At 33.2% G+C, this 72089-nt stretch overlaps 5 protein-coding genes and 1 long non-coding RNA gene across 8 annotated transcripts in view; 3 read left to right on the top strand and 3 right to left on the bottom strand.

Moving 5' to 3' along the window:
- The first annotated feature begins 12204 nt into the window (after positions 1–12204).
- On the top strand, positions 12205–19894 carry LOC145583128 (uncharacterized). 2 transcript variants are annotated; one of them, XM_081640284.1, is made up of 8 exons: positions 12205–12362; positions 17391–17972; positions 18081–18343; positions 18886–19104; positions 19180–19281; positions 19381–19479; positions 19577–19627; positions 19755–19894. In XM_081640284.1, the coding sequence occupies exons 2-4, from the start codon at positions 17396–17398 to the stop codon at positions 19060–19062; spliced, it is 1017 nt and encodes a 338-aa protein (XP_081496410.1). In that variant the 5' UTR covers positions 12205–12362; positions 17391–17395; the 3' UTR covers positions 19063–19104; positions 19180–19281; positions 19381–19479; positions 19577–19627; positions 19755–19894. The 2 variants fall into 2 exon arrangements, with proteins under 2 accessions (XP_081496410.1, XP_081496409.1); XM_081640283.1 differs by having other exon boundaries at positions 19180–19479.
- LOC145581128 (uncharacterized) lies at positions 13398–16765 on the top strand. Its single transcript, XM_081638191.1, has 4 exons — positions 13398–15285; positions 15391–15955; positions 16043–16130; positions 16223–16765. The coding sequence occupies exons 1-4, from the start codon at positions 13398–13400 to the stop codon at positions 16763–16765; spliced, it is 3084 nt and encodes a 1027-aa protein (XP_081494317.1).
- Positions 19895–43283: 23389 nt separating the features above from the next.
- LOC145581129 (uncharacterized) lies at positions 43284–43775 on the top strand. The gene has a single exon (XM_081638192.1). The coding sequence runs from the start codon at positions 43284–43286 to the stop codon at positions 43773–43775; it is 492 nt and encodes a 163-aa protein (XP_081494318.1).
- Positions 43776–51577: 7802 nt separating this feature from the next.
- Positions 51578–56385, bottom strand: LOC145583131 (uncharacterized). Of its 2 annotated transcripts, XR_014100064.1 has the most exons (4): positions 56217–56385; positions 55405–55451; positions 54973–55164; positions 51578–51631 (listed from the first exon to the last, which is right to left on the bottom strand). It is a non-coding gene; the product is annotated as an uncharacterized LOC145583131 (long non-coding RNA). The 2 variants fall into 2 exon arrangements; XR_014100063.1 differs by lacking the exon at positions 51578–51631 and having other exon boundaries at positions 54159–55164.
- On the bottom strand, positions 56380–60031 carry LOC145583129 (uncharacterized). Its single transcript, XM_081640285.1, has 7 exons — positions 60003–60031; positions 59359–59429; positions 58784–58864; positions 58572–58642; positions 58099–58167; positions 57952–58000; positions 56380–56456 (listed from the first exon to the last, which is right to left on the bottom strand). Exons 2-7 carry the CDS (start codon positions 59397–59399, stop codon positions 56441–56443), a joined length of 327 nt encoding a protein of 108 aa, XP_081496411.1. The 5' UTR covers positions 59400–59429; positions 60003–60031; the 3' UTR covers positions 56380–56440.
- A 2004-nt stretch (positions 60032–62035) lies between these two features.
- The window catches only part of LOC145581130 (uncharacterized), a 15702-nt gene continuing 5648 nt past the window's right edge, over positions 62036–72089 (bottom strand). Inside the window, exons 4-14 of the mRNA XM_081638194.1 lie at positions 71797–71877; positions 71635–71715; positions 71226–71306; positions 71064–71144; positions 69086–69162; positions 68902–68956; positions 68697–68745; positions 68064–68201; positions 67233–67314; positions 62486–62683; positions 62036–62338 (exon numbers count right to left, since the gene is read on the bottom strand). Of these exons, the coding sequence (XP_081494320.1) occupies positions 62036–62338; positions 62486–62683; positions 67233–67314; positions 68064–68201; positions 68697–68745; positions 68902–68956; positions 69086–69162; positions 71064–71144; positions 71226–71306; positions 71635–71715; positions 71797–71877 (1226 nt within the window). The remainder of the gene's footprint in view (positions 62339–62485; positions 62684–67232; positions 67315–68063; positions 68202–68696; positions 68746–68901; positions 68957–69085; positions 69163–71063; positions 71145–71225; positions 71307–71634; positions 71716–71796; positions 71878–72089) is intronic.

A 72089-nucleotide genomic window follows, 5' to 3' on the forward strand; every position in this document is an offset into this window, starting at 1 on the left:
TTTACAACAAAGCTTTTAAAAGGTTTTCTTTTGCAAAATGGAGCTTTTAAAAGGTTTTTTTTGACAAATTTGCCTTAAAATTTATTACACCCAGAGCATTAAAATGGGAAGTAGGGCTGAGCAAAACTATCTGATAATCCGAAAATCCGATCCGAAAATTTCGGATATTGGATCAGATATCGAATATCGGATTTTTGGATTTCGGATATCCGAATATCCGAAAAAAGTCGGATATCGGATATCGAATCTGATATCCGAAAAAACACCCAAATCAGCAAACCATAAATACCTCAAGAAGCGCAAATACCCAAACCAACAAAACCCTAAATCTAAACCCTTGAATCCCATTCCCACGCTTCCCTCCTTCTCTCCTCTCAAATCACCAGCTTCTCTTTCATCCTCTTTCTCCTCTCCCTTCTCTTTCATCATCTTCTAGTTTTCTCCTCCTTTGATCTCCTCTTTCATCCTTTTCTCCTCCTTCGATCTCTGCAACCCACCGCACCACTAGCTTGCCTTCTCTCCTTCGATCCTCTAACCATCGACCATCGTCATCAACAACCGCAGTAACACTGCGACCGCAAGGGCGTTTGATTCCTTAAGCTTCCAACCCGCAAAACTGATGACGACCCTCTTCTCAACTTCATATCAATGACAACTATTATTTCTTTGTTTTGTATTTAGATTTCTGTTTAAAAAAAAAAAAAAAAATTGTTTTGTAATTTGTGAAAAATATTTGTTGTATTTTAAAATTTCTAGTATATTTAATCTACTTCTTGTTCTGGTTGTTGTATTTTTATCTAGTTGCAATGAATTTTTTTTTTTTTTTTTTGAATAGTTGCAATAGAGAATTGTTGAAGAATTAATTTAATTTTTTTGAATTATTTTTTTGAATAATATAATATAATATTATTAAAAAGGTCGGATATTGGATATCCGAGATATCCGATCTGAAATTAGGTTTCGGATCGGATATCCGATCCGTGCTCACCCCTAATAGGGAGGGGGTGTAATTAGAACTCCCATTCTATGGGGCTGGTTTGTGTTTGCATTTGGTGGAGGGTTGTGATTGTTCTCCATGGTAGAAGCACAGAGAATAGAAAAGGACGAAAGGGAAAGGAAAAGAGAATAAGCAGAAGAATTGAGATGAATAGTAGAAGTGCAATTAAACCTCTTCTTATACTATTGAAACTAACAGTTTAAAAGTCAAGCTCAAGTGCATGGGGAACAAGTGTCATAGCATTGATTGCACTGGAGATAACTTCACCAAATGTACTTAAAATCTCCTTTGATGGGCTTAAGACAGCAAAATACTGCCTTCATTCAATTGGGGGAGCAAGAAAAGCTTAGAGAAGATAAAAGGTTTTGGAAAGATTTTTGGATAAAGTGTCAGAAAAGAAATTGCATGTAACAAAAAATGAGGAAAAGCCAAGAAGCAAGGTGTTTCTTTTGTGGAGACCAAGAAAAGATAGGGTTAGGGTTTCAGATTGAAAACTCACGTGAAGTGAGAAACCCTCAACTTAGAGAGAGACGCTCTCAACTTAGAGAGAGAAAATGGACTGGGAGAGAGAAACTTTTTGAAAATTATATGTCTAAGGTCAAACTAATACATTTTGACTGTGTCAATTATTAAGGAACAAAGAAAATAGTAATTGCAACACTTTCTTATATGGTAAGGAACTAAGGACCTACTATTATTTTATTGTTTCTCTCCCCCACCAATTCCACTATTATATTACTCCGTATTTTTCTTATAAGGGTATCCCTTGAACATTGCTGAATTAATTTAAATATCATATATAGCCATGTGGACCACAACTTTATTCTCGCACAATTACTTTAGGTATCACAGCTTTTTTCTATCATCAATTTCATTCAGCTAAAACTTAAAAAAGGGAAATATGAGTATGGGGCAAATAATTAGGGACGGAAAGAGTAATATTTTAGTACTTATCTTTCTTACATGCCTATTAATAATAAAAAGTAGGACTACAAGAAACAAGTCCAAAATCGCACTAAACTTGAATAATGAGAACTAGAAACCAATCTCAGCCTTTAATCGCGCTCCATCTGACGACTCACGTTTCACTCACACTCATTAATGGCATTTTTGTAATTTCGCGATTTTACAAACTTTTTTCCAATTTTTTGAACTTTTAAGCCAATTTCATTTACTTTTTGAGTGATTTTATTTACTTTACTAACTTTTCATTTACTTTTTAGAAATGAAAATGGAAATCACTTTGTAAATAAGAAATATTACGAAAATGTCATTAATGACACAGGAAGCCTGTGGACCGTTTGATTAACATGATCTAAGGGCCTAGATTAGTTCTTAACGACACTTGGCGTTCTAAATTTTTGCCAAGTGTCACGCCATGTAGGCAATAATTAATTAATAGTATGACATGTAGGATTTATTTGAATAATTTTTTTTTGTATAATAGGATTAAAAAAAGTTACATAGATTTTGAAGGATAAAAAAGTTATTTTAGAATTTTATTTCCTACAAAATTTAGATAGATTTTTAGGATAAAAACTGTTGGTTTAGAGTTTATGTTCAATTAAAAAAAAAAAAAAAAAAAAAAACTTTGTTATTATTCATAGTACGTAAATACTTAAACATAAAGCACTACTATCAATTAAAAGTATCAATTAATTATAAAATTAAGAGCTTTCAAATCATTATTCCTAAGTTAAGTACTCTATCTGTAAACTTTTAATTTTCTCTACTTTAACACAAAAACTTTATATTCAATACTCTCATCCTAAGTATGTCTTAATTCATATATTCGTGTACATATAATATCAAATTATGACAGTGTATTAAAGTGGCTTAAGTGAGTGTGATTAAGTATACTATATAAATTTGACGAACTACAAAAATTTTAATATTGGTTTTATTCAATTTATTTGGTTCAATTTATACAGGATGCATGTGATACTTGCAATTTGAGAACAATTTTGGTCAAGTTTTGTATTTTATAGTTATTTTTTTAACAAACTTAATTTCATACCTCCATCATTATATTAAATTCATGGATCCGCCACATTACAAATTAAATAGCTACGTACATATATCTTTAATCAAAATAAAAAATCATAAATTTGTTGCTTCAAAAAAATCATTTATAATAGAAAAAATACACTTTAATAATCCCAACTATGGGCGATTACTTTTAATAATCTAAAAAAATAAATAAGAAAAACAAAAAAAATCAAAATTCTCAACCACCGTTCCCCCCCCCCCCCCCACAAAACCCTAACACATCCCCTAAACTCGTAGAGAACCAGCCGGCCACCCACCTTAGCTACCGAAATCGACCGACTGGTCTTTCTCCGCCTATTTGACCCATCCCCGACCTCCGCCGCGACCTGTCCAACCACTTTCTTTCTCGAATCTAGACCCACCCGAAAGCCCTCCTCCTTCCTTCCCCCACCTGAAACAACCCTCAACTCCTTTTCCCAAACCCTGAAATGGCGAGGGGGGTCGTTTCGAGGTGGGGAAAGGGAGTGGTGATTTAAGGGAGAAATGAGGGTGGTTGGTTTATCGGCTGGGTTGCATGGTTGTGTTCGTGGTGGTTTAAAGGATGAAGGAGGACGACGAGGAACAGGATGGGGCTCGCCGGCGATAGGACTTGTCTGGGCGCCGACCAAGGATGGAAAGTCGGACGCTGGCGCCGACGACGTGGGGTGACGAGTTGGGTTGTGGTGGTGGAACAGAGGGGTGGTTGGGTTTAATTCTTAATTAATTAACATATTTTTTTCCTAATTCCTAATTAATTCTTACTTAAGTTTTAATTATTTTATTTTCTGATTTTTAATTTTTTTTAAAAAAGTTAGACCAATCAGAACAAGACACATGTCAATTTTTTTTTTAATTTATTTTCTTATGGTTTTATTTTTTAAAATTTTATTAAAAATTTTGGACCAATAATGTGTTGACATGTGTCATGGTAACCTGTTATAATAGGTCATTGACTTTGTGTTGACCGGTTGGGACCATTGGAGGCAAACACACAGCATAGTTGGGATTATTGGATAACAAAACTTAGTTAGGATTACTAAAAGTAAATCACCCATAGTTGGGATTATTAAAGTGTCTTTTTCCTTTTTAATACTACCTCCGTTTTTTTTTAATTGACACCTTTCTATTATCACGCTTGTCAACGCATGTTTTTAACCCTTAATATCTCTAAGTATCAACATTGTAAATTATAAAAAGTGGATATTAATATAATATACATCGAGACGATTCAAAAAATATCACACATGACTATATTTTGTCGTATCTATAAATCACAAAAGCAAAAGTATAGTGTATGAATAGTGTAAAAGTCAAACGGTGTCAACTAAAAAAAATGGAGGTAGTATATTTTAACAAGGGACTTAACAAATATTTCAAACTTTAAATTACGAATGTTATAAAATTAAATCAAGATCCGCGCCAAAGTTTGAAGACTTTGGAGGAAATCATACACAAGTATTCTGAATTCATATCAATCTCCCATCTTAGCTAAAATTAAAGACAACAAAATCATAACTTATCTTAGAAATTTCATCCATTAATATGAAATAGGGACAATTCCAAACTAACTTCATCTAATAACGTACTCTGATCATGCTACTTACATAACTTTCAAGAACTGCCAAGTAGTCCAAACTTTTTCCTAAAACTACTCATATCTTTATAAGAGGTAGTACTATATTATTTATTTTACAAGTATAATTGTCTAAGAGATTTATTAATCCATGAATAGAAAAATCAAATAACTTATATATTTTTTATAAGATAAAAAGTTTAATCTTAAAATTCAATAAACAAACCGGGCATCGCATATATATATATATATATATATATATATATATATATATATATATATATATGAGACCACATCCCTTATGTGAGAACCCCAACTTATGTAAGAACAAATCTAGACCTTTAAATTGAGGTCATTTGACGGCTCTTATCAACTCTCTCATTAAGGTTAAATATGTAATTTCACAGCTTGAATGACTACCCTCAATCTTCTCATTTTTCATTTTCATTTTCTCTCTCTTCAATACATTTTCTCTCTCCTCTTGTGCGCTCTGTCTTGCGATTTTCCTGATTTTTGCAGATCCTCACTTTATCCAACTTCTAATCTTTGCTCATAGCTCAAGAAAGTTTATTGGCGGTTAGTTTTTCTGATTTGATATTTGTTATCATCATATTTCTTTAATTTACTTTCGATTTTGTAACAAGTTTTTTATGATTTTGATTGCAAATTTTAGGGTTTTTCTGATCATTTGTTTGTGTATTTGTGATTTTGATTGTTATTCTAGGGATTTTTCAATTATATGTTTGCAATTTTGCAATTTTAATTGCTCGATTTAGGTTTCTGTTTTACAATTTGTGCGACTAGGGTTTCGATTTTAATTTTAATTTTTCCTTTTCGTTATGATGTGTTTGTCTGATGAGCTCGAAACATAGAAAGTGCAAGAAGAACTTCATTAATTATAGTGTGTAAATTATCACATCAAGCTCTATGATTTTGATATACAACAAAAGAAGATAATTGATGAACTACAGTGTAGTACGTTTAAGTAGAAATGTTGTGCACTAATTGCAGTGAGCAAGACAAATTTACTTGTTCATTTCATAAATGAACAAAGAAATGTTTGCTCATTTCTCAAATGAGCAACTAATTCTTTGTTCATTTAATAAATGAGCAATGAAATGTTTTTGCCTATTTGCATATAAGAAGATAGGGTTCATTAGTACTCAAGTCGGACACTAAAATACAAACACATGTCTGACATTAGTACTCGAGTCCAAGCAACATAGTTTATGGTAGTAATAAAAGAAGCATTAGCAAGTGGAAAGAATTAGATTGACTACATCAAGAAGGCTATATAGGTGGTGTGGTAGTAATTGCACTAGTGATGCTATATGAACCTAAGTAGGCAAATCATATTTAGGCAAGTCTGGCAGTAGTAAATTACTACAGGTTGCTAATTTATCTGCTTGTTTTGTTTCAAGTAATCCTGTTGTCTGTTTGACAGTGATGAATAACAGGTTTATGATTCTAATAATGCCAAACAGATTTATAGACAGCAAATAAAGTAGACGAGTACCCTCGTATTTTGTTTACTGATGAGTGTATTTTCATGTTTGGAAATGTATCTATTTGTTTCTAAGACTTTCTCTGGTGTGTTGTCATTAGAATTTGCAAATGTTTTATGATTCTATGACTTTTTCTTGTGTGTTACCATTAGAATTTGGACATGTATCATCTGATTCTAGAACTTTCTCTGCTTTAAAAGTTGATATAAGTTGCTTTTGTCCTCTTGCATCCAAACTCCTTGTTGAGTCCATGTGTAGATACCCAAATGTGTCTCCCCAAAACCATACCCAGTGATGAATACCTTTCATGTCGAATGATAATCGAACGAGGTGCAAGTGTGAAAGGTCAAGTGTTGCGGTTGGTTTTTATTAAAAATTCTTTCTTTCTGTTTTCGAAAAACAACTCTATTTTATGAAAACAGCCAATCCAGTTTAGTTTGTCCACGACAAGGGTCCAATAATAGTGTAGTTGGATGGAGCTTGCAAAGAGCTTTCCAACGATATATTATAAGCCCAATTCCGATGAATAATGAGGAAGTTATGGCTGAAATACTAAACTGGGCCCGATTTGATCTTTACATGTGGCCCAATGATCTAGGGGAGGGCCCAATGTTAATTATTATTCCTAAATTTATTAGAATTGATTATATTCTTCTAGAATTCTTTAGAGGGTTCTCTTTAATTCTAATAGAATTTAGAATTAATAATTAGATTTTGATAAGTTTTATTTGGAATAAAATATTATTTTATGAAAAATACGATTTCGATACGGACTTTACAAATCGATTTTGATTGATAAGTGGACTCCATGTTTGAAAGCGCGTAGGAATCCAGGCTGTCGCCAAACGACAGGCTTATCGCCACGCGACAGACCCTGTCAAACGACAGGCCTGTCGCCACGCGACAAGCCAAGCGACAAGGTCGGTTTTGCAGCGACAGAGTGGAGTTTTATTCCTTATCAAATTCTAACTATTTCAGGACTGTTTTCTTATAAATAGGGTCCTAAACCTCCGTTTTTATTAATCTACAATCATCAATTTTAATCATCAACTCTCTACAATCATCTTTCTTTCTCTCTCTAAAGCTAGAAGCTTTCTCTATTCTTTTTCTAAACCTTCCCTCTTACAAAATTCCGCATTCACGAGATCTAGAAACACCTAACCAAGTTCGAAGTTGTCTTCGCCCTAGACGTGAAAGGTTATAATTTCTGAGGGTTTGGTCCCAAATCTCTATTTCAATTATTTAATTTGATTGTTTTGATTTATATTTTCCTTGAAGTTAATAACGCGTGTATTTTTTTATTAGAAAGAGGTACGAGGCATCAAAGTATGTAATCTTATTGCTCTATTCTTGTAGAAAGCATGTTTAAATTTGTTTAATTTCTAGTATCATGTTAGGATGTTATTATTGCTTTCTAGTATCATGTTTAGGGTGCCTTTTACTCTTTTCTAATATCATGTTAGTATCATGTTAGAGCTAAAGCTTTGATCTTTGATGCTTAGTGACATGCTAGGGTTTGTTATTAATCTTGTTAGTATCATGCCTAGGATCTTGCTATTAATATTATGCTTTAACATGATTATGATAATTATGATTATTATGATTGTTATCATGATTATAATTATTATGATTCATGATTATTATGTTGCTTGATGCTTATTTATTTGTTATTGCTTGATCACGCCCTCTCTTGCTGGTTTAAAGGGAATTTGTACTTGTAATCACGCTTAATAAAATAATTAATAATCTTGTTTAGGGTTATTATGATTATAATTCAAGTGATCGCCAATAATAGTTTTGCTTGTGCATTAAATTCAACCAACATAGATAAACAGGTTTAGGGTTAACCTAATGATTGCATGCTAGTCAGAAAGCGCACATGAATACGAGAAGAATAAAGTAGAGGCCTATTCAGGGCAGGTTCAATCTCTTTTAGGTTGGATTTGTACCTTCATCCCCGAACCTATTTGGTTCAAGACCTTTTGGAGTTGACGATCTCCTGGATCGTTAAGGGGTGTAATCTTCACCTTGTGAACGGTTTACAAGTTCCTAAAACTTGTTGGCGACTGTTTTGCTCTAGCTTCCTTCCCTTTGGACGCCACCATGCTTAAGTGTATGATCACAGTGGGGTTCAAGCTTGGGGTTAATGGCTTGAAATATTCCCTACAGAGAGTAATATAAAATTTTCATTTAAACTGGATAAGGCTGTTACATTCTTAATTCTTTAGTATCATGCTGTAAAATTGCAATACACAACATAACGTTATTAATGAATACCATTTACCATTAATCAATAAGATATTAACATTTGACCATGATTTATGAAAGTAAAAGATCCACTCAGAATACAAGCTACAAGCATTTAAAATGTCACAGGATCATGGCCTAGTTGAGACCAAAATCATTTTGGCCAACCGTTAAGGTCAAGTAGATCTAAGACACATGGTTAGCAATTAATATTCAGATTCAAGCTGATCTAATGGTTGCTCAGAAGGTGGTTCCTCATAAAGTGGTTCCTCATTAGCCAAAACATATTTTGCACATTTCATAAATGAGATCCTCTGACATTTTAAATGCTGGTAGCTTGTATTTTGAGTGGATCTTTTACTTTCATAAATCATGGTCAAATGTTAATATCGTATTGATTAATGGTAAATGGTATTCATTAATAACATTATGTTGTGTATTGCAATTTTACAGCATGATACTAAAGAATTAAGAATGTAACAGCCTTATCCAGTTTAAATGAAAATTTTATATTACTCTCTGTAGGGAATATTTCAAGCCATTAACCCCAAGCTTGAACCCCACTGTGATCATACACTTAAGCATGGTGGCGTCCAAAGGGAAGGAAGCTAGAGCAAAACAGTCGCCAACAAGTTTTAGGAACTTGTAAACCGTTCACAAGGTGAAGATTACACCCCTTAACGATCAAGGAGATCGTCAACTCCAAAAGGTCTTGAACCAAATAGGGTTCGGGGATGAAGGTACAAATCCAACCTAAAAGAGATTGAACCTGCCCTAAATAGGCCTCTACTTTATTCTTCTCATATTCATTTGCGCTTTCTGACTAACATGCAATCAATAGATTAACCCTAACTTGTTTATCTATGTTGGTTGAATTTAATGCACAAGCAAAACTATTATTGGTGATCACTTGAATTATAATCATATTAGCCCTAAACAAGATTATTAATTATCTTATTAAGCGTGATTACAAGTACAAATTCCCTTTAAACATGCATAAAAGGCGTGATCAAGCAATAACAATAATAATCATTAAGCAACATAATAACAATCATCATAATTATAATAATAACAATTATAATCATAATCATGTTCATGTTAGTGTTAAAGCATAATAATAGCAAGATCCTAGGCATGATACTAACAAGATTAATAACAAACCCTAGTCACTAAGCAATAAAGATCAAAGCTTTAGACCCAGCATGGTACTAACATGATATTAGAAAAAAGAATAGGAAGCATCGCAGGAATCATAATTGATATAAGCAAATCACCCTAAATATCATACTAAGGAAATCATCCTAACATGATACTAGGAACCAAAATAACAATCTTAACATGATTTCTATATCATAATATCAATTAAACAATTAAAGTACTTACTTGGATGCCTCGTATCTCTTTCTAATAACAAAATACACGCGTTAGTAACTTCAAGGAAAATATAAAATCAAGCAATTAAATTAAATAACTGAAATAGAGATTAGGGACCAAACCCTCAGAAATTATAACCTTTCACGTCTAGGGCGAAGGCAAATTCGAACTTGGTTAGGTGTGTCTAGATCTCGTGTATGAGGAATTGTGTAAGAGGGAAGGTTTAGAAAAAGAATAGAGAGAAAAAGCTTCTAGCTTTTTAGAGAGAGAAAGATGATTGTTGTAGATGATTGAATGATTGTAGATAATTGAATGATTGTAGATGAATAAAAACGGAGGTGCAGGACCCTATTTATAAGAAAACAATCCGGAAATAAGTAGAATTTTATAAGCAATAAAATTCCACTCTGTCGCTGCAAAACCGACCTTGTCGCCGGGCGACAGGGCCTGTCGCGTGGCGACAGCCTGGATTCCTACGCGGTTTCAACAAGGAGTCCACATATGAATCAAAATCGATTTGTAAAGTCCGTATGAAACTGAAATCGTGTCTTTCATAAAATAATATTTTATTCCAAATAAAACTTTATCAAAATATAATTATTAATTCTAATTCTATTAGGATTAAAGAGAACCCTCTAGAGAATTCTAGAAGACTATAATTAACTCTAATAACTTTAGGAATTAATATTGGGCCCTCCCCTAGATCATTGGGCCGCATGTAAAGACCAAACCAGGCCCAGTTTAGTATTTTGGCCATAACTTCCTCATTATTCATCGGAATTGGGCTTATAATATATTGTTGAAAAGCTCTTTGCAAGCCCCATCCAACTACACTATTATTGGACCCTTTTCATGGACCAAACTAAACTGGATTGGCTGTTTTCATAAAATAGAGTTGTTTTTCGAAAACAGAAAGAAAGAATTTAATAAAAACCAACTGCAACACTTGACCTTTCACACTTTCACCTCGTTCGATTATGATTCGATGCAAAAGGTATTCATCACTGGGTTTGGTTTTGGGGAGACACATTTGGGTGTCTACACTCTCCCTGACATATGTTCTATTCTTGTCATGATATGATTTGTTTATATTTCATAATGTTATTAGTTCGACATATGCAAATTCTGGGATAGTCCTTGCCTCTTCCCTTTCTTTTTGGGTGTTATAGCTCCAGTCACTTGATTATATGATAATGATAAAGCAATAATCAGATGTGGATTTTTGTTCAAGCAAAGGAAAAAAATAAACACATTAGCAACTAACTATTTGCTTATTTGCTAAATGAGCAAAAAATTGATTGCTCATTTCCCAAATGATCAAAGAAATGTTTGCTTATTTTACAAATGAGAAACTAATTATTTGTTCATTTGATAAATGAATGTTTGCTTATTTCACAAATGAGCAAAGTAATGCTTGCTGATTTAATGAATGATTAAAGAAATGTTTGCTCATTTGACAAATGAGCAACTAACTATTTGCTCATTTGACAAATGAGGAACTAAGTTTTTGCTCATTTGTTAAATTAGCAACTAAATATTTGCTCATTTGACAAATGAGCAACTAACTATTTTTCATGAGCAGAAAAAATGATTACTCAGTTGCAATTATTTTTTTTGCTTATTTGTCTAGTCAAATGAACAATTAATTTTTGCTTTTTTGTCAAATGAGAAAAAAAAATTCAATGCTCCTTTGTCAAATGAGCAAACTATTTAATCCTCATTTGTCAAATGAGCAAATGATTCTTGCTTATTTTGTCAAAAATTAATGCTCATTTGTGAGTGTGTTTGAATGTTTTAAATACATTAGCCTACTAGCTCAAGGGTAGAACATTGTGCAAAGGCACAAAAGATGTGGGTTTGAATCCCACGTAGGTTCATTTATGTAGTATGGAGACACAAGTTTGTATGAGAGTTTAATTGTAACAAAGTTTATACAATTATAAATCATTTCAAACCATTTTTTTGCTCATATAATTTAGTACGAATTTTATTTTTATTTTTTTAATTAATTTTGTTTATAGAGATAACCTATGTAGGAATTGAACCTACATCCCATATGCATTTGCATAGTGCTCTACCAATTGAGCTAATAGGTTTTATCATATGTTTCAAATCATTTTCAATGTTATAAATTTTTAATTAGCTCATTTGATAAATCATCAAAGAATTGTTTGCTCATTTGATAAAATGAACAAAGAATTCACTACTAGAATTTAAGTAATTAACAATGACTCAATAACGACGACATAAAAATTTCATTGTTAAAAGCATACTTATAACGAGGACTAAAATTGTTTCTCGTGAGTTTTAGACTATTGTCTGCACAATGACAAAATAATGTTAAATGTCTGTCGTTAATAATCTAGAAATACAAAAAATTAATAAAAAAAAAACCAAATCGTCGTTAATAATATATGACGCGGCGCGATTAAAATTTAGAACCGCTAAATTTCTATTTTTCACTCTTACCTCCCGCTGCATTGAACTCTAAAAAGAAACCCTTGTTTTCCCAATCAAAACCTATTCACTCTAAAATTCCCAATTCGACGATAATCGGAAGCTATATTCCTAAATCTTGTTGATCAAGGTCTATTCTTTCTCAAACTTAGAAACCAACGAAGGATATATTCAACATTCGGTATGTTATTATATCTCTTTTGAATTACAAAATTGCAGTTTAAGTTTTAGTTTCAATTTAATATATTAAAGGACTTGTTAATTTGTTAAAATCTGAAGTTTTTCCTTTGTTTGATTTTAATTTTAGGCCTGATATATCAATCTGGTTCATCAATTTTCCCCCTTTTCTATTGTAGTTTCATTTGATTTTTAGTCAAATTACTCAAGTTTGATGTTTTATTGATACCTTGAGTTAACAATCTGATTCTTTTTTCTAATTTATTTAACTATTTGCATGTATCTCTAAATTATTTCCTTTAATTTGTCTCTTATAATTTGTTATCTACGCATACAGGATGTAAATTTTTTTCAATACTTTTAATTATATAGTTTGTTGGCTGGAATATTAGCTCTGTAAATTAGCATATATATGTTGCTATAGATAATCGGTGGTTTATGTGAATTAATTTGAGAAAATTTATGATGTTATATATATATAGCAATCTCGACATACACATCTGATCTGAAATTATGACATCCATAGTTGTTCTAATGATATAAATAGCATATAAATTTTGTTTTCATCATTATATTTTCGTGGGTTATTGGTCTGATATTAGTTTTGTCAAGCTATTTTTGGTGTGTATGTAAGATGATGTTAATTACATCATGTGTGCTAGAGTATATTGGGAGACTACAATAATATATAAATTAGGAATAATTAAAGGGAAAAGTGAACCTTAACCTTTTATTAAACAAGATAATGGATGGGCACTTACTTTAGATTTGATTATTTAAAGGCTGCTCAATGCACTTCCATTAAAGTAATAATAATATTTCTTTCTTGATTTCTTGAAAAATTGGATATATATGTTGTTTCAATTACACTATGATATTTTGATTGCGTAAAAGGATAACAACAACTGAAACCCATAATCTGAAAATGTAAGACAAGGATTTGATAATGTATACTAAATTCATGCCTTTTGGATTGTTTGCGGTTTCCTTTGCAGATTTTTTTGGTTTTTATTCTATAATTTTATTTTACTTCGTGAAAATGGCTCCTAGTAAGGATTGGATGGCAATCGAGGATTATGTTAATGACCCATCATATGAGGAGGGAGTTGACAATTTCTTAGACTATGCTTTTCAAAATGTGAAAACCCATACAATTCGTTGTCCTTGTTATAAATGTATTAATGGAGAATCCGGTGATCGTGAGAAAGTTAGAGAACACCTACTAGTTTATGGAATAGTAAAAAGGTACACCTTTTGGTACCATCATGGTGAGGGCTTAAATGAGCCAAAGCTCGTGTCAACTGGGAATGATGTAGTAGAAAATGAAAACCCTGATGAAGTGCATGATATTTTAAGGGATTTATTTCCCGAGTACAACAATGTCGATGTCAATGACGTTGAGGAGCCAAATGCTGATACTAAAAGATTTTATAAATTAATGAAAGATTCCCAAGATCCAGTATATGAAGGTTGCAAGACTTCTAGAATGTCTGCCCTCTTAAAACTTCTTCATATAAAAACTCTTGGTCGTTGGAGTAATGAGTCATTTACTATGCTTCTAGAATTCTTGAAAAATGAACTTCTTCCCAAGGGATCAAATTTGCGTGATTCTTATTATGAGTCTAAGAAGGTAATGAAAGACCTTGGCCTATCATATCAGAAGATTGATGCATGTGTTAATGATTGCATTTTATATTGGAAGGAAAATGAGATGCTAGATGTGTGCAATATATGCGGTGCATCAAGATGGAAAAGCAATAAGCATAGTGGGGAAGATAAGTGTAAAGCAAATGGTAAAAGAATACCTCAAAAGACACTAAGATACTTCCCACTAAAACCAAGGCTACAACGATTATTTATGTGCTCAAAGACCGCATCGCTTATGAGGTGGCATCATGGTAAGAAGAAAACTGATGGTACAATGAGACACCCTGTTGACGGATCTGGTTGGGAATCATTTGACAAAGAGTACCCTACTTTTGCATCTGACCCTCGTAATGTTAGACTTGGGCTTGCTAGTGATGGTTTTCAACCCTTTACAAATGCGAAAAAACCATATAGTATATGGCCAGTGATCCTAATTCCTCATAATTTGCCGCTTGAGCTTTGTATGAAGCAGCATAATATGATTCTTTCAATGCTAATTCCAGGTCCAAAAGGTCCCGGTGATGCAATTGACGTGTATTTGCAGCCTCTTATTGAGGAGCTGAAGGAGCTATGGGAAATTGGTGTTCAGACTTATGATGCAGCATCACAACATCATTTCCAGCTCCGTGCATGTTTGATGTGGACTATTAATGATTTTCCAGCACATGCAATGCTTTCAGGATGGAGTACTAAAGGGTATTTGGCTTGTCCTTGTTGTTTAAAAGGTACTCGGTCAGAGAGGCTATCTTACGGGGGTAAAGCATGTTATATGGGCCATCGATGCTATTTGCCAAGGAATCATAAATGGCGAAAGGATAAAGATTCATTCGATGGAAAAGTTGATCATAGTCTACCTCCAAAACCATATTCAATTGATGATATTCTTTATCAACTTGAGGACTTGGAGAAAATTATTTTGTCTAATGATCCAAGCGTGAAGACAAAAATATCTCATGACCTTAGGGGGGACAATTGGAATAAAAAAAGTATTTTCTTTAAGCTTCCATATTGGAGGACACATCTATTACGACACAATTTAGATGTGATGCATATCGAGAAGAACATATGTGATAGTATTCTTGGGACAATTATGAATATCAAAGGGAAGACCAAAGACAATTTGAAATCACGTCTTGACTTGGAAGATATGGGGTTGAGGTCTACGTTGCACCCAATAAAAGAAGGGGACAAATTGAAAATTCCTCCTGCTCCATATACTTTTTCCCCATCTGCAAAAAAACATTTTTGCAATTTTTTGAAAGAGCTAAAAGTTCCTGATGGTTTTTCATCAAATATTTCTTATTGTGTGAATTCAAGGGAATAAAAAATTTCGGGATTAAAGAGTCATGACTGTCATGTAATACTCGAGCATTTGCTTCCTTTAGCAATATGTGGTCTTCTCACACCACTGGTACGTGAAGCACTAATTGAGTTGTCCATGTATTTTACATTATTATGTGCTAAAACACTTAAGGTTGATGAATTAGAGCAACTAGAGTCTCAAATTCCTATCACTCTCTGTAAATTAGAGAAGGTTTTTTCTCCCTCCTTCTTTGATGTGATGATGCATTTACCTATACATTTAGCCAATGAAGCAAAGATTGGAGGGCCGGTTCAGTTTAGATGGATGTATCCTATTGAGCAATATATGTATAAGCTGAAGTCTTATATACGGAATAGGGCCCATCTAGAGGCTTCTATCGCAGAAGGTTATTTAGCAGAGGAGTGTATGAATCTTTGTTCAAGGTATATGCATAATGTAGAGACAAGATTTAATCGTCTTGATCAAAATTATGAAAATGTCCAAGGTCATGTTGATGCTCTGCCTATTTTTAGTCATCCTGGTCGAGCTTTAGGAGCTGCTACTGTTAGAGATCTAGAGAAGAGTGAGCTTGATGAAGCTCACATTTATATTTTGAAGAATTGTGATGAGGTCCAACCTTTTCTTCAGTAAGAACCTAAGACCTATCTAACTTCATTCTTTTTCTATATTAACTTATCAATATTAAGAAGTGTATTTGTATGATTACTTTACAGAGAGTATGCTGAAATTCATGAATCAATGGATCATAGAATCACAGAAGAAGAATGGTGTGAAAATTTTAAAATTTGGTTCAAGAATAAAGTAAGAAAATATTCTTTTGATTAGGTTTTGAGGTATATGATTTGACATTCTGTTAAATTATAAAATTTATGTTTTATTTGTTTTCATGGTAGGTTGCCCAATTATATGAGACTGATAAGAGCACAGAAATGGAAAATTTGCTTTCACTTTCACGAGGGCCAACACATTATGTTACATCGTTCACTAGTTATATTGTTAATGGATATAGGTTTCGCGTAGAAAGTCGTGATAAAACCTTGAGAACACAAAATAGTGGGGTGGTTGTGATTGGAAACACAGGGAATGAAGAGGAGAACGTTGATTATTATGGAATAGTGACTGATATAATAGAGATCCAATATCTTGGGCAAAATCGAGTAGTACTATTTCGTTGTAATTGGTGGGACGTATATGATAATGTTAGAGGAGTCAAAACCGATGAATATGGAGTTGTTAGTGTTAATTGCAATAGGCAATTAAAAACTAATGAACCATATATATTAGCTAGTCAAGCTAGACAAGCTTTTTACGCCATCGACAATCTAACTAAAGGTTGGAAGCTTGTGTCAAAGACTCAACCGCGCAACTATGATGAAAATGATGATAACGAAGAAGGTGATGCATATCAACATGGTGAATTATTCAAACCTACATAAGCGGCATCCTCTTCAACAATGGCAAGTTATGAAATTTGTAAGAGCAGGGATGGCATTGATCCAATTTTTGTGACAGAGAAGAGCACCAAAAGTGGAGAACAAGGACCTTTAAAGAGGCGAAGAGAAGAATAAAATAATCTTATTTTTAATTCTATTTTGTTTTTCATGAATTGACTTGAATCATCTTATTTGATAAATTTTTACATTGGAGCTTGTTAATGACTTTTTACATATTATTTTTTTACTTGCCCTTGTGCTTTTGTTTCATGGGATGATTGTTATTGCTACAATAGATTATTTGAAACAGAAAATATGTATGCATGAACTTCAGAGCTCTATTAATATGCAAATGAAAATCTAAAAGGGTGTAGTAAAAATATGGGGCTGGTACACTAATCAATATTATATAGTGCCAGTAGTATTAAGAATTAGAGGCATATATTCCTGCTCTTTGTAAACAAATGATTCAAGAGTTGAATATTTTGTACAGGTATTTCTCACTTAATTTTTAATTTGTTTGGAATATGTTGTTATACCTTTATCTCATATTATTTTTTTTGAATAGCATACCTTTATCTCATATAAATATTTATAACGAGGTACAAATTTTCTTAATTTATTGCAGGTTAAATGGTTCGGCCAAGCGAGAAAGGAGTTCTTCTAAATGAGAAAAGTATTCGACCAAGTGCAAAAGTGGCTCATTCAAATGAAGTTGCACATAAACCTTCTTTGGTAGGATCGAAGAGAAATTATGTACCACCCCAATTGCTTGCTAGGGGACGTGGACAAAGGTTAGCAGACATGTATTCTGCCAAAAGACAAGTTCTGTCTAACTCTTTCAATGCAATTAGAACACACAATGATGTTTTGAAGTCTCTTCAAGGTCAAAAGAATCATTCTAGAGGTATTCCTAATAAGGATAAATCTAATGTAAATGATAGAACTTCCTTCAATCCATTATCTTCTCCCCCACATCAATTATCAAGAAATGATGTGGAAGATTATAATTCATCATCTGAGTCAATGCAAGAGGACAATGATGATAATGAAATCTATTCCTCCCCTGAAGACGAGGATATGCATATTCCACATGATAATGAGGATTTAAGTGATCATGATTTTGAGGCAAATGAAAATATGATTGATCGTCATAATGACAATGACAATGAGAGGGAGATATCTACAGATGTTCAAGAAAATGCAAATGGTAATATTTTTAGCAATTAACAATATATTTGATTTATCATGTATCTATTATTTTTTTGTTGCAAATGTATCTATTAATTTGATACTTCTAACTATTTTTTTTTAATAGATGGGGGTGCATCTTCTACCACTAAGAAAGCTATGATTGGAAAAAAGAGGGGAAGAAACAAATGTAAAGAAATAGTTAAGCTTAAGCCTAATGAGAAATTAGAGATTGAATTCTATAATAATAGAGCTGTGGGAACAAATCACAAGGTATTTGCAAGGCATCTTGGGATAATAGTTCGAGACTCAAATATCTGCCCAGTTAGAGTCCGCAAATGGAGTGATATTGGAGATAGAGAAAAAGAACACCTGTGGACTGCTGTTACGGTAAGTATTTAGTCTAGTTGCTAAGCCATTGATTCATATACTATTATTTATAAAAAGAAGTGGAGTATATAAAAAATACTACTTCAAACCCATTTCATAAAATGCAGAATTTAAGATGTATTATGAAACTTTTGCGTATTCTCTCATTACTTTGTCAATTGTCCTAATCCTAAAGTCATGAAACTGTTAGCTCAAATTGTAATGCATATGATAGCGCTGCACTTCATACTAGTCTTTTACAGGTTAGCAGACATGTATTCTGCCAAAAGACAAAGGTTAGCAGACATGTATTCTGCCAAAATTCTTATTAGTGGTCTAAAATCTCTTTACTAGTATTTCCCTTAGTTGAAGGACAATTCCGAATTTGATTAAGAACTGAAAACTTACTACTGTCTTTGTGAGCTGGTTGTGATCTTAAAGGGACAGTTCCTAATAATGTTTTAATTTTTTTGTATTGATTAAATTGATAGATCATATCTGGTAGTGCTAGAATTAATTATATCTTATGTTCCAACATTAATTGATAATTTATCTTATGTTAGGATGTCTTTACTAATGAAAGCATTGACGCTTACAAGGAGCATGTTCTTAACCATATGAGAGAGCTATGGACAAATTTGAGGTCTGATTTATTAAGGTATAATGTCACCAAGAAGAAAATTACCTTAGCAGTTGCATACAAAGGTAAGCCACCAAACGGAGTTGAAGAGAATGATTAGAAGTGGCTAATCAAGGAGGTTTATTTAGACGATGATTTTCAGGTAAATCCACAAAACTAGATTTTTTTGCTATTATTTTTATATGATATAATGATACATATTGTTAATAATCTACAGAAAAGAAGCACTAGGAACTCTGATAATAGAGCTCATTATCCTAAAGAGCTAATGCATCGAACAGGAAGCAAGCCTACTAGACAAGTCATTTGGGATGAATTGGTATGTTGATAATAATAAAATTTTGCTTTCATGTCTTAAAGTATTGTATGTGATTTACAATAATTTGACTATAAGTGAATAATTATTGTGTTATGGAAGGGAGCAAATAAGGGAAATAAACCAAGTTTAGTTGATGTGTTCCATGCGACTCGTAAGAAAGGCACCAACTTTCCAACTGCAGAGACGAAACAAAAATATGTATGTTCATTGAATGCTTGATTTAGTTCGAACTTTGATTTTTTATTTTTGTATTTATTTTAATTTGGACATGATGATTATATTATTTATGTTGTAGGATGAAATTCGAAAAACAATAGAAAATGAACCATCACTTTCTCATGCACAGGTATATATATATTATTTTTGTCATATATTCCATTACAAGAATGTAATGTACTCCCTATATATATTTCATAATTTGTTATATGTAATGTTAAGATGTGCAAAAATTAATGTATATGAAAAACATGTAGGTTGCATAGAAGGTTTTTAAGTCAAAGTCTCATGATCGGGTTGTGTGTTTTGGAGGAGGTATAACACTTAAAGAAATAACAGGACCACAACCTAGTAGAGTGGAACTTCAAACTGAGTTGACAACGGCAAAAAAACAAAATCAAGATCTAATTAATCGCGTGGACACGGTACAAGCAGAGAATGATGAGCTCAAGGGACGAATGGGTGCATTTGAAGCTGAATTAAAAGCATTCAAGGATTTTATGATGCAACAGCAACAATAAGTGGCTGCTACTTATTGTCAATAATAAGACATTTCTTGTGTTTTTTAGGCTTAAGGACAGCATTTTATAATTAGTAAACCTATTGTGTTTCAATATCTAAGAAAAAGGCTTAACTCATACGACTAAGTGTATGTGATTATTGGTTTCATCAATTTTTAAGGTCAAACCTTTTGTGATAAATAAATTTAATTTGTCATTGGCTATGTTTTTTTTTTTAATGTCATTAATTTGATTTGATTTTTTTTTTGTGCTAATTAATTTGATTTGATAATGTATGTAGTTACCTTTTCAAATTACGACAGATTAGAAATGCCTCTTGTTATTTGCATTTGTAATTAACAACGAAAAATTTGGTCGTTATAGATTCAAATTCAAATTTTATATAACCATTCAACAACAGAGATAATTGGTCGTTATTGTCTAAAAGTTTGTTGTTGAAAGATTAGATATTAACGACAGTTACTTTGTTTGTCGTTAATGTTTAACGACGAAGTAATAAGTCGTCGTTAACAAGTAACGATGAACATCGTCGTTAAAACCAATAACGACGGAGCCTGTTACAACGAACAAACGACGAAAATATTTCGTCATTAAATGTTTTAACGATGGTTCAAAGGCAATATAACGACGAAAATATTCGTCGTTAAAGACCCTTTTTCTAGTAGTGATTGTTGCTCATCTGATAAATGAGCAAAGATTTGTTTGCTCATCTAATAAATGAGCAAAGAATTATGTGCTCATTTGATAAATGAGCAAAGAATTGTTTGCTCATTTTTTATATGGACAATGAATTTTTACTCATTTGACAAAATGAACAAAGAATTGTTGCTCATTTATCAAATGAGCAAAGAATTTTTTGCTCGTTTCATAAATGAAAGAATCATTTGCTTATTTGATAAATGAAAAAAGAATTGTTTGCTCATTTGATAAATGAACAAAGAATTGTTTGCTCATTTTGACAAAATGAATAAAGAATTGTTTCTCACTTGATAAAAGAACAAAGAAGTGTTTGCTCATTTGATAAATAAGGAAAGAATTATTTGTTCATTTGATAGATGAGCAAAGAATTGTTTGCTCATGTGATAAATGAGCAAAGAATTGTTTGCTCATTTGATAAATGAGCAAAGAATTGTTTGGCTCATTTGATATATGACCTAGGAATTGGTTCTTGAAGAGCTTACACCTGAAAACTACACTCAATTAGCATGTAAATTACAAAACTACAGCTAATTATTAAGAAAAACCATAATGTACACCTGAAAATGGAATTATCCTAACTACAATGATATAGTTAATCTTACATAACCAAGGAATTGACTCAAAACTAACCATAGCTCAACACTAACTAAAAAAATACTAATAACAACATTTCTTTACCACCCACTTGATGCTAGCCTCAGCTATCCTGCAATACACCACATGCCCAACCCACTCAACAACAGCTAGTGACACAACATCACACTCATCCTCCTTGGCCACAGATATCCTACACCATTCACACAACGCCCAAGGCCATAACAAATTAGTCTTGCTACTTCTACCAAACATAACCCTCTCACACAACAACTCTCCACGCAACCATTAAAATCAAAACCACACAGCCAAATAATATTCAACCACCACTTACACATACACTCTTACACTCACTCACTCACACACACACACACACACACACACACGAATAAATAATTAATTTCTTATTTGACAAATGAGTAAATAATTCATTGCTCATTTGACAAATGAGCAAATAATTCAAAGCACATTTGTCAAATGAGCAAATAACTCAGTGTTCACTTGTCAAATGAACATACACTCTTACACTAACTCACTCACTCACACACACACACACACACACACACAAAAAAAATCTCTGAATCTAGAATTAGAACTGAAATCAGTTTCTGAAATCAAAATATGAAATCAGAACTACTGGCAGAAAAAGGAGGGGGTAAGGGGGATAGGTTTGTGAAGGGAAGTGGAAGAAGGGAGTGGGGAGTGGGGTTGGTGTGCAAGAAATAGACCAAGAATGGGGTGGGGTTTGTGCACAGCAAGCAGACCAAGGAACTCATAATATGTTTGCTCATTTTGAATATATTTGCTCATTTTAATTATTTTTGCTCATATTGTGTATACTCATTTTGTGAATACTGAGTACTTATAGATCCTTGAATTACCTATGATTCTCATTAATATTTGCTCATTTTAATTCTATTTTGCTCAATACAAGTTAAGAAAACAGTAAGAAATGTTCTATTATACATATTTAAGTTTACTCATTTTTAATTTATTTGCTCATTTTAATTTTGATTGAAAATAAGAGCATAATAACAACATTCATTTGAAAATAAGAACCTACTAACATCATAATAAGAGCATTCAATTGGAAATTTCATAACTTTTCTTAATTTTTTATTAATGCAATTCGAAAATTAACATGTAATTCGATAATTTTAATGAAAAACTAAATTAACATGTAATTCAATAATTGATGCAATTCCAAAATTTTCAAAGGTGTACAATCAAAAAATTTGAACATTAAGATTAACATGCAATTCAAAATTAAAAGTACGAACAAACCTCAATGATTGATGAAATTGTTGACCGTTGGAATTGTTTACTATTTAACAAGAATAGGAGAGAGAAATTGCCGAGCGAATGTAATTTCTAATTAGTTGCCATTGTTGAGCTTTGAGGTGCAGAAAGAATAGATAGGTTACTTCTGAGAAAGATGAGAATAATTAATGAATCGCCATTGATAGAGCTTTGATTTGCAGACAAAATAGAGGAGAGAGATAAAGCAAAGGCAAGAGCTTTGATATGCGTAATTGACAGGCTTTAGGTTATAATATCAGCTGTTGGATTTGATCTAATCTAGCGGCTTAGATTTGTCCTCACATAAAAGGTAGTTCTCACATAAAGGGTGGTTCTCACCGGATCTCAACCCTATATATATATATATATATATATATATATATATATATATATATATATATATATATATATATATATATATATATATGTATTGAAAAGCCTTTATGTGCCACGTAGATCTGCACTTGCATTACGCCACGTTATAATTTAACTAGCAGCATGTCATGACTCATGACAACAATTATTCCATATATTAATGAGGAAAAAGCATCCCATAAGTTTCGAACATGTAACCTCATGGATTACAGTTATTTACATTCTTGCCATCTTAGCCAAAAGTAATTCATGTCATTTACATACGCAAAAATTAATATATCTTTAAGTAAGCACAAAAAAGGATAAAAAAAATAATTATATAGCCTAAAAATATTTGATCATCCAATGATACTATTGATCACACAATGGTACCACTCTAAATTCAGAATATAGATTAGATTATTTTTTAGCCTGAATTTATAAGGGACTAGAAAAACATACTTTGAACCAAATAAATCAATGAGTAGATGAGTCCACTAGAATTAATTCCTCTTCTATAAAGATTTAAAGACTATAGCTAAAAAATATGAAGAATTCCAATAATAAGAAGAAACAATTACTATAAAGAGTCCATCTATTTTTGTTTATATCTTATTTTTGGTGTATTTATAATATCTATATCTATACTTATTATTTATTATTTTATTTATTTATTATTTTATATATTAAAAAGCGTTCCTAAAAACGTTTATGTGCCACGTGGCACCCTCGCCATGTCATCTTTCAACTATGAGCATATTCTAATAAAAATGTCAATCATGAGATTTGAACTCATAACCACAAAAATATGCATTAGGTGTCTTACCATCTCATCCATATATTAATCATGCTTTTATACTCGACTCATAAATATATAAGTATATGGATTGGATGGAGATCTGAACATTTAATAACTGCAATTCTTTAAAAAAAAAAATCGATCCTATTATTTGCTAATTATGCTAATGGAGGTAATACATACAAGCAAGAAAAATTAACTATTGTTATATATTAATTTTAGTTATTTAATTATTTTGGTAATAATTATGTCTTTATTTTCATTATATTATAAATTATAAACAAAGAAAATGTTTATATAATTTTTTTTTACAGGAACACGTTTGTATATTTAATCAATAGTTGTTTCCACTACTACAAAAAAGGCTTTATAGAACGGTTAAAATAGGCTTTACAGAACACCTCAGGACCGTTCTTCTGCTAAGCGATGTGTAAAGTATATAAAACGGTTCATGGAGGCGTTCTATATACTCAACTGTAGAGAACGGTTATCAAACACAACAGTTCTATATTCCCTAACTAAAATTAGAGAATAAAGAAGGAACAAAGAACGGTTATAATGCTTGACTGTTCTATATTACATTATAAAAGAGAACGGTCATGACAGATAACAGTTCTCTAATCCTCATTTTATTTTTTAAAAAAAATGTTAGTATACGTTAATTTCTATACAAATACTGTATTTAAATTCCTGTGGTATTAATTATATACACATACTGTATTTTAAATTCCTGTGGTATTAATTACTTTTTAAAAAAAATTAAAAGTTAATACAGTTGAATTTAAACTTTATAACTTAAAAGTTAATATACAAGCATGAAAAATTAAATCAATATTTACAAAAAATGTAGTATGAAAGAAACATATGAAATTAAAATTAATAAGGAATCATACAAATACAAAAGGATCAAATTAAACAAAAAAAGCTGTCAATCTTCTTCATTCCCAATTGTCTGATTTTTTATCTTCCCTCTTTCTTTGATAGTTGTAATTTTGTAAATCTACAAAACAAACATAATTATATGAGTGAGCATTCTTATTTAAATAAAAATATTCCAACAGAGAAAAAAAAAACGTGCTAGTAAATTATAAATGAAGAAATTAAATTACCTTAATCAGATGATAAAAATTAAAAGAGATCCATCATGAATGCTTATTCAAATCAAATCACTCCACACAATCCCAATCAAGAGCTTGAACAAGATCTCGCTTGAAGCATCGCTGCATATGTAACACAGATTAAACATGAATTAATATTCAAAATTTATCACAGATACGAAACCTATGGTTTCAATCGGAATAAAAAAAACCCAAGATATAAACAGAAATCACAACAAATATACAAATCCGAAAAAAATAATTGCAGAAAAGACCCAATCAATCCAAGATCTAAACGGGAAAAAAAAAACACATAAACAAAGGGAAAAACACAAACCTTGACTAGATCAAAAGCACGAAAAGGGGGAAAAACAAGAACAAAAAATTAAGAAGATATTAAGGGGAATACTGAAGAAACTGATGATCGAAAAAGGATCGAAACTATGAATTAATGGTAGAAATTTTCATGATGTCTAGAAAGTTAATATAGAAGTGGAGAGCAAACAATTAGTGATTAAAAAAATGGTAGAAGCACGCATCAACAACCATGGGAAATAAGAGAGAGGGAGTATTAAGGTTTTTTAAAAGTTAGAATAAGGGATCAAATGATAAGATTCATAAGACTGATTGCAGTTGAGAAGATTTAATACGTATAAAAACGGCGATTGACGACTATTAAGGTAGAACTCTTTATTAGGTTTCAAGTGTATACGGGGTAGTATATACAACGGTTGTAAGTCACACCGTTCTCTAACATATTAATGCTATTAATTTAATTATTATTATTTTGGGTAAAAAAGATATAGAACGGTTAGGTTAGTGAACCGTTCTATATTCTTTCATATATAAAACGGTTGTAATAGAAAACCGTTCTATTTTGTTCTAGAGAACGGTTATCTGAGCTAACCGTTTTACATATTGCGTTTCTTATTCCACTTTTTGTAGTAGTGTTCATAAATAATTTATTCAAAGGTTTAATGAAAACTATTATAAATTATAAAAAATAATGAATAGATAAATAATAAAGAATGAACCTGTTTATTCAATTACAAGTGTTCAAAAAAGAAAAAAAAAACCAGAGCATCACCTAGGCCACACACTAGTTATATATTAAAAGGCGTTCTTAAAGAAGTTTAGGTACCACATGGCGTTCTCCACAAGGCGATCCTAAAGAAGTTTAGGTGCCACGTGGAGCTCTCCTCAAGGCGTTCCTAAAGAAGTTTAGGTACCATGTGGCGCTCTCCTCATTTAATCCAATTTTCACTCCATGTCTAAATATATGATTCTTACAAGATTTGAACCCACAACCTCAAGTTTAAATTAAATTCCAACGTGTTAGCCACTAAACTATTACCATATAACATGTCATTCGATAAAAAAACTAAATATTCATAAAGATTTTTATCATGGAAATAATGCAGTAACTTGGGGCATCGCCCGGGCCTAACACTAGTTGTTAATTTTAAAAACTGCTTTAGATTTACAATTAGGTAATACGTTTCATTTAGTTTAAGGACCGGGCGATGCCCCGAGTTTTGTTTAAATATAAATGAAAAAACTACCTTAAGTTTTAATAATATTTTGAAAACATTATCTTAAGTTTAAATAATAAAATAAAAATTAAAAAATATATGGGAATAGAAAGAGAGATGCAGACCATGCAGTAGTATATGTTTTACAATTACGTATTGAATTGCATAATTATTTAAAAACTTTTGGAATCCAATTTAATGAAAAGTTACATCTCATACATGTTAATTTAAGTAATAGAGTGAAATTAATTGCGGAATAAAAAAGACAAATACAATAGAGTAAAAAGGAATTTATTTACGGGGAATCAATGTGGTATTGTGGTTCTCTACTTGACAGAACAATAATGGTCATAATCATAAAGGTTGGAAATTCCAAGAGATGTGAGGGATTAAATATGGTTCAAATATCTTTAGTTATACTTCTGTCAAAAAATCTTTAGTTATACTATTTCTACACGTAGTTGATGAATAAAAAGTTATACCGCAAGTGCACGGTGTCTGTTGTTAGCAGAGACTTAGCAAATACGGGTCGAATCCCACAGGAAGACAGGTTCTATTAGTTTTTGCCCAATTATATAAACTATTTCAATAAACGAAGAGTGATTTGATGATCAATTAACTAAAGTATGACAATAATTAAAATAAGGTTGTTCTCAGATAAATTAAAGTCTAGGGCATACATTCGGTCCACCATGCTTATACCAATCCAAAAAATGCAAACAATCCATTAATAAACAAACTAGGTCGAATAATTAAAGCACTTGTTAATCCTACGGTCAGGAATTAACACTTACGAATTAACATATGTAGTTCGGTCGCTAACATAATCAAATTCGCCAATTGTAATTAAGCCTCTAAAAATATGATCTTTCAATTCTAATTTTTATTAGCTAAATAATCAACTCATGATATTGGCCAATTACACGAATTAAACAATAAAGCACAAATCAATTGGAATTATTCAACCCTCATTCATAAATTTATAAATAATTATGCACAATTAATCAAGGTATAAACATGGCTTCCCTCACTTAGCCCTAGAAAACGACTACTCGCTCATAATTGAAATAAACAAAACAAAAGAGATAAATATACTTGAATTCATAATTAACAAAATAAATAAAGAACGAAAATAATAAATGAAATACCTCGATGATTGAATTAATGGAGAATAAACTAGGGTTCAACAATGGAGAGAAAACTAAAAAGCGTTGTTTCTCGAAAATAAAGCATAAGAGAAGAAAATAAAATCCTCCCAAGTATTTATATTAAACCTAATTTTAAATAAAATAAATTAAGAAAATAAAAATAGCAAAATCTTGTGATTGGTCACTTGGAGGATAAAAGTCGGTGGAGGCCGAATACCCCAAAGTTCCACACGCTAGACCCATCGCCCGATGGGTGGCTGATGGTTGAGTGATCAAGGGCTGCAACGACGACCATCGGCCGATGGATTTCCATCGGGCCAAGCAGCTTCAAGAGCTTGTGTATGCGGCTAAGCCATTGCCCGATGGCTGGGCGCTTGACTTGCAGATTTGCAGGACCGACTTCGGAGGGTTGTAACTCACAATCTAGGAATTTTATGAAGGTGTGCAACCTATCATTGGAAATCTATTCAAGTCTAGTTTCCAACCCAACTTGAATCACCTCAATCCGATCTATATAGAACCCGAGTTATGGCTGAAACAGTGCACAAGGGTCCTTTTTGATACTTTACAAACCTTCGTTTTCCTTTGTTTCTAACTTTAATTCAATTCCGAAAAGTGCATATTGATCCTTGTGGAAGCTATAGTCATTTCCCATGCATAAAATCCTTAGAGACAACATCCACGAGCATAAATCCCTCGATTAATGAACTCGATCCATCAATTTCCATTTAAATATCATCTGAATCATCTCCTAACACTTCGAAAGCGTCCAAATGACTATGAAATCACCTGAAACATCAAGAAAAACACAAACGGAGCGTAATAGAGCAATATATGATGACTTATGCAAATATGACCCTAAAATCGACCAAAAAGACTAAGAAAAAGGTATAAAAACTAATATAAACGTGCCTAAGAACCCTATATAAATATTATTCATCATTAGTTAGTACCACTACATAGATATATAGTATCACTAAATTTTCAATGGTACTATTTGATCATCCAGTATTACTATTGATCACCCAATGGTACTACTCTAAATTCAAAATATGGATAGAACCCGCCACCTCTTTTAACAAACATGATTATTTAACCATCTAAGCTAATTATCAACTATGATAATAATATGTAAAAATATATATATATAAGCGCAAATTAAACCACAAGGTTCGATTAAAAAAATACTCAAAGAATAATAATTCAATTTTAGTTTCATAATGAAAATTTTCAATTTTGATAAGCCTTTAAAAAAAATGACTAATTACATGTCTACAACAGTAGCAACCCGGGGCAACGTCCGAGTTACTCACTAGTCTATATATATATTAATATATTAAAAGGAGTTTCTAAGAACGTTTATGTGCCACATAGGCTCCTCATTGCGCCATGTCATATACTCAATTCCTTAATATGCTATGTCACCAACTCAATTTCTTAATATGCCACATCACCCATTCGACCAACAATTACATGCACTTTATGGTGCCTCGACTAATTTTTTTTTTAAAAAAAAAAGAGAAAAACATATGGATAAAGAGTTCGAACACTCAACCTTTTTACAAGAAAAGTCATTTTTTAACCATCTAACTAATTGTCACTTATGTTATAATCTTGCACACAAATTAATGTCACACTACAAAAGTATTATTGAAATCACATATAAACAATTAAATGTCTTTTAAAAAATTAGCAGTTGCACAACTAAAAAACTTAACAACCCGGGACCACGCCCGTGCTATACACTAGTTATTGATTATAAGACAATTAAATTCTAATTTTGAAATAACATATCAAAATTGATTATTTAGTTTTGAAAAATAATTGTCTATCTATGTACTACTTCCATTAAATGTTATGTGCAACTTTAGAGGGGGTTGCAATTAGCCAGTTACCAAGGCAAAATTTGTGGGGCAAAGATTAGCTAGTGTAATGGGAAGTAATTAAAGAATGGGGGGAGAGAAAATGGGACCACTCCACTTATTAAAAGGTGGGGAAATATGATTTTATTATGAGGAAGAGAGAAAATGGGACCACCCCATTTAAAAAAGTGAGAGAGAAAATGGGACCACCCTAATTAATTATTAAAATCTGATTTTTTAAGTAAGGCTATATTAGTCTTTTTAAGCTTTTTTGTTTACTAAAATCAGAAAGAAAATGGAAAGTTGCACATAACCTTGATGATCCGTGTTTGGCAAAAGTTGTACATAACATTTAACGGAGGTAGTATTAATTTTTCTAATAAGCTTTATTAAAGCAAAACCATCAACAATTATTGAACATTTTTGGGTCGTATATACAAGATATATGCCACAGTTCTCCAAATATAAAACAACCCACTATAAAAAGAGTATTCAAGATAATTATAACGAAATTAAGAAAAAAGATAGGAAAAATTGTCATGATTAATCCCAACTTTGCTCCGTCAGCCAATATTAATCCCAACTTTCGTTTATTTTTTATTAATTCAAACTTAATACTCAATCAGCTCCCATTACACCCAACCGGTCATCTAACTTGATATAGCAAGTTATCAGACACGTGTCGGCATTTGATTAGTCCAAAAAAAAAACTAAAACCACCTATGGCAGGCGGCAGCCTCATCCACCTATGGAACCCTCAACAGTAGCATCGGACTACCGCAGCCCCCTTGCACACAACCACCTCACCCTCAAAGCAACTCACCAGCACCGCACCTCCTATTCACCTCCCCTGACTCACCAGCACTGACCACAACACCCACTATCGTCTAATCAACAATCATCAATTACACTTTGCACCACCTTCAAGCATCAAACCACCACCAGACTGCCGCACACATCAGCAACACTCGCCCAGCACCTCCACCGAACCGCCCACACCACCAATCGAATTCGGCAGCAACCTCCAAAGCAGAGCAGTCGCGCCAAAAATCCCACAAATCAGCCCACAGATCTAGCCGTCCCCTCCCCCGATTCCGGCAACCACAACCTTCCCCTCCCTTGTTTCCGACAACCACAAATCTAGAAAATCCCTCCCTTCCCTTCCCCGATTCCGGCAACCCCCTTCATTCCCTTCCTCGAATTCGGCCACACTCGCACTTCCCCTTCCCTGAATTTGGCCACCACTCTTTCTTACTCCTCGAATCCGACCACCGCTCCCATCCTCTTCCCATTTCAGCTACCTTTTATGGTGGATGTTGTTTAGGGTTTATGATGGTTGCCCTCTTACGGTGGCTGCCATTTTTTTTTTTTCAAATTTTGGTTAAATTTTTTTAAAAATAATTGACAAATCATATGGTGATACGTGTGCAAAAAAATCCAAGTCACAAATGTTAACCTGTTTAGCAGGTTACAAGTCACTTGGGAGTGTTATTGGCGGATATGGTATAAAGTTCGGATTAATAAAAAATAAACGAAAGTTGGTATTAATATTGGCGGAAGGAGCAAAGTTGGGATTAATCAAGACAATTTTTCCAAAAATTTAATTAAGCCTATTCTATTATTATACATTATTAATTTTAAGTAGTAATCGTAGCTCAAAGATTGCCCTGTCGCACACTAGTTACGTATAAAATAACTTTCTAGTAGTAGGCTAACATTTTATAATTAATATAGAATTGTCATTGTGTAGTGCACAAGACATGATATCATTATTAATTAGTCATTAGTTATCACACAGTAACACAAATAATACTGGGTATCATCATAAAGCTTCTTTATAGAAGTTTCTTAGCTAGATTACAACTCACTCCAATCCAATTCTTTTTATTATTTAAATTTGAAAAAAAAAGTAAAAAAAAATCAAAAGGAGTATGTATGTAGTACAATACTAACTTAACGTACTTTAGGAGACCCATATCATTTTTCACATCCCTCACTTGTGTAACTGTCCATGTCTTACCAAGTTACCATTAGGGTATTGTAAATAATTTGTGGATTAATTACTTTCTTAACTGCCTTTCGAAATAGCTCCCCAGTTAGTCTCTTACGACATTATCTTACAATCGTTAGGAGCTGTAGTTATAATAGCTCTCTTCTAGATATGTAAAGACCCTAGAAATTCCTTTCCTTTAAAATACATGTTTTACCCCTTTAAAATACATGTTTTACCCTTTCAAAATACGAAATAGAAAAATCTAAAACATTACCACCAATGTGATAACGACTAAGACATTTATCAAAGACACACAGCGGAAGATTTTTCAAAATCATTCAAAACAAACCAAGTTTTGAAAGTCAAACCAAACAAAACTTACGTCAAACCAAGGTCAAATAAAGGCAAACCTCCAACTTGGAACCATTGTAAGCCCTTTCAAAACCAAATCATGATTAAAAACCAATTCGTTAGTCTCTTCAAACAATAATTATAATTCAATAATCAATAATAAACACATATTCGAAATAACACTAGAATAGGATTCACTCTTCGCTCAAACCCTAATATGAATATGCCGCATCACCTAAAAAACTTCTCTTTAAACTGTCCCTATATTATACTCACCATAATAAACGAGTCATCGTAGAGCCAAGATAAAGACAAGGCCAAACCAAACACACAAACACAACAATCAGCGTACATAAGCGTAAAAGGAAACACACTAATATGAATACAACCTAGCATCATTTAACGTACCTTTCGATTTGAGTTCAACACACAATCGATAAACATAAACACTAGATCATATATTTAATTTAATTACGCAATAAATGTAACACCCTAGAAATTCATTTCTTTTAAAATACCTGTTTTTCCCTGTTTGAAACCTTAAATAGGAATATCTAAGACATTACCGCCACCGTGAAAACGGCTAAGGCACCTATCAAAGACATACAGCGGAAGATAAATTTCAAAACCATTCAAAACAAGTCAACTTGAAAAGACAATCAATGAAAGTAAAGTCAAACCAAGGTCAACGAAGTAAAATAAAATCAACCTACAACCTTGAACCTTTTTAGGCCCTAATCGATTTCAAAAACCTTTTTGTTAGTCCTGCATAATAATAATATCATAAATAATTAAAGCAATAAATACATCATATACTCATAGAAACTAGCATGATTCGCTCTTCATTCATGCCCATTCATGAAAATGCTTCATCACCTGTAAAGCTTCCTCTACTTGTTTCCACTACTCTCCATTAAAAATGGGTCATCATAGGGCCAAGATAAAGGCAAGGCCAACAAACACACAATCAGTAAAGCTGAGTACATAAGCGTATTTAACACACTAACATAAAATTTCCTATCAACACACAACTTACCTCGTTGCACCCATTTTTCAAGCATACAACATTCAATAAAATTTCTCACTAGACACTACATAATTTATTTAATGTTGACTACGCATCGAACGGGTTTCCCACTCTACCTCCCCCAAATAAATTGAGGTTACTGACACGGGAGCTAACCGTGCCAGCATAAAAAACCACTCGTAAGTGGCAAAATTCCTGCGCATAATAATAAAAAAAGGAATGTACAATGTCCTATACTCCAATAAAAGTTATGGTCAAATATAAAACCCAATAACTCCCCCCATAAGTTCATACTCAAGGTATATACGTTCCAAGAGTTTTGGTGCGTAATCTCTTTCACTTTACATTATTTACAGATTATTAAACTCGGTAATGACTCTCAAACCATAATCATTCAATCAACAATAATTAATCAAATAATCAAATATACCAATTTAATTCTTGACCAATTAGTGACCACATAATATTTAATGTTGAACCCTTTTTAATTCCACCTCGCTGCCAATGACACCTTAAACGCATAAAGCGCCACAATTCCTATCCCTCGGTGTTAAAAACACCTTAGGTGCACTAAGGCACCAACATACAGCTTATTCCTCGTGTACAAAGACACTTAAATAGCTCATTTCTCATGCTTATAGCATCAATAAAAATTATATGAACCATAATAAAATTCTTTTTCAATATTCCAAACCAAATTAAACATTTAGTTTAATTAAACATGCTCTCTAACATGCCACAAATAAATATGAGGTTTATAAATAATACTCCAAACTATTATTTTCCAATCAATAATCCATCATAAATAAATCATGCCTCATAATCCATTCACCAATAACATCCAAATCATAAATTCCATTCCAAACCTAGCATGATACTACTTATAATCAATCAAACACATTTAGCATGCTACTACATCAATATAATTATGCTAAGTACGCGAACGTACCTTGTATACGATCTTAATATCGCCACAATTAATAAAAATCGCTCACTTCAAAGTCTCCTACAATTTAAAATCATAGAAGAGTATTAAAATCCACTCTACACAAATTTCCAGCAATATATACTATTATAAAACCCCTCATAATGTATTTAAAATAAGCTAAAATTATATTTAAAATATCATACTTTAATCTCAATTAATGGGTAATTAAAATTCCTTAAAGAAACTTGATTTTAAATACTCTACCAAAAATTCTAACACTATATTTTAATTAAAACTTGATGTAATTAAGCCTTAAAACACTTTAATCAAAGTTCTAAACCATTATACATCATAACCCTTCAATAATTTATAAATCAAGAACCTAGAGTTTTAAAAATTGGGGCTTTTTAATTAAAAACATAATCTGAAAATTAATTAACATAATACTCATAATCAAACATCAAAAATAAAATCACAAAACCCATAATTATTATTTAGATCTAGGATTAAATTAATTTTTGAAACAAAGTTTTAATTTTTAATTTTTTTTTTTTTTGAAAATGGTGGCTGGCCGGCCACCACTGCCGATTGTCGCCAGCCGCCGGCTGCTGCTGCTGGTGGCTGGCGCCGGCGGCCCATCGGTGGTGGTGGTGGCCGGCGGGAAGGGGGAGGCCGAAAAGGGGAAGGGGAAAAGAGAAAGAAAAAAAATAAAGAGAAAAGGGAGAGAAGTTTACCTTCGGTTTTCTCCACTCTAGGCAAAGTTGATTTGTCTTATATGTGAGATATTTATACCCCTTCTCTAGAAACCCTTCTCCCAAAACTTTCCTCTTTTAATTTTTCTAATCCCTTCCCTAATAAAACTTTACTTAAAATAAAACTTTCCTAAATTAAACCCCAACTTAATTAAAATAATTAATTAAATAAACTTTCCTTTTATAAAATATTTCCAAACTTGTTAAAATAAATAATTAAAATACTTTAAATAAAATATTTCAATTTAATTTAATACTTCTCAAAATACTTATTTTAATTAAAATAAGTATAAAAATACGAAATATTACATTAAACGTGTTCCCCCCCCCCCCCCAAACCTGCCCTATTAAAGGGGTATTAACACGGAAGCCAACCGTGCCAGTATAAAAATAACCACTCGTAATTGCAAGAATTCATACACATAATAAAAAAGAAAATACAGCGTCTTATACTCCCTGTAGAAGTTTTGGTCAAATATAAAGTCGCACACCTCCCCTATATGTTTATACTCAGGGCATATACATTCCAAGAGTTTTAGTGCATAACCTCTTTCACTTTACGTTATTTACATATTTTTAACTAAGGGATGACTCTCAATCAACAGAAAATCCATCAATACAATTCATTCAATCAACCAAACATTCTAATTTAATTCTTGAATAATTAGTGAGCACAAATAATTTATTGTTGAACCCTTTTTAAACTACACTAGTTATTGGTCCGGGCGATACCTAGGATCACTATAAATTTGAAAGGTTGTTCAAAATTTAATTTAGAAGGTTGGTGTTCAACAATATTTATGAATAAATAAAAATATAATAAAATTTTTAAATTTAGATTAATGGGAGCTAGTTTCTATTTATCTTTTACTTTACATGATAAAATAGTAACTTGTGTAAATATTACTTCGTAACATACTTTGTATAATTACTTGACTGGTATTGAATATAGAAAATTAGCATCCAAGGAATTAATGAACATTAGTGTGTGATTGATGTCTTACCAATTAAATTATAGAATATTATGCAATTACTTAGGAGTTATATTATATGGAAAAATTAAATACGATTGAAGGTTATTCATATGAAGAGTTTTAGGATGATAAATAATGACACATAAGGTGACACATAGCGCTCATGTGGCGCCAAATCATATGAAAGGACTATGACACATGGAGATACTATGTTATCCCTTTGACTTTTAATAATATTATAGATTAGTGTAGAAACACCTTAAGTGCATAATGCACCGAAAATCCTATTCTTTTAAATTAATCCTCGTGTACTAATACACTTAAATAGCTCAATTCTCAATAAAATTATATGAACCATAAAAAATAATAAATAAATAAATAAATAAAATAAAAAATAAAAATTCCCTTTTAACATTTCAACTTCAATTAAACATGTTCCTAATCATGTCAATAATAAAAGTGTGGTTCAATAACAATGTTCCATAGTCACCAATTCCAATAAATAAATCATTCCAACCAATTACGCTTCATAAATAATTCACCAAATTCATTTTAATTTAACAATCCAATTCAATTTACCAATTCCTAGCATGATACTAACTTGGAATCAATTTAAACAAATCCTAGTTTTCCATCTAGCTACAATACTAGAAATCACTGAAACTTAAAGTCTCCTACAATACCAAGTACATAAACTCAAATATTCGATTAATCTCTTGATTACACAAATTTCTAACAACTTATCACTTTAAAACCTTTCTAATAAACTTTTTTTAAAATTAAAGCCCTTGATTAAAACCTTTTCTTAAAATGGGTAATTAAAACCCCAAAGTAAAAACTCAATTTTAGTAGTTATATAAAAATTCCAGCACACTTTTCAAGGTTTAAACCCCTCAAATTAATTTAAATTCCATTAAAACACAAAAGTAGTGCTTAAATAAAAATTCCATCAATAATATTTTCATAAAACTTATTCAAACACTACTACAAAATCTAGAAAAAGGATCCCTAATAAAAGACCCGTCATCTTAATTATAGGTCTGTTTGATGTACGAGATCTAATATTAGAGATAACGGGTCTCTAACATGCAATAGGTCCCACCACTTTTATTAGACGAGAGATAAGAGATCTGTTGCTAAACATGACGGGTCTATAAAATGCACTGGGGCCCACTGCTATGTTGTGGGAAAAAACAATGGATAGATAAGAGACCCGTTTGTAGACTGAACGGGTCTTACCTTCTTTATTTCTTGTATTTTGAGATTTTATTTCCTCAACTTTCTAAGGCATTTCTCTCTCTACAATCTTTGTTATCAACGCCCCTTTTATTTTAAGCCTATATATTGAAAGCATCTTCATTATCCTATCACCTTTACCAATTTCACCTAAAAACATTTCAATTTCCCCTCGGCACAAGAATGAAATCATCTTCATTATCCTATCATCTTTAAAGCTCATATATTGAAATCATCTTCATTAATGTAGCCTATTTTTTATTGAAGTGTTTGCCCTTAGCACTACCAGAATGAAAATCTGTTCAAGATCTAGAGTTTTTTTTTAGAAAAGGTCCGAATATTTAGAGAAAGGGGAAACGCTGTGTGGTTGTTGTTGTCATGCCGGCAATAGTAGCGCCTAGTCCACAAATTTTTATTTGTCTTAGATCTACATTAATTGTGTCAACACGGATTCAAGAGGCAACCAGTAAACTACACAACTACTCTTTAATTTTATTTTTATTATTTTATGTTATTGCTTAATCATTCACTGAATTTCATACTTTTTTTTCGTTTGAGTAAAATTCTAGATTAGGCTTTTAATTGTGAAGAGGAATTTGGTTCGTTAAAGGAGATCTAGTGTTTGATTTCATTTTTGTTAATATATTATTAGTTTAATTCGTTTTTTGCTAAATCTAATTGGTTTGTTTGTTTGTTTTTTTTTCACTAATATCCCTACTCTATGTTAATTTCTCTCTTTTGCCCTTTTGGTTTGTTAGGATTTTTTTAAATTGAATTTATTTAATTTGGTGGAATTTCTTTGATACATTAAGATTAATTAAAATGGGCAAAATCCAATTGGAGCTCAAATTGATAGAGTGAAGTGAATATGCATTTTAATTTGCATTTTTTTGCTCAGTTATTTTCATTATTGAGTGATTCTTTTTAATGAAGAATTTGGTGTGCATGTACTGTATAATTGGGTTTAATTTGTTTCATTGTATGCAGGCACTAACATTTAAATGAAATTTCATTGCAGATTACAATGATGAGTTTGGATTTATCGAGCTGAGGAATAAGGATTACAAATCGACATATGATCTCCACCAACAATTTATTAGTTCATGCTTTAGTTAGATTGTTAATTTTGATTTAAGTAGGTTTTACCTTGTAGATTTCAATTTCATTTAATCTATACTTGTAAATATCAAATAGTTTGTAATTGAAATTTTAATTAGCTTACTATTCGTCTAAGTTTTTAATATCAAATTTTACCAATTTTAATCTAGTTACAATTCCGCCAATATTAATGGAGCATAATATTTCAAATTTCAAATTTAAATTTCAAATTCGAAATAACAAAAATATAAACGCGCTCCAAACCAATTTTGTTTTCAAAAACACTAGATGTAAGAGACCCCCATCTATAATATGGGGTCTCTTATGTTTTAGAAACAGACCTGGCTGCTATAATGACGGGCCTTTTTCATGCAACAAACAGACCACATTTCTATAGTAACGGGTCTCTTTTAATGTTTAATTTTAAATCACTTTATCAACATAACAGACCCCATATCTGAAGCAACGGGTCTTTTCTTTTTTCAAACAGACCACCTCCTTTGGACGGGTCTCTTTATCAAACAGACCCCTGAGATAGAGACCCGTCCAAGAGTGGCCTTTAAGGTAGATTTGGACGGGTTTCTTTGCCTGTTTTTGTAGTAGTGAAACTTCATAAAAACACATGCAATCTTTAGTGCTAATTATTTTATAAACAATAAATATAAAAATCTCGAATTTGTTTGCATTTAGAACCCTAAAAATCAAATCTTTAATACTACTCATACCCTAACTTTAAACTTATAAAATCATAATTTAAAACAATACAAAACCTGAAATTTATACTCTTTAGTTGTCAAAACACAATCATACAATATACTAATCATAATTTATCAACCAACAATCAAAACCCAAACTATATAAATTGTATAAATAAAACAACATAAAAGAGGAGAGAGATGTAACACCCTAATAATTCTCCCCTTTTCAAACCGCATACTTTAAATAAAATTGAGAACTATTGACATGTTACCGCCACGTATCAAAACGTTAAGGCTTAATCGAATATTACAGCGGAAAATCCAAACTTTAATTTTAAAAATATTATAATAAAGAAGCTGATAAGTCAAAGCTTACAAACTAGAACCATATAAGACCCTTATTTAAAACAAAACACAGAATAATAAACATAAATAAGTTCAACACAACGGACGAATACTCTCAATCACACTGATCCCTTGACAATGCGTATGGCAAATCCTTGAACTTCACATCATTAAACTAACCTGTGCAATACTGCTCTCCAATAATACAAGTGTAATAATTAGATCATGACAGGGTCCTTAAAAGATAAAGACCATGACCAAAAGAAAACACACACAAAATTACACAATCAGCAAAACTAAGTACATACAAGTTACAACGCACTAAATCTAGCATACTAAACTAATTAAAATAAACAAACATTCAACATGATTTCATTAATCAAGACTTCATACTTAAACAATTCAATTGATTTAACATACTCAATAACCAATTATAGTCACTTGACTCTTCAAGTTTAATTTAATTTAAAGTAAGCAATATACGAGATTGTCCAATCCACCAAATCATTTTGGTCCCATGACCATTTAAAAAAATATATATAGCAATATACGATGCAAGAATGTGCGCAACTCCATTATCACAAAGTTAATCTAGGATCTCATCTAACTTTCATTATAAAATAAAAATTTAAATACAGAAAAGAAAAAAAAATGTGAATTGAACAAGTCTCGAAAAGCCCACAGGCTACCAATGTGTACCATAACCCATAATTGTCAATACTCTGGAACTTTTCAGAGTTTTATTGCTCATCCATGTTTCATTTTACGTGATTATAAATTTAAATAATAATAGACTCATTCAAGTAACCATACACAATAATCATACATATAATTCACTTTTATTCTTTCCTTTTTTTTTTTTTTTTTTTTTTGAAATAGAACAATGATAATCACATTACAAATTGACCTTTAATTAGGCTAGCAAACAGATTAGGTCGGGTTTGTGTTCGGGTCACCTGATTTCAGGTTAGCAACCTCCCAACCCGAACCTAATCCATTTAATTTTTCGGGTTGAAAATCCCAACCTGAACCTATTTTCGAGTTCGATCAACCCAAAAATGACCTGATACTTTTTTGGGTTTAATTAGGTTTTTTTAAACGAAATATGACCTAACTTGTGTTTCTTTTCCAACATTCAAAGCTATAAACCACAATCTAAGTACCAATTTAATGTGGCATACTAGCATATACATGAAACAGCTCATAAACTTAGAAAAAATGAGTCAAAACAAACGAAAAATGGAAATACAATCAAATAGAACAATAATTTATATGTACTCGTTTGAACAATTTATTTGCATGAAAATAACAACAATCGAATTAAAGATCAACAATAATTATAACTAAGTAGAAGTTACGAGCATAAATAAAAGTAAAATTACAAAATCAATGGCTTAAATAAAAACTTATAAACAAACTAAATTTAGACAAAAACAGGGAGAAAGAATAGATTAGGTATAGTCACTTCGGTTCGAGCTATATTTATTTGGGATAGTGATACTCGAAGCTATGGTGGTGTCGAATTGTTTGAGGAGTTTTGGATATCTGCTCTTGACGATGACTGATGCCTCTTGAGGAGTATGTAGAAGAGAGAGAGAGAGACTGTGAAGCGGATGCCTTTGAGAATATGAGGAAATGAGATTAAAAGTGGTCTATATAGTTAGGGTTTTATATTGGGCAAGGGTTTAATTTTGGGCTAATCTTGTTGGGCTTGTACACTAGTTTGGTGCAAAAATGTTACAACTACCATGTATATTAAATTATTAACCCTTCTTTTTTTTTGTCATTTTCGGGTTGGAATTCTCAACCCGAACCTAACCCATTTAATTTCAGCTCGGGTTCATGTCAACCCATTTAATTAATCGGGTTAAAAAACTCAACACTAACCCATTATTTTCAGGCCGGATTCGGGTCAAGTTATCGGGTTGAGTCAGCTTTTGCCAACCCTACCTTTAATTTCTTTAAATTCCAAATTATCAAAAAATTGTTGAGAGTAGTTAACCCTCCTAGCCATTACGACTTAATCCACCTTCACTCAACATACTAACAACTCATGCTTGAGTAATAATAAAAATAATAATAATCATAACTAATACTAAAGTAATTACCACTAACACATCATAACTATACACATGACAGTTTCTTTTAAAAAAATTTCCCACCAAAACTATGGTTGACATCATTCTTTTTTAATTAATTTTATTTATTTTTTACAGGTAAAGCTAACATTTTAAAAATTTTATTATAGCTGTTAATTCGAATAATTATGTCCTTCATTTTAGCTCAATAAATCTAATGAGAGGGATCCCGATTTATTTTGTTTTGCTTAAAAAATTTACCCTATTTTGATTTTTACCACCTTCAAATAATGACTTTGTCGAATTTACCACCTCCAAAAAAAACATTTATTTTACCACCTCATAAAAAAATTAAACATCAATTTTACCACCTCATCTGAGCTCAGGTGACGGAAAACGCTTGTGGGGCCCACCATAACTGTCACTTCCCTCCAATTTAATTCTTTTAAACACAATTTCCCTCTCTCTCCTCCTTTTCTCACCTTCCATAATCAATTTCTCACCAATTTTCTCACTTCCTCATCAATTTTCATCTTTCTCTCCTTTGATTTTTCTTGATTCTCACTGTAACTGCTTCTCTCTCCTTTGATTTTTCTCTTTCTCTCTGTAAAAACTGACTAATACACTTTGGGTGGTTGAAATCACGCTGGAACCACAAAATTGCAACACATCAGCTTCTCTTGTCATCTTCCACAGGGGGAGGGGACCAAAAGCTTGGTAATTTGCTGACAGAAATCGAGATTCCTGACTACAAGAGGTACTTTAAACCCTTTTTTAGTACATTTCGTTGGATTTGTGGTTGTTAATTGGGGTAAATTATGCTTTTTTTGGGAATAAACCCTAATTATGCCAATGTGTTAAATAATTAGTTAATTAGGGTTAGCTTTACTTGTTTACTGTTAATTTAGTGCACAATCAATGTGAATTGCTTTTAGTTGCTGTAATTGGTGAATTGTTTATTGTTGTTTACTGTAATTACTGAAATTGTTTATTGTTGTGTGTGCTTTTGTTGGAATTGTTACAGAATGGACACAGTGAACTTAAAAATTACAATAGGGGGTGCCTTTATACCTTCTTTAGCTGGTAAAAATAGGAGGGTGTTAACTTGGGATGGTGGGTGGGTTTATTGGATGAGAAATGTGGAAAAAAATAAGATAGATGTACACTTTTTGAGGCAAGCAGCTATACATGGGTTTGTGTATGTGAATGTGAAGGTTCCTAGGAGGTTTAGTTGCTGGTATAAACAAAAGGGGAATTCTTGGGTGAATGGTAGAAGGGAGCTTATTGATGGTGAGGTGAATGGTTTCCTAGAGTCCGTGAACAAAGAGGGGGCATGTGAGATGTATGTTACCAGTCATGAGCCAATTGTAGGGACTAAGAAAACACCCTTCAAATATATAGATGGGAATGAGCTGACCCCTACACAAAGGAAGAAACTGAAAAAAAAGTTGGGTGGGCCTAAACTAATTAAAACCAGCCCAAAACTTAGTAAGCCCACTGAAGAAGAGACATTTAGGAGAAGCCCTAGGTTAAAGGGCATTGTTATACATGACAGAGAGGCTGAGGAGAGGCTTCCTAAGGCTGAGAAAGTGACTGCTAATACACATAAAGGGAAGGGTAACCTCACTGTTGCAGACAAGGGTAAGGCTAAGGTTGGGGATGAGGCTGGAAATCATGGTGATTTAGTGAGAAAAATAAAAGAAAGAGTGAGGAGCTTAAGGGATGACACTGATGTGTTTACTAATGAGGATGGTGATACAGAGTCTTCTGATTCTGATTTGAGTGATTTTGAGTTAGAAGTTGATGAGGGAGAGGAGGACTTATACTCTGATGATGATGAAGAGTGGTTGAAGAAAAATTTAGAGCATATCAACAGTGAGGTGAAGGGCAGTTTTAGGGGAGTTGGTGAGGGAGGGGAACATAGGGATGATGAGGATGAGGACACAAGGTTTGACATAGAAAGGAGTTTAAAGTCAATTGAAGTGAGTTTGCAAGAGGAGGCGGCTTGTGATTCTGATGAGCTAAAGAGTGTGGAAGGTGATTCAGATGATGATCAGGGTAGTGTTACTTGGTTTAACCCTGAGACAGACTTTGATAGGGCTATCAAATTTGTAGTTGGTCAAAGGTTCAGTGATGTGCAAACACTGAGAAAAGCTTTGAGACAACATGCAATTGAAAATAGGTATGAGTATTACCTTCTTCACAATGATTCAAAGAGGCTGACAACATATTGCAAAAGGAAATGCAAGTGTATGTATAACAAGAAGAGTTGTAGGATAGTGCAGTGTACATGTACTAAGGGTGTTAGGTGTAGGTTCAAGTTTTATGCAACAAGGCTTGTGAATCAGAGGCTTGGCAAATTAAGACACTAAGGCTGAAGCATAGGTGTGTTAGGACTAAAATGAACAACAAGGTGACAGCAGAGTTCCTGGCTGACACGTATTTGGAGGAGTTCAGGGGCAACCCCAGATGGAAGATTAGACAGATTCAGGACAGGGCCTTGAATGACTTGGGGATCAAAATTACATACTCCAAGGCTTGGTTGGCTAGAAGCAGGGAAAAGCTTATAATATATGGGTCTTCAGTAGAACAGTACTCAAGGGTTTGGGATTATGGGAAAGCACTGCTGAAATGGAACCCAGGGAGTAAGTGTAATGTGGTGGTGGATGATATTAGTCAAATTGGGAGGCCAATTTTTATGAGGATGTTTGTGTGCTTAGTTGCACTTAGGGATGGGTTCATTTCTGGTTGCAGACCAATAATTGGGGTGGATGGGTGCCATCTAAAAGGGGCATACCCTGGGCAGATCTTGGTTGCAGTTGGAAAAGATGGCAATAATGCCATATTCCCAATTGCTTGGGCTACTGCAGAGATAGAGAACAAGGACAGCTAGTGCTGGTTTCTAGAGAGTTTGCTGAAGGCACTTTGTGTGTTTGAGCAAGGAGATGGCTTGACTTTTATGTCTGACAGACAGAAAGTAAGTGGGCTGCATATTGTGTTTACATCACTTTGCTTTATTTTGTAAAAGTAGGACACTAACTTGTTGGTTTTGCCTTGTGTGTAGGGTCTCTTAGAAGCATTTGCAGATGTGGCCCCCAAAGCTGAGCTCAGATTTTGTGTGAGGCATATTTGGTCAAATTTCAAACTGAAATTTCATGGTGCAACTTTCAAGGAATTGTTCTGGGCTGCTGCTAGGGCAAGCACTCTGGTAAGCTTCTATTTAGCTTCTTTTATGTGAGTTTTATGGTGAACTAGAATGTATGCTAGGTGATCTTGTGTTTGGCTTGTATCAGTTTGGTTTTTGGCCAAATAGTTGTGAATTTTGCCCATTTATCTACATTTTGTTTTGCTCATAATGGCATGTGTTTCTATTTTGTGAAAACTGTATGCCATGTGTGTTTATGTTGTGTTGAATGGTTGTCATGTGTGTGTCTTGTATCAGTTTGAGTTTGAGGTTGCTATGGAAAGTATCAATTTATTGGATGAAGAAGCATACCAGTGGCTGTCAAACATTAACCCCCAGCACTGGTCAAGGCATGCTTTCTCTACAAACTGCAAGTCTAACATGTTGTTAAACAACATATGTGAGACATATAATGTAGTGATTAGAGATGCCAGAGACAAGCCTATTCTAACTCAAATGGAATGGCTGAGAAGACATATGATGAAGAGGAGTAATGACAAGTGGGAGGCAGCAAAGTCTTGGGAAGGTTTACTAACCCCATTTGTCAACAAGGTTTTTGATGGGTTGGAGAAGTATGCCAGGACATGTGAGGTTACAGCTTCAAGGGATGAAATTTTTGAAGTGAAATACAAGGATGATCAGTGCATTGTGGATCTACAAGAGAGAAAATGCACTTGTTTTAGATGGGAGTTGACAGGAATACCTTGTGTCAATGCATTTGCCTGCATAATGGACAAAAGGGATGATCCTGAGTTGTATGTGCACCCACATTACTATAGGGTGACATACTTGGCTGGATATGAGAACCCAATCCAGCCAATGCCTGGCCCTAAGCATTGGAAAAAGGTCAAGCTAAGACAACCTTTGCCACCTGTGCTGAAAGTGCAACCAGGAAGACCTAAGGCAAGCTTGAACTAGGGGAGGGCACTTCTGCAGCACCTGAGGGCAAGAAGCCAAAGGTGAAGAAGCAATGCAAGAACTGTGGTGGTTTTGGCCACTTTGCCAAAACATGCAAGGCTGAAGCAGCACCAGAACAGCCTAACCCACCTGCAACAAACCCAAAGGGTGGTAGGCCACAGATGCAGACTCCTTGGCTCAAGGAACAGAGGAAGAAAAGTGAAGAGAAAGCAGCAAGACAGGTATATTTTTGGTCTCTGACATTTTAACATCCACTTAAGTGTATTTTGTTGCTTGTTTTTTATTCTTGTCATGCTGTGATTGCAGGCTGCACTGAAGTTGTCACAATATCAGCCTGCAACAACAGCAGAGGTTGGGTCAAGTAATGTGCACCTGCAATTGCTGTGTCAAGCCAGCCTGCAACAAGAACAGAGCCTTTTAAAACTCAGCCTATTACCAGGAGCAAGAAGAGCCTCAGTCAGCCCACAAGAGTGCCAGCAGCTACCCCTCCCAATGTCAAAATACAGACCAGGTCCAAGATTCATGTAATGAGAAGCAAGAAGGACAAGGATCTCAATCAACTATGAACTTTTGTCTACTCATCAGTATTTTGTAATTGACAGCCTAGTTTTTTAACTACTCATGTGTATAGTAGGCAGTATATTTGCTAGTAGAACAATGACTTTGCACAAAGGTGCCTTAACTTTTGTCTCATCCAATGTAAAACAATTAAATCATTGTGTTGCAAGTAGTAATATGAAATTTGGTATGTTTCTAGCAAAAGTTCCTTTTCTCATTGATTTAGTCAAAAGTAGTACAAGAAATGTCATCCCAACAATCACTCATAATAATTCAACAAAAGACAACATAAGTTGGGGATTTTTTTGTTTCTAAGCAATCCAAAATGAACCTAAGATCTAAAATACATAGCCAAAACCAAACCAAAACAACAAAACACAACAAGAGCATGTACTGTGAGCATTTTCTTTGTTGTTGCATTGCTGCCATGCACCTCCTTGCTCATCTTCTTCCTGTCTGAACTAAGAGCTTTGCATTTCATCTTCAAGCTGTCAATCTCATTGAGCAAGCACCTCCTCTGTCCACTAACATCATCAACTTCCCTCTTCATGTCATTCAGCTCTCCCTTCATTAGTTTCTTGTCCAGCAGCAAGTTGTTAATCACCTCTGTTTGCCAAGGTGTTCCATCTGGTTGATCCACCCACTCAAAAGCTTTACACCCCCTTGACTCTGTCACAGGATCATAGAATTTGCAGGTCCTAAACTTGCGTCCAGGGTTCTCCCTAGTCCAAGCAGTCAGCCTAGACATTAGAACTCCACATTGGCATTTTTTCTCCTTTGAGGGTGACATGCTAAGTGAAGACATTCCTTTCTGAAATTCAGTAAGAAAAGAAATGAAATTAATTGTATTTGAACACAATCACCATAATCTAACCCTTATTTCAGTAGCCAATTGACATATCAAAAACCCCCAATCTAATTTAATCTTACATGAACCCTAAGTATTTTAAATGAAATTGGGGTTGAATTGACCTCACAAAACGTCCAATTTCAATTACTTTTAGCAAATGCAACATAATCACGCAAAGAATTGCAAAAAATTACAACAGAATTAACGAAAATTGCTTACCTTTTTTATGTTTGTTGTCGAGGAGTTCAACTGATTGTTTGATAATTTGAGGGTTTGGGATTGTTAAGGTTGCCCAAAAATACTGATTTGTGAAGAAAATCGCAAAAAAAAAAAAACTCCAATCTTCAAGAATTTGGTGTAGAAATGAAGAACTAGGTTTAAATAGAAGGGAAATCGAGAGAATTTGGGGACAAATTCAAAAACTAGCCGTTATGGTGGGCCCCACAAGCGTTTTCCGTCACCTGAGCTCAGATGAGGTGGTAAAACTGATGTTTAATTTTTTTATGAGGTGGTAAAGTAAATGTTTTTTTTTAGAGGTGGTAAATTCGACAAAGTCGTTATTTGAAGGTGGTAAAAATCAAAAAATCCAAAAATTTATGTTACACACTTACAAGTAAATTTTTTATTATTAAAACGTGCATCGCACGGGACCAACCTAGTTTTTAATAAATTCATTCCACTTAAACCATTCAATTTCAATCCTTCAATAATTCAAATATGGTCAACAAACCAATCCAATAAAAATATGCTTGTTTAACATTCCATACAATAATCCAATTCAAGCTGGGGCAGAGCTATGGGGGGGCTGGCAGCCTAATCCCGCGGCCATATTTTTCTGTAAACTTTAGCTTATATACTGTTGAACTCCCTATGTTTACATAACTATGCTCTTGGTTCAGTGGTAAGCCATTTTAATTTTTACACAAGGGTGCCGGTTCAAGCCTTAATAAAGGCAAAAACGTATTTATTTTTTTTGGTTTTTCTACATAGTACCCCCAAAGAATTGTGTTTTCTATGTTGTGCCCTCCTAAATCCAAACTTCTACACGGTGCCCATAAGTTTTATATATTGTTTAATATATGCCCTTCATAAGCTGTTTTGTTAATGGTAATTTACGTGTGGTTAGGTTAACCACCCTCCATAGCTAATTACTAATTAAATTCAAAGGAAATAATTTAAATTAAAACCCCTTCTGATCAAACCCCTCGCATTCCATCTTTTGCCCCTGTTTATTTAGAACACTTATTTCATCAAATTCCCAATTTTTTAAACCCTAAGATTTTTGCTCAAAAATTCAAAGCTAATAAGGATATATTTGGTATCTTGCAATTACATTTGAGTCGTTTTCGTCGGAGAAATGAGTATGCGACGAATTGTGGTGTTGAATTGGAGCGGTTTACCCACTTTGCGGGGAGTGAGAATTTTGGCCGGGTTTTTAGGGAAGGTTGCAGGGAAATGAATTGGTTATAGTTTTGGGTTGTTGCAGAACTTTAAGAAAGAAATAAGAATGGGGAGGGTCATTAGTCATTACACGTGAGTTTGGGGAAGGTAGTATTGCCAAATTAATCTTATTGCTAACCATTCTTTTTAAGAAAAGGAAAAAATATAATATATTGCTAACCATAGTTAGTAGTCAATTAAGAGTATTTAACATTAATTTTAAAGAAGGTTAAAACTGATTAAGTTAATTAAACTTGTGGGCACCGTATAGAAGTTTGAATTTAAGAGGGTACAACATAGAAAATGCAAAACCTTGGGGGTACTATGTAGAAAAACCCTTTTTTAAATTTTTTTTTTATTATAATTAAACAATCCTATTTAGTGGTTAGTGGGCTTAGTATTGTTCCTCATGGTTCAAGGTTCAATCCTATTTAGTACTAGTATATGTTTTTTTTTTTTGGAAATATAAAAAAATTATCCTAAGGTAACTTTTTGACTTTTTAATTCTCCAACAATATTAGATCTTTCAATTTATTCTTTTCTCCTTTTTTTTTTTTTTTTTTTTGCCCAAATTTTCTAACTAACTTCTTTAACTCTTCTATAAGTGTTTTTTTTTTTTCACTTCCCCAATCTTCTACTTGTATTTAATCGTGTAATTTTTTTGTATATAAATCACCAACTTTATTTTACAAAAATTAAAATTTTTACTTTTGTTCTAATTGTTCAGTTCTAATTTGTCTATAGATAACTTTTTGTTTTTGATATGATATGTTAGGTATAATAGGGGTGAGCAAAAATTCCGGGTACACGGAATTGGAACTAGAACCGGTTAGGAACCGGCGGGTCCGGATCTGGAATTGGACCCGGTGGTTCCAATTCCGGGTAATAAATTTAGGAACCGGTTGCAACGGGTTCCAATTCCAATTCTCAATTTTTTGGACCCGGAACCGGTTGGGTACTCGGTTACCCAATATATATTAAACTAAATATACTTTTTTCTTACGAAAAATATGTTAAATGTATCTAGATAATAAAATAAAAAAAGAAAAAATTGATTTTAATAATCCCACCTTTGGCCGATTCGCTATTAATAATCCCACCTTTATAGGTGATTTCCTTCTATTGGTCCCTAACCTGTTAATAACCAATTTTAATAGGTGAATATGCTATGTGTCGCTTTGTTATTGGTTGAAAATTAAAATAAACTAAAAAATAAAAGAAAAAACTAAAAAATTAAAAAATAAAAGAAAAACCAAAAAATTAAATAAAAAAAAATATATCTCAGCCACCCCAACCCCACGTCACTCCATCCCAACTTTGGCAGCCGTCCCTTCCCACCCACTCCCCCCTCCGGCAGCCCCCTTCCCCACCCCTACCCCCACCATCACCACCACCGGAATAATCTCCTCTTCACGACCCATTGTACGACAATGCCCCCCTTCCACATCACATTCCCTCTTTTGTTTCCTTTTCTCCAACTTCTCACTACTCCTTCAATCTCACTCCGACTGAAGCATTATCAATGATGCCCAAAATCCCTAAACCTCTGCAAAACCCCTTCAAAGTCCCAATAAACCTCAACCAATTTAAAATTCTACGAAGTAGTAGCAACCACAAAACACTAGCATCAAGCAAAATTGATCAATATCTGATTTTGAAATTGGAAATCAACCTTGCTCGCGAAACAAAGGGTTTTCCCCAATTTTGTAGTAGTAATTGTTTATTTATTCAATTGTTTTGAATATGTTTTCAATTTTTGATTTTGATGGAGCAAAGTATATAGTGGCGTTGAAAGTGATATTTAATGAGCAAATGAGAAGTATAGACTGCATCATCAATTAAGGAGAGATATGGAGATTCAAATGAGTTTACACCACCTGAATGTTCCGAGGTTTTATGGGTGGTTTCATGATGAAGAAAGGATTGTTTTGATCCTTAAAATGGAGAAATTCAGATGGAGGAGGGGTGTTGTCGTTGGGTGGTGGTGGGGTGGGGGTGGGGAAGGTGGCTGCCGGAGGATGGAGGGGGTGGGAAGGGACAGTTATCGGAAGTTCGGGTTGCCTCCCGTGGATTGGGGGTGGCTAGGCTTTTTTTTTTATTTTTTTGACCAATAACATAATAACATGTGTCACTTAAATTAGAATGAAAATTATTTACCCATTGTACAAGTAACCGTACACAAGGGGCCATTAGAAGAGAATCTCATACAAAGGTGGGATTATTAAATAATAATCAAAAGGTGGGATTATTATCAGAGAACCGGCCAAAAGTGAGATTATTAAAATCAATTTTTCTAATAAAAAAAATATATTATTAATGTCTAACCTAAATAAAATAGCTTCATGCAATCATGCATATATAAATATAAGTACTAAACACTAAAAATGAAAATGGATCAAAATAAGTATTAAATTTGTATTAAAATTTAATAATTAGTATATAAGCGGGTACCCGGAATCGGACCCGGTACCCGGCGGTTCCAATTCCAATTCCTAAAGTTTAGGACCCGGTTGAAGTGGTTCCAATTCCAATTCCGAATTTTAGGACCCGATACAAAACAATTCAGGGTTCGGTTCCTAAAAATTTGACCGGGTATCCGGTTTGCTAACCCCTAGGTATAATCATAAGATAAAAAAACTCTTAATTTTTAGAGTGGTTGACATTCAACAAGTAGATTTTACACCAGTTTTATATATAGGAAAATAGATTGCCAATAATTTTTTCATTCATTAACGTTATTTTATAAGAAGTATGAAAAGTCATAAACTGTAATTTAGAAAACAAAATCATTATAATAATAAGCTATAAAATTATATATTCATTCAACTGTCGTCGGCCCTTGTAGCTTAAAATTCCTGGCTCCCCTGAATTTAACATGCTTGCATGCACAATTCCATACAAACATAATCAATTTACCAAAACATGTCTCAAAAGCATAAGCACATGTATTAATTCAATGTATAACCAAACAATTTCCATTCAAGAGTTCCCTAAACATGAAACTAAGTTCTTTTCATTTTTTACCTAAATATAGAGTTGTACACAGTTTGGTCTAAACCGTGACTAAACCAGACCAAACCGTATTTTAGCGGTTTGGTTTGGTTTACGGTTTATAAAATTACGGTTTGGTTTCGAATTTTTTGTAAATACAGTTTACGGTTTGGTTTGGTTTTTCAAAAATTATAAACCAAACCAAACCATAAACCAATAAACCGTATTTTAATATTTATATAATTTTTAAATGAAAAAATTAATTATTATATATTATTAAAAAAAAATTAAAAACAAAAAAAAACATGAAAAAAAAAGACAATACAGTCTGTACTCAATACTTCAACAGGTCATATTTTTCTGCCAATTTGTTGTTGCATGTATTATGAATTTATGATTGTTATGTATTATTTTTATTATGTGTTAGCACTTGATTAGTTGATTGCTATTTTTATTGTAACTATGTAGTACAATTTAATCCCTTTGGGCTAATTATTTAAACTTTATTATGAATAAATAAAGTGTTATTTGACAATTTTTTTTATAAAAAAATGTCATCCCATCATAAACCACAAACCTTTGGTTTGGTTTAAGTGCTAATATGGTTTGGTTTGAAAAATTGACCAAACCATATTTTGCGGTTTGGTTTGGTTTGATTTGGAGTCAACCCGCACCAAACCAGACCATGTTCACCCCTACGGCTAAACATGATACTACTTACAACGAAATAGACAAGTACGTACCTCTTGTAAACAATTCTTTGTGCCACTTTTAATCACTTAAAAGTCTCATAGGGAATAATCACCTCCTAGAAAACAACCATAAATCATATTCTGTATATTAATTCCCAAACTAATTTCCAGCAATATAATTTAATTTAAAACTCTTTAAAAACATGTTTTTATGTTTAATTAATGATAGAAATTTACTAGGAACAAAAGCCCCAATTTAATTACTCATTAGAATCCTAAAATCTCAATTTCAATAAATTAAAACCCTAGGTTTTATAATTACAAAATCTGAAATTTATAACACAATTATAACTTTGAATTGTTAAAATATAGTTTTTCATACTAATTAAGTTAAGGAAATTTTGAAAATTACCACCTACAATTGTTGCTATTTTAGCAATTACAACCTACAACTTTTTTTTTTTTTTTTTTTTTTTACCACCTATTATTTTTTTAAAAAAGTTAAAAATTCTCACCTACTTGACTCTCAACTCAAATGTGACATCATGTAGGGCCCACTAACTACCTTTTCCCTCCCTTTTTTTCTTTCTCACTCGATTTCACATTCTTTTATATTGTATACCACTCAAAATTGGGGAAAAACTTCAATTCATGAAATAATTAACATGAATATGTAATTTAATTTGAAGTTTTCCCCAATTTTGAGAGGAGTACAATATAAGGGAATAAGAAATTAAGAGAGAAAGAAAGAAAATGAGGGAAATAAGGTGAGAAGGTAGTTAGTAGGCCTCACATGACATCACACTTCAGTTTAGAGCCAAGTATGTGGGAAATTTGATGTTTTAAAAGTAGTAGGTGGTAAAATTAAAAAAAAAAAAAAAAAAAAAAAAAAAAACTGTAGGTGGTATTTACTAAAAAAACAACAATTATAGGTGGTAATTGTCAAATTTTCCTTAAATTAATTTAAACAACAAAATCAAAACCCCAAACAATTAAATCAAGAATTAAGCAAGAAACGAAAAAAAAAAAAACAAAAGGAGAAAGGAGAGGAGAGCCACGGTGGCTGCAGGTGGTTTGTCGGCGGCTAAGGGGCGGCGCGCCAGAGTCCGGTAAGGAGAAAAGGAAAAGAAGGAAAGAAAAAGGAAAGAACCGTTACAAAAATTGAAAAAGGAAAGAAAGAAAAATAAAAGGAAAAAGAAAAGAAAATAAGAGGAAAAGAAATAAGGGATTAATAGGTTATTTATAGGAGAAGAAATTGTAGAGTAAGTAGGGTTCAATTGGGTCTCATGAAAATAATGACTCAGTTAAATAATAAAGTAGTTTGGACTTTGTTTTGATGGATATAAATTGTAGAATATGGGTACACAAGAATTCCTTTTTAATAAAATAATTTATCAACCGAAATTATAATTGAAACCTTTTAAAAATAAATTTCGGAAATATACAAATAAATATTATAAATAAATAAAATTTCATTTATAAAATTATTTAAAAATACGAGGGATTACTAGGGAGGAAACGACCATGGGTGGCTAGTCGGCCAGGCGAAAGCAAGTGGTCGGTGTTGTCGCTGATGAGGTGAGGTGGAGGCTAGGCATTGGTGAGACGTGGCAGGCGGCAAGGAAAGCAAGCTATGCTTGCTTGCCTCACGTATGAAATCCCATGGAAAACAAATAAAAGAAAAGGAAAAAAAAAAGAATAGGAAAGAAAGAAAGAAAAGAAAAGAAAAATAAGAAAAAGAAAAAAGAAAAGGGTAATTACTATCATAATTTGATTTTTGACTTCATGTGGCAAATTTTGAGGTTTGGGGAGGTATTTATACAGTAGAGAGTAGAGAATAGGTTTGGGCTTTTACAAATTAATGAGCTTTAATTATGAAATATTTGACCCACAAGGGTTCAAGGAATTGAGCCTATTTAAATGTAATAGGGTAAGTCTAATAGGAGTATGTAGGAATAATTTACATATAATTTATAAATGTTTGGCCCAAAATAAAATTTACTTTTATAAAATATGATAATTTAAATACTTATTTAGCCCTTAAAGATATACTTTATAATAAATTAAACAATTTATAAAATACATAAAATTATGGGGTATTACAGTCTACCCCCTTAAAAGAAGTTTTGTCCCCGAAACTTGGATAAGAAAACTTAAAAGAATATTTGAAATCACAAAAATTTTCCTTGATATTCTTCGTTGGTGTACTTTTTGTGACACATACTTTCTATTTATTTTACTCATTTCTACACAAACTTATGTGTAGAATAACAAACTTTCTAACAACATGCACAACCTAGTGTGTAAAATAATCGATCATTACCAAATTTACAGAAACAACAGTGTAATATACACCCTTAAACACAAACTTATACAAACTAGTGAATAAGTTATCCAATCAAAACAACAAAGTCAGTGCAAAACTGATTGAAAAAACACTTGAGTATTGAAATTAAGGGAAAAAGCGAGAAGTTCTACCGCACTCTACCCCTTAAAGAAAATGAGTTACGACCCTATAACTCATCTTGATTCAACTCAAACAATTTAAGGTATTCCTTTCTCATTAACTCTTTGGTTAGACCATACACTCCCATCTTGTTGGCATCCTTGGTCACGTACCCACCATATGAACAATTCTTTACTCAAGTCACAACTGAGCCATAATTATTCACAATATTCTCATGGAATAGTCAATACATCAATCCCACTTAAATCATTCTACAACAACCTTTTAAGAGACAAATGCTATGTACTCCTTGTGTCAAAATCCAGACAAATTTTTCTCAAATCAAGCAAAATATTTTACCCTATATTTGACTTCTTTTTTTTTTTTTGACTTTTACCACCAAAAAATCAAAAATTGCTTTTCACCACCAAAACTTCTAAAACTTTTACTTTACCACCAAATAAAAAATTAAAAAGTGTTTTTTACAACCTGTCATCAAAAACCTAACGGAATTATTTAAATTCTTCGATTTTCGTGCCAAACACATGGTCTTTAGGGTTTTGGGGAGTCATTTGGCCCTTAGGATCCAATTCAAGGTCAGAATTAACAAAAAATGAACGAAAATGACTCGTTTTGCGTGTTTAAAAATACCTCGACATGCATAAAATACACAAAACGAGACATAACCGATCATTTTTTGTCAATTCTGACCTCAAATTGGACTCATAGGGCCAAAATGCCCCCTAAACCTATGAAGAACATGTTTTGTGCACAAAAATCGACGAATTTTTTTCAAACCCATTAGATTTGATGGATTTCTTGATAGTAGGTGGTAAAAAACAATTTTTAGAATTTTTTTTGGTTGTAAAATAAAAGTTTTAGAAGTTTTACAATTTTTTATTATTATTATTTTTTTTTTTTTTTTTTTTTTTTGTGTGGTAAAAGTTAAAAAATCCTTTTAGAGAAAATGTGTTCCAACAAAAGACATGAGTATAAATATAGGTAGCCTACCATTCTATTAGAACTTCAATATCTTGAACGGTTTGTGTTCCTGTTGGATCATCATCGAGAACAACCAAAGGCCTATTGTTCACGCATAGCTTGATTATGTCACTGGTAAGATCCACAGGCCACCATCACATGTTCTTTACTGAGGACTGGGAGCTTTCCCTCAACTTTGACTCCAGTCAGAGACTCGTAAAACTAAAAACATATGAAAAAAGTCAGTGTTACAAGATTCCAATCAAACTTAATGTGAAAGTCCGTATAACTATTCACACTAATCAGTAAAAATAATTTGCAATGGCCTTGTATCAACTTCTTTCCAACAATCCAACAAAATATTCCTTAAGATTTAATATTACCATTGGTCCAATCAAATTTGACTTCATAACAAAAAGAGTTTTACATTATGATAGTGTCAAAGGAACACATCATACATACCTTGACAACAGCAGCATCATCAAGGGCACCCCAGCCAGCAGCAGAACCTGCCAGCCAGAACAACAAAGCATTGCTTGCATGTAAGGAAATGTAAAAGTTAATAGAAACTTTTACTAGCAAATTAATCAACTCTGACAAATTGGATGTTGCATGTTAACCCAGCTTTTTAGCTGTCACCTCCATAGAATAAGCAGAATTAATCAGGTAAATGTGCCTCAGACCCATTTCATTAAACACCAACAAAGTTACAATCCAAGTCTGTGCAACAGGAAAGCTGTACTTGGTTTCTAGATTCCTTATTATGCAAGAACTGAATTGGAATGCAGTACACAATGTTGTCATATACAACAACTACAATAACAACAACAACAAAGTCTTAGTCCAAAAGTGATTTAGGGTCAGCTAACTTGAATGATCATAAGGAACCGTCCGAAAAGGAAAAAAAGCATAGCAAAATTGTCGACTGAATAAAAATTGGAAAAATTTAGGGTCGGCTAACTTGAATGATCATAAGGAACCGTCCGAAAAGGAAAAAAAGCATAGCAAAATTGTCGACTGAATAAAAATTGGAAAAATTTAGGGTCGGCTAACTTGAATGATCATAAGGAACCGTCCGAAAAGGAAAAAAAAGCATAGCAAAATTGTCGACTGAATAAAAATTGGAAAAATTTAGGGTCGGCTAACTTGAATGATCATAAGGAACCGTCCGAAAAGGAAAAAAAAAGCATAGCAAAATTGTCAACTGAATAAAAATTGGAAAAAAAAAAAAAGTGTACAATGTTGTCATATAGAGAGAAATCCAGTATACATACCTGCTAAAAATAATTGGTGTGCTGTGACGGCTACATGAAGTGGAATTTTCCTAGATGAGCATTCATGAGAAACAATTCCCTGAAATGAATATTGATAGCCATATTATAATAAGCATACATTTGAAGGCATATATATTGGTTGTGTGTAAGTAACTTTAGCTGACCAGGTCTTTCACTTTGAGTGCAGAATAAGGAGTAAAATCATTGTCCACCATGTGTGGACCTCAGTTTTCTAACATCCTGCAAAGGAAAGCAGTAAGAATAATGATAACCATATTAACCGTGAACTGAAGGGTCTTTAGCAACATGATTATTTTGACGAATAAGGAATTCAGTTGTGCAACGAGAAAAGAATGAGGAGTGTAAGCCTCTAACAGATTTATACTCGTACATATGTATATCATCCATATCACTCATAATGGAATCAATTTTAAAATATACTATTATCTTTAAAACAGACTATATCCATAACTGAACCAAAATCATGGAATCGAATTTCAAGATCTAACTTTATTGCAAACCCACACCAGCTTCCTGAGCAAATCCCACATAATGTGATAATCACTATATGACATTAGTAATCTTATGACAAGATGAAGAGTGTGGTCTGTGGCTGAAACTTGAAGGCATACAATAAACGAAATTGAATCTTCTGTGGTAGGATGACCGGAAATAATATGTAATGTATTGCTCTCAATTGCAAAGAGCATCAGCAAACTTATTATCAATATTAAGGTGTCTTCTAAGAAAAGGCAAAAAGATTTTACTGTTTGATAAAATTGAAAATGAAGTAAAACCGACAACACCATCACTACAACCTTCCACATCCTGATGCATTCTGCAATAAACGCTTTGACGTAATCACATTAAGAAGTTCAGATTCAACTACCAACTTTCCTTATCAATCACACCAAGAAATGACACTTACAATAGCAACTGACTAGTATTCTATCAAACTTTTTAAAAAATAGAAAGATTAAAATAAGACTTAAATTGAGCAAAGAAAGAGTACATAGAGTACTTCCTTATGACCTCCAAAACCACTGAATCTAATCATAAATATTGTCACAAATCATGAAAGGGCCTTTTGGGATGGCCAAACCAAATTATGTGTCTCCTCATTCTCTTCTACTAAACTTGCCTTTTTTTTTTTATTTTTTTTTTTTTTTATAATACCATTTCAGTGTTTCAAAATTGGACAGTGCCTTATGACAATTCATGTTAGCGGAGCTCAAATCATTTTGAGACTAAGGCTTTGTTGTTTCATATTGTGTATAGGTCATCAAGAGAGGAAAATTAAGTAAAACGAACTGTAAAATTCAACATAAAGCTAGAATTTTTGCAATACATAACAACTATCAACCCATGATGGGCTCACAATATCTAGAATTTAAATAGATGCAGTAGCCAGTTACATTTTTCCTCCTTCCATTCAAAATAAATGTAGAGATAAAGTGTACATGAAATGGCACTACAGAGTCTAATGGTCCGTTACAGATAGAGAAATGAAAATAAACCAACCAAAATTATTCGTATGACCAAACTTTAAGTGAATAATGCATTCAACATTACTTTCTAATGAAAAGTAGAAAATATAAGCAAAAATCATGATGGATCACATTATATGAAAAGATGACATGATTTTATGCTGTCAGCCTGTCACCACCAGCAATTAGCAGAACAACACAATCAGATAAGTACAAATTCTCCAAAAAATGAAAAGTTCCAAAGCTACCTTCCAGCTCCACATCCTCCTTTAATGATGTATAGCTTCTCACTCAATGCTATGAACAAGACATGCAAGTACCAATCAGTTGAATCATTGTATAATTGAAGGATAAAATTGGAAAATATTATGAACAGATGGATTAGTACCCATTACCAGAAAGCACTGAAATACACTGCTCCAGAGCTTCATCTGTTCCAGATGCTATTAACTGATGAATATGTGCTGCAATTGTCAGTTATAGTAGTCACCAAATGATCTAACAGCACGGAAAAGTGCCATATATTCGTGACTATTAACTTATAGTTCAAGTCATCGGAAGAAACTAGCACCCATCTGACCAAATAAATGAGATCTTTGCAACTAATGCAAAAGTTCTTCAACACAAATAACACCATGGATGCTATATTGAAATTAATTCAGAAGTTTTACAATTAATTGTTCTTTATGCATGTATTTGGTCCTAATATAATATTGTGAAGACACCTTTTTCTTACATGCACAGTGATTGATTTGCAAAGAACCAAAGATCTTAATTATTCATGTTATAAGACTTCACGCAGCTAAAAAAATAGTTACGATTTTTAAATTCAGTAAATGGAGCGCCAAGCCGAAAGTTATTTACATACCGTAAGAGTTCCTGAGGATGCTCTTTTCACACCACCAGAAACAGGTGCATCCACCAGTTTTAAGTTCTTGCCTGCACTCATTTAACATAGGCATTAATTTGACAGGACACTGGTCACAAATTTGACGATGTACAGGAGTTCTAAGCAAGTGCAACATTCATGCTAGAGATAATTTAATAAAAAAAGGGATGTATAAACAATAATATACATACCTTGTAAACGTTGATCCAGTTGGTTCACATATGCTGGAGAAACTGTGGATGACAAAATAATAGTTGCTCCTGCTGAAAGAGCTGAAATGCACGAGACCATAACCAAAAATCAGAAAACATCATTTTAATACTGTCTCCATAAAACTCTTTCATGACAATTGTGTGTTGCTGGAGAGAAACATCCAGGTCATTGCACGTGTTAATATTATTTCTAATTTATTGTAGGCCAAAAAGTCTTGTCAAGCATATGGACTAAGGCGGCGGGGGCTTTCAAGGATTGCCCTATTGGGGAGATCCAGAGCAACTGGGTTGATCTGTAATTTACTATATCTGTTTTACAGGACAGCTCATCCTCCTTTGCTTGTACTCCTTTTTCTGAGCAGTTACACCATCCCCATGGAAAATAGTATAAAGAGATCCACAAGCCACTCAATGACAAAGAAGATTTTCTGATGTTTTTTCTGACAAAATTTACAAGGTCTTTCAAATCCAGCAAGTAAAAAATATTCTTAAGGGTTTGTATAAACCAACGTGGTAAAATTAATCCTCCAGGCAGACGAGCTGCTGGCACGTACCCTGGACTGCACCCAGATCTCCAATTCTGCTTGAGCTTCATTTGTTACCATTATTACAAGCACATCAGCACCTGAAGATAAACATTCAGACTGAATCAAGATGGCATAAAATATTCCATTTGACAGCTGCCCAAAACGAAGCTTTGTAACTCTGACTCTCAAATAACACTTGATATATAGAGAAACTTCCAATACTTAAACTTAATGTGGACAGCATGGAAAACATAGAAAAACTTGACATGCCTGGATCAGATGCTTCCATGAAAAAATGCCTTCTAAAATTTCAAGTAATACAGTTTTGCAATTAGGTAGTTAATCTACAAGTTATGGTCATCTTAATGAATTCTATACATGTTTTATAGTTTATAATATGACAAGTGTAGAAAAATGCAGAGACAAAATGAGGCAGGAGATGAACAAAGCCCTTTTGCAACCTCATTGGCTCCACCTGGGGTTATAGGGTAAAGCTCTTTGATTATAATGTGTGCGATTAAATTCAGGAAATAACAAAGTATCAAACCATCACAGATGCAAAATATTATCAGTAAAACCACAAAAACCAACAGTCTTACTCTGATTTCTTCCACACTACATGAAACTAGCATCCAAAGTCCCATCAGAGGGGGTGAAAAAAATTAATATACCTTCCGCTACTTCTAGAGGAGAGTTACCCACTAACCCTCCCGCTTCGACAAATCGAGAAAGTGTTGGTTTATACACCTGCCATGCATTTTATCATATCATATTACATTATGTTATTATTATATTATAATAACGGTAAAGTATATTTCTTGAATGCAACAAACAAAACAAATATAAGCAGACATAACCAAATTACTTAGGAGCATCATCAGATGAGTAGAAGATTTTGACAGCAACAATAACCAATAAATGTGTGGGTTCTATATTGCCGTCGTCAGCACAATTAGTGATGGCATCAATTAGCAACCATAGTCAAGCAAAATACAACATTTGTCGATATTTAAGAACTGGATAGTTTTTCTAGGGTGTAAAAACTTCATTCGCTAAATTAGCCAAATTATACTGAGATATAGATAATTAAACCCTGGTTTGTCCATTCACCATCAACATGTAAACTGGAATTACTTATTTGTCAACATGACTCAAAGTAGCTATTTAAAATAAAAAAAATTCTTTTCTGATGTACATGTCTCCAGGCGCTCTACACATTCTCCCAACTGTTTTGTTAGGAAGAAGCCTGACGTGGAGGCATGGAGCCTTCCAAGCAAACAGAACTAAGGCAACCCTAAAAGACAACCAATTATGTGGACTGATCACCAGCAAATGATGATGCAAATGCCAGGATTCTTATAGGCCAAATTCAACCTCAGTTTACTTTTGGAACCATAAAGAAGATTGTTCTCAACCTCCTAATAACAACATTCAAGTTCTATGTATCCAACTATAATAAAATAGATTAGAATCATAATTTTCAAATCCATTCAGGGAAAAGAAAAAGACAAAGAAGATAGATAGCTAAAGTCGATGATGTGTTAAAAGAAGCACAAGTTGAACAAAAGCTTTTCTACGAGGCAATAAGTTAGTAGAATTCACATTAAGTGTTGTTTTTGCTGCAGCTTCTCCAGATTATACTACATTCTGCCTAAAACACTTTCTATGTCATTTTAGAAAAGGTATGTGTGAGTATCCAGTGACATGATATGAGTTAGTAAGAACAAATTGGTATAGATAGATATTTAAACAAGAAGTTCCTAATAGAGATGGATACATTCTCCTGACATAGAGACAGGGGCGGAGCTAGGATTTTAAAGTTAGGGGGGCCGATAGTTGAATCAATATATTAATATATAGCTTATTAATACAGTAATTTTTTTTTTAAAATCACATTTCATGGTTTTTCATAGAAACAAAATAGGCAATAGTAGATTGTATGTTAAAGTTATTGGCAATTTCATTTTCTATGTATAAATCAGGTGTAAAATTCACTTGTTGACTATCAACCACTCGCTTTAAAAAATTAAGAGTTTTTTTTTTTTTTTTTATTTATGATTATACCTATCATATCTTATAGGGAAAATAAAACAAAAAAAATGGTGATCTATAGACAAATTATTACTGAATAATTAGACAAAAATTAATATTTTGTAGAATAAAGGTGGTAATTTATAAGAGAAAAAAAAAATACATGATAAAATACAAGTAGAAGATCGAAGAAATTAAAAAAAAAAAATTACTTATAGAAGAGTTGAAAAAGTTAGTAGAGAACTTGGGCGAAAAAAAAGAGAGGAAAGAATAAGATGAATGATCTAATATGGTTGAAGTTATGAGAAAGCTTATGAAATTTAATTTTAAAGAGTTAGAAGCAATTTTGGGTAATTTTTTTAATATTTTGCCAAAAAAAAATAAATACAAATTCTATGCTAATAAGATTTGAACCTCAAACCTTATGTATCAAGTCTAAGCACACTTACCAACCAAGCCAATAAAATTTCAGTAACAATTAAGGAAACTCATGACTATATATGCAAAAATACTGCAGGGGCAAAATAAGAAAAATGTGGGTCGTGGGTTTTGGCTACAAGGGCCGGCCCTTGGCAACCCCCCCTTAGCTCCGCCCCTGCATAAAAATCAATACTTCACCCGTACAATATCCTTTATTAACATCACAGAAAACAGATCTCTGTGGAAAGATATTTCACCTTACAGCATAGCCCAAACCAAAAGTAGGATAAGGATAGCAATAGTAAGAACTTGTAGCCCATTTAAGATCAAAAAGAAATGCAAAGAGAGAAAGTGAATTTACATCATAACCAACGACAGTCAAATTTGACTTCAGTAGGTGAGTCGCCATGCCAAACCCCATTGCTCCAAGACCAATGAAACCAACTCGGTTTACCAATTTTGACCTAGACTCCAGCTCTCTTGCTAGTTCCAAAGGGTTGTAAGTTTCTTCATTTGCAGCTTCATCAAGTTTGATTCCTAGAACTTTCTCCCATACCTATAATTAAAAATGGCAAGCACCATATGTGTAACAACCACATTTTATGGACACCACTAGCTATAGGCTGAAGTCCAGCACAACAGGAGCAGCATTTTTTATATAGATATTACAAAGCCAGAATCACCTTAAACAATGGTGCAATGCCTTCCTCTTTGCCCACATGAGAACACCATTTGAAAACAACCAAAGATAATCAACAATGAATAAGAAATTTAGCATATGAATGCAATACATAAGAAAAAAGAAAAAGATTTGGCTATTAGTACCAAGAAGTTGTTGATGTGAAATTCCAAGAAGTGGCAATGGAAATGGAAGAGATTTTGCCAAACCTAAAATAGCTCCCTTTATTTGCAGTATGCATTAGCAACATTTTAAACACGGCATAATTATACCAGTTCAAATACATGTCAGACATTGAGTACATAAGAAAGTACAAAAATATTACAAATGAAATTATAACAGCAGCAGATATTTTGAAATAAATCAAATTACTTGACAATTATTCACATAACTAGAGTATATAATGATTATAATCTGATAAACAGAATAAATTCTCTTGTTGGCACTTCTTAATTTAAGTTGTAAAAAAAAAAACTGTAATTCAATAAAAAAAAAATGCTCTCAACAAAAATGAAAAAAAGTAATTTGGGGGGTGGGGGGGGGGGGGGGGTGATACAGGTGAAATAAGAAGGAAGTACAATTTAGTTGATTTTGGCGGGAAAATCTGTTACTAGACAATTTGTTATTTTCAAGTTGTTATTTTGCTTTTGTCGTTTTGTGCTTAGCTGTAAGATGCCTTAATTCTGTTATGGCTTTTGGTTGTTAGGAGAGCTAAATACAGCTTAGTCGGTGTAATATTCTCATTAAGAAAATAAACTGAATTTCCCCTCTCTCTCTCTCTCTCTCTATACACTTCATCCTTCTTTTCCTTTTCTGTTCTTCATTTCTGGAAATTACTTAAAGGATTTCTCCCTTATCAGTGGTATCAGAGCTAGGTTGATCAAGTCTGCTACACCCAGTCTGGCACCAACTCTCAACTCTCACTGCGTGAGTAAACAGGATGGAATCTCTGTTGTCAGCATTGGAGCAGAAATTCGAAGCTCAAAATGCAGCATCAAACCAGAACTTTGAGGAACTCATGAGGATGATGCAGTTACTTCAATCTGATGAGCGACCATCTCAGCCTAAATTGGGGTATAATCCTAAACTTATGTTTCCAAAATTTGATGGTAGTAATCCTAGATTCCTAGGGTGTGGATTAAGAAGTGCTGTAAATATTTTGATTTGTGTAAAATACCAAATGATCAAAAAGTTGATTTAGCTTCACTGAACATAACTGGTATAGCTGGAAATTGAGTGATTTTGTGATTGATGTGAATGCTAGGTTCAAGGATGAAAGAGGGATGAATGTAGTAGAGGAATTTAATAAGTTGTAACAGAATGATAGTATTGAATCTTATGTTGATGACTTTGAAAACTTGAGATCAATTATGATGCAAAATAGTTTCTGTTTACCTTGAGAAATACTTGCTTGAAAGTTTTATTAGAGTTCTTAAGCCTAGCATAAGACCGTTGAGGGCATTTAAGCCCCAAACTATTGCTGCAGCTATGGTGTATGCTAGATTACAGTCTAAAACAATCCTAGCCAACTCTCAGGATACCTACAAACCACCTACTACCTATTCAAAACCATACCAGAACCCTTCACCTAGCTAAAAACAGCCTCCCCTACTTCCTATCCCTCCCACACAACCTTTAACCTTAACCAAAACTAACACTAAACCATTTCAGAAACCTAAATATGTACCTGATAGCTAAAGGCTTATGCTATTACTTTGATGCACCTTATGACGGAAACTAATTACAGGAAGCCAGAATTACCACACTATGAAAAACCTGGATGAGGTTGATGCTGTTGTGGTTGAATTGGAGGAATAGGAAGATATGACAGAGTTGGATCCCTGTATCTCTCTTAGTGCTCTTACAGGAAGCCAGAATTACCACACTATGAGAGTGAAAGTAGTGACAAATGGGGTGCCATTGAATACTCTTATAGACTCAGGAAGCACACATAACTTCTTGGATGTTTACCTTATCAGAAAAGTTGGGTTGTAAGAGTGAACCAATTCCTGGGCAAGAGATTAATGTCGCAGATGGGAATCATTTGGATTTCCAGTCTGTCTGCACGAACTTCAATTGGACCATTGGGGGCAATGAATGTTATGCTCATTCCCTTGGCAACTGTGAGATGGTGCTAGGCATTCAATGGCTAAGCACCTTGGGCTTGATTTCATGGAACTCAAAGCAACTAACCATGAAATTTCACTTGAATCACACAAATGTGGAATTGACAGGGATGCCTTCCTAAAAACTCAAGGTACTTCAGACAAGATGATGGATTATGTTTCTCATATTTGTCTGTTGCAATGTGAAAGCATGAGGAGCTAGAAGCTATGAAACTACAGTTTGCTCAAGTTTTTGAAGAACAAACTGAATTACCCGTAGAGAGAGGCATTTTTTATCATAGAATCAATCTTGTGCCAGGAATTGGAGCAGTGAATATTAGACCCTACAGAAAAGGATATCATTGAGCAACTTGTCCAATAAATGCCAGTCCCTTGCCAATCCTTTAGTCTTGATAGGAAAGAAAGATAGAACATGGAGGCTTTGCGTGGACTATAGAGAGCTAAACAAGAAGACCATCATGAATAAGTTCCTATTCCTATCTTGGATGAATTGGTGGATGAGTTGTGTGTGCTCACTAAGTTAGACCTTAGGGCTGGGTATCATCAGCTTCGAATTCACCCCAATGATGTTTTCAAAACTGCATTCAGAACACGTGCTGGCCACTATGAATTCCTAGTCATGCGATTTGGCTTGACAAATGCTCCTTTTTTTCAAAACTGGATGAATTCTGTCTTCAAACCACTTTTGAGAAAGTGTGTTCTGGTTTTCTTTAATGAGGCAACATCTAGCTGCTATATTTGAACTTATGAAACAACTGATAAGGTGGAATATTTAGGGCATTTCATATCCTTTAAGGGAGTAGAGACAGATCCCGACAAAATCAGTACAACCAAGTCTTGATTAGCCGGATATTATAGGAAATTTGTGAAAGGTTATGCTACCATTCGCAGGCCTCTCTGATTTGCTTAAAAAGGGGGCATTTGAATGGACTAATTCAGCTCAACAAGCTCTAGAAAAGCCAAAGGATGCCCTGGTCTCAGCACGTGTCTTGACTACTAGCAGTTTGTGGTGGAAACTGATGCATCCAAGTTTGGTATAGGTGTTGTCTTAATGCAAAATGATCACCCTATTGCTTTCATCAGCAAGAGCTGGGGTCCTAAATGGCAGACATTCTGGTCATGGCTATAGCTGTGGTTGATTCATCAGCAAGAGCTTGGGTCCTAAACCGCATTTGAATCATGCTATAGCCATACTAGCATGGTGTCGTACTAGCATGGTGTCTGGCAAGCTGACAGAGCAGGTCTTGGTACAATGGCACAACCAGCCTAGGCATGAAGTTACCTGGATGGCTAGAATTGATTTTGAATCTCAGTTTCCTGGCTTCGGTCCATCTGTGACTTGAGGACAAGTCATCTTGAAGGGGGAGGGTATGATACAGGTGAAATAAGAAGGAAGTACAATTTAGTTGATTTTGGCGGGAAAATCTGTTATTAGACAAGTTATTTTCAAGTTGTTATTTTTGCTTTTGTCGTTTTGTGCTTAGCTGTAAGATTCCTTAATTATGTTATGGCTTTTGGTAGCTAGGAGAGCAAAATACAGCTTAGTCATTGTAATATTCTCATTAAGAAAATACACTGAATTTCCCTTCTCTCTCTCTCTCTCTTCTCTCTCTCTATTCTGTTACACTTTCTCCATATTTTCCTTTTCTGTTCTTTATTTCTGGAAATTATTCAAGCTCTGTAATATCAGAGCTCAGATAAGGATTTCTCCCTTATCATGGGGGGCAGATAAGAATAAAAAAAATTATTACTCGTTGGATTTCTACTGTCTACAACAAAGTCGAAGAGTCCATCATTGGATACTGTCTTACAAGTCCATAAAATACGTTTCATAATTCAGGAATTAAGTATATGAAAGGGCACATAATTTTGCTGAAATTGTCAAGGCATTACAAATAGGTCAAGGACTTGCATTGCATGGGAATCCTTGCAAGGTTATTTTAGCAGATGAAATAAAGAAAATTAGAAAACTCTTGCAAGGTTTATGATTGGATACATTTACCAACTTAAGCATTTGGCTCGAGTAATGCTAGGATTTCCGTATGGTTGTTTTCTGACTCTTTTTCAACTTATATAAATCAGTGACCTGAATGCTAATCCTATGTAACAGCATCCACTCCAGGATGTCTCATCTTATTGAGCCACTTTGTGTTTACACTAATTTCCAACGCCAAGGATAAAGAAAGTCCCCTTGTGAATTTATTTAAAAATGATCAGGGAAAATAATCATCTATGGCTCAGTAAAAATTTGGGAACATCACACAGGATAACAAATTATTGATGCTTAATTAAATATAAAAACAGCATAAACTACCCAGTGGTAAACCCTATTTAACCCTAAACAGACAAAACTAGAATGGTGGCTGGTCCATGTTTGATCGGTAAGATATCCTTTAACATGGCCATGGATTTGGGGATGTGTCATGTAATTAAATGCTTCACAGTATTAATGCCTTTTTTTTCTCCAAATCAAAAATGGATTCTTATGTATAAATAAAGAAGGCAATTTGAAGCTTGAATTAAAAAGTTCACAGATGTAACACACCACATCATGTCACCCAGTATAGCTGGACAATGACAAGTATAATAACAATAATACATCCAACTGTTTCCAAAAAAAACATTAATACACCTAACAGTCTTACCAAACTCTCAACTAGGGTGCTTAAAGTCTGATCCTTCATATGGTCAGCCCTTAACCACTGTTGAACATGATGCTTGAAAACACTGCAAATATGCAAGGTCTGGCTTCAGATAAAATGGGAGCAAATAATTCATTTCATATTGCTGCACAGATTGCTAAATCTGGGATTTTGTTTTTTCTTTTTTTTTTTTTTTTTTTTTTTTTTTTGTTCAAGTTCATCTTTGTCCAACTAGTTTTCTTTGCTTGATCACAAGCAGGATTGTATTCAAGATGAAGGCCAATTATATCAAATTTCAGAATATTATTAACCAGGATAATTTACTTAAATTTTTAAAATTAAAACATTCATCGACTTATCTGGCTTTGAAGTAAGCATAACTTATTTTATTCCCAAATCTCCAGTCATAAAACCATTTAAGTGTGAATCAACAGCAACAGCATAGTTGCAAACTTGCAGAATAGCCTGCCCCAACACTAATTGACATTTATGAATGAATAACTAAATTATAAACATGTCTAAATGTCATGGCATTCTGCCTTTCTCAAGCCTTGTGTCTATTCTGCTTCTATATTCAATCAATTCTATGTTCCAAAAAAAAGAAAAAATCTTCGCCATGGTATTAAGTCGCTACCGCAACCAGGATCATAAAAGTTTTTGAGCATACCAGGGCAGCTTTTTTAGGCAGCAACAGCCACAAACCATCTGTATTGCCCGCGAAAGTGGTTCTATGACTGTTACCGTGATCTCATCCAGATCTCAGACTTAAAACCATGGTCTTTCACCACTGATAATTACATCAACAATAGACATTAGTGGTACTGAGATACTTACCATGAATTACCGGCAGCATTAGAGATAATGTCATAAAGTATCCAAGGATGAATTTTTGCTTGCACTCCAAGACAAATTGCTTCAACTGAAGCAACAAGATGGATGGCTTCAAGTAGCTCTCTAACCATTTTCACTTTACTGTAAAATGAAAAATGAAATAGAATAAAATTCATGCAACACATAATATTGACCAGTGAAACCTAATATCCTTGACAGCCACAGGTGCAAATAACATGTAACACATAATACATGTTTCGTAATGGCTTGAAAAAAAAAATCTCAATTTTACAATGCAAACAAACATCAACAGACTACAAAATAGATAGTTAAAGATAGATCTCAGGATCTAATTAGTATAAGGCAATTGTTATATTGTAATCTGTAATCTACTGTCCTGAGCTACAAGTCATAATTATTCACCATTTAAAATACCAATGAAAAAGTAGGAGATGGTCGTTTCCTAAAGTAAATGTTTATGCCTTCTGAAGAAAGTGAGAGTCAAACTTGATCACAATATACTAGGAAAAACCAAATCCATATTTAATAACCATTCAACCAAACCCAAAGCTTATATGATTACATAAAAAAAAAAAATACAAAATTCGCATAAAACTATACAGGACATATATTCACCTTCCAGCACCAATTTCACCTTCCAAAACATATAGTTTTTCAGACATAGCTGTCACAAAATAATCAAGTCATATAGTCAATGTACAGGCTTTCTGGTTTGCACAATTTCATTTGTGGTAAACAAAATGAGTCACACACTTATTATTATTGATAAAAAAAATTAAAATAATAATAAAATGGAATAAAATAAATAATTAATGGCTACCAGAAAGCACAGGATGCGCTACATTGATTGCATTAGATTTCCCTGATGAAATAACCTGAAAAATTGAGAAGAAAACAAAATTAGATACAGCAGAACATCTACAATGTGAAATTGTGAATAAAGATGATACTGTAGTTCTTAAAAAAAGTGAGCATTCTTTCAGTTTTAGGGATGAAATATAAACCATGATTTTCCCGTTCTGATCATCAGAAGTTCCCCTATAGATATGAGCATCAACCACTGCATTTATCTCATATTCCTCTGCAAAATGATAGAATAAATTAATTGCCAGATTTTAACAGCAATGCCACAATTTAATTTAACAAACCACTCTCTTAATCTCGTAGACTTTACAAGTCTTATACAAAACATGTAATGTTCATAGTAACACTATACCACAGCCCTTGATACCCATAAGAAGGAAGAGGTGGAAATCAGGTCAAGTTCAGTATGAAATCTGACTAAGTCAAACATAGGAGATAAAGTGGGTCAATTTGGGTCATATTCAGGTCTAATGTCAATTAACTTATAATGATGATAACCAATATGAGAAACATTAGCTTTCACGGTGGTAGATTTTGGTTTGAGTCTGAAGTAGGCCATGTAATTATTGATAGAGTTCGCGTCTAGCATTTTATAGATATAATGCAACCATTATAGCAACCACCACTCCACAAGCAGAGTAAATCAAACATCCTCACTAGCTAAAAATACCATAATTGCATTGATCAGCATGACACTTCCAGTTTTATTGAAATTGAAGATCATCCAACACGGGTATGTGTCCAAGCGCCTGACTTGGCTATTTTGTGAAAAAAAATCCATGGTTTTGAACCAAAAGTGAAGTGTCCAAGTGTCATACCCTCGGACAGGGTCCGACATGGGTACTTGAGGTGAAATGATGAGTCCATGTAACATAGGTCATTCGTTATATGCATAAAATATTTTATAAACACTACTGCTTCAACTCTGCAATTATGATTAGATACTGTAGAGTTCCTTTGCAACTAAATCATCAATAAGATCAATGCAGAAAATGTTTAAAAGTGGAATCTTCCACACACCAGAAGAATATGCACTTCACTGTAAAGTTAGGACACAGGTGTGGCTGTATATAACTCTTAGTCATAAATCTAATTAACACACAGCCCAAAGCTTTTGGAAAGCAACCTCAAATAAGTTTAGTCCTTCAATTGATTTTACACAAGAAGAAATCGGCCACATGTCCCAGAGACTCTATTACTCCACCAAATCCATTACATTTTGAGAGCAGCAACAGGCACTCCAATAAGCTACCTTTCTATTCTAGAAGTGAAGAACATCTTCATGATCCACATAAAATCTAAGTGGGTAACATTTTACAAACATTTCACATACTCAAAAAATTTCATATACACTCAATCAAGATCTAATATGACATTGGTGACTAAGGTTTGAAATAAAATTCAAAGCTAAATTACTCGAGTAAAATTTGTATCTTCCTTTTAGGTATTTGAAATAAAACTATTCAGGCAATATACAGTAGTCCGAGGAGAGCACAAGCAAGCATGACAGCATCCTGCCATCAATTGATTTTCAGATGGCCACCAAATGAAACAAAGATTGTGCCGAGACACAACTGTGCCAGACTGCTAGGCGAGGCACAACCATACTATGTACCCTCTAGCCGTTTTTTATTAATGCATTATTTCATAGCTTTTCTCCATAGGGATTTTTGTTTCTTGTTTCCACATAGCTGCAGTGATATAATAAGAAATTTCCTTTTATTTGTTTAAATCACACTATTATAGATCTAGAATGCATTGGATAGGAAAAAAATACTTAGGATCCTTTAGATATGCATATAGAGTCAATCATTGGGTTGTGTCAATACTACTAAGGATGGGTGTGTAAGAATGGGTCTTACCCCAGATCAAAAATTGGTACAGTAGTACAACTATCTGTTCAGTGTGTCATTTTAGAGAATACCACATTCATTAGCCTGATACTATGTCAGACTGTTTACTTTCTTAAAAATTCAAGCACTTTTTAGAGGCCTTGCAGTAAAATGCATCAACAACCAATCACAAAAATCATACATAAATATTGCATCTGATAAAAAATTATATAGGAAGGTTCTTGTTATACGAGAAAATGTCATTAGATAAAGATAATTGATTTACCTGTAAGACTTTTTTCCAGTTTCTGAACTTCAGCAGGAACTGTGACTGTACGAAGAATTACCACCACATTTTTCTTCAAACCTGAAGACATTGACATGAGTAAATATAACAGTGAACAAAAATTAATATGAAATATAGTCCAACAAGTGTAATGAGCTTCACCTTCCAAAATACCCTCTGGGCCAAATATCATGTCAGCAATTTGAGCTGGTTGCGGTATCAGGAGGATTATAGCTGAAACGCCTGCAAGTACATTTAAAAGCAAGACAATAATTTAATTTCATAATTTCTGTGATACTTCAATTTAAGCTAAGCTATATGCGTTGTGAAACAAATCGCATACAATTTTTCAGATTAATTTAATATGTAACTTCTTTTCTTTCATAGCAAAAAGAGATTAAATATCAGAGAAAATTCAAGAATAGCCAAGAAAAAAAAAATCTCAGCTAAGCACAAAGCAAACAGAAACTAAAACACCAAACAAAACTATTAAATTTTTAAACCAACACTTTCTTTCCACAAGGTTCTTGTTATACGAGAAAATGTCATTAGATAAAGATAATTGATTTACCTGTAAGACTTTTTTCCAGTTTCTGAACTTCAGCAGGAACTGTGACTGTACGAAGAATTACCACCACATTTTTCTTCAAACCTGAAGACATTGACATGAGTAAATATAACAGTGAACAAAAATTAATATGAAATATAGTCCAACAAGTGTAATGAGCTTCACCTTCCAAAATACCCTCTGGGCCAAATATCATGTCAGCAATTTGAGCTGGTTGCGGTATCAGGAGGATTATAGCTGAAACGCCTGCAAGTACATTTAAAAGCAAGACAATAATTTAATTTCATAATTTCTGTGATACTTCAATTTAAGCTAAGCTATATGCGTTGTGAAACAAATCGCATACAATTTTTCAGATTAATTTAATATGTAACTTCTTTTCTTTCATAGCAAAAAGAGATTAAATATCAGAGAAAATTCAAGAATAGCCAAGAAAAAAAAAATCTCAGCTAAGCACA

Source organism: Chenopodium album, chromosome 15 (assembly GCF_948465745.1).
Source record: "Chenopodium album chromosome 15, dcCheAlbu1.1, whole genome shotgun sequence".
NCBI classification, from domain to species: Eukaryota; Viridiplantae; Streptophyta; class Magnoliopsida; order Caryophyllales; family Amaranthaceae; genus Chenopodium; species Chenopodium album.

Bases quoted from the DNA above. Each gene is read 5' to 3' on its own strand.
- LOC145583129 (XM_081640285.1), bottom strand. From the start codon at position 59,399: ATGAAGCTCAAGCAGAATTGGAGATCTGGGTGCAGTCCAGG. The intron at 58,643-58,783 runs GTATGTATATTA...AAATGAGTGCAG, and splicing joins ACTGGATCAACGTTTACAAG to GCAAGAACTTAAAACTGGTG. The intron at 58,168-58,571 runs GTATGTAAATAA...TGACAATTGCAG, and splicing joins CATCCTCAGGAACTCTTACG to CACATATTCATCAGTTAATA.
- LOC145583128 (XM_081640283.1), top strand. From the start codon at position 17,396: ATGGTTCGGCCAAGCGAGAAAGGAGTTCTTCTAAATGAGAAAAGTATT. The intron at 17,973-18,080 runs GTAATATTTTTA...TTTTTTTAATAG, and splicing joins TGTTCAAGAAAATGCAAATG to ATGGGGGTGCATCTTCTACC. The intron at 18,344-18,885 runs GTAAGTATTTAG...ATCTTATGTTAG, and splicing joins ACCTGTGGACTGCTGTTACG to GATGTCTTTACTAATGAAAG.
- LOC145581129 (XM_081638192.1), top strand. From the start codon at position 43,284: ATGAACAACAAGGTGACAGCAGAGTTCCTGGCTGACACGTATTTGGAG.
- LOC145581128 (XM_081638191.1), top strand. From the start codon at position 13,398: ATGGCTCCTAGTAAGGATTGGATGGCAATCGAGGATTATGTTAATGAC. The intron at 15,286-15,390 runs GTTTTTCATCAA...TGCTTCCTTTAG, and splicing joins AGAGCTAAAAGTTCCTGATG to CAATATGTGGTCTTCTCACA. The intron at 15,956-16,042 runs GTAAGAACCTAA...ATTACTTTACAG, and splicing joins GAGGTCCAACCTTTTCTTCA to AGAGTATGCTGAAATTCATG.